This window comes from Trichomycterus rosablanca, chromosome 24 (assembly GCF_030014385.1).
Source record: "Trichomycterus rosablanca isolate fTriRos1 chromosome 24, fTriRos1.hap1, whole genome shotgun sequence".
Lineage (NCBI taxonomy): Eukaryota > Metazoa > Chordata > Actinopteri > Siluriformes > Trichomycteridae > Trichomycterus > Trichomycterus rosablanca.
The window spans coordinates 13,948,560-14,020,648 of NC_086011.1; the positions used below are offsets into that span (position 1 = coordinate 13,948,560).

The 72,089-nt window shown below is 41.0% G+C and overlaps 1 protein-coding gene across 1 annotated transcript; it reads right to left on the reverse strand.

The window, feature by feature from the left end:
- Positions 1–5,622: 5,622 nt before the first annotated feature.
- Positions 5,623–39,657, reverse strand: wnt7aa (wingless-type MMTV integration site family, member 7Aa). Its single transcript, XM_062987192.1, has 4 exons — positions 39,587–39,657; positions 31,791–32,017; positions 17,323–17,594; positions 5,623–6,487 (listed from the first exon to the last, which is right to left on the reverse strand). Exons 1-4 carry the CDS (start codon positions 39,655–39,657, stop codon positions 6,008–6,010), a joined length of 1,050 nt encoding a protein of 349 aa, XP_062843262.1. The 3' UTR covers positions 5,623–6,007.
- Between the last annotated feature and the right edge of the window lie 32,432 nt (positions 39,658–72,089).

Here is a 72,089-nt window from a genome sequence, read left to right on the forward strand (position 1 = left end):
GCTCCCCAGTGCCAGCAACACTCATGCAGCCCAAGACCATGATGCTACCACCACCATGCTTGACTGTAGGCAAGATACAGTTGTCTTGGTACTTCTCACCAGGGCGCCGCCACACATGCTGGACACCATCTGAGCCAAACAAGTTTATCTTGGTCTCGTCAGACCACAGGGCATTCCAGTAATCCATGTTCTTGGACTGCTTGTCTTCAGCAATCTGTTTGCGGGCTTTCTTGTGCGTCAGCTTCCTTCTGGGATGACGACCATGCAGACCGAGTTAATGCAGTGTGCGGCGTATGGTCTGAGCACTGACAGGCTGACCTCCCACGTCTTCAACCTCTGCAGCAATGCTGGCAGCACTCATGTGTCTATTTTTTAAAGCCAACCTCTGGATATGACGCCGAACACGTGGACTCAACTTCTTTGGTCGACCCTGGCGAAGCCTGTTCCGAGTGGAACCTGTCCTGGAAAACCGCTGTATGACCTTGGCCACCATGCTGTAGCTCAGTTTCAGGGTGTTAGCAATCTTCTTATAGCCCAGGCCATCTTTGTGGAGAGCAACAATTCTATTTCTCACATCCTCAGAGAGTTCTTTGCCATGAGGTGCCATGTTGAATATACAGTGGCCAGTATGAGAGAATTGTACCCAAAACAGCAAATTTAACAGCCCTGCTCCCCATTTACACCTGGGACCTTGACACATGACACCAGGGAGGGACAACGACACATTTGGGCACAATTTGGACATGTTCACTGTGGGGTGTACTCACTTATGTTGCCAGCTATTTAGACATTAATGGCTGTGTGTTGAGTTATTTTCAGAAGACAGTAAATCTACACTGCTATACAAGCTGTACACTGACTACTCTAAGTTATATCCAAGTTTCATGTCTATAGTGTTGTCCCATTAAAAGATATAATGAAATATTTGCAGAAATGTGAGGGGTGTACTCACTTTTGTGATACACTGTATATATATATATATATATATATATATATATATATATATATATATATATATATATATATATACAGTGGTACCTCTAGATACGAGTTTAATTCGTTCCAGAGCCGAGCTCGTAAGTAGAGCAGCTCGTATCTCGAACAAATTTTCCCCATTTAAAATAAAGGAAATAGAATTAATCCGTTCCAGCCCTCTGACAAGTCCCCAAAATATCGTAAATTATGAAAAAATACACGTTTTTAATTAAGAAAAACACATGTATAAACATATAAAACATAACAAAAGAAATAAATAAAAGAAAAATGTATAAAAACCAGTAAGAAAAATTTATAAAATGCGTAATAATCAGTATTATTATAAAAAGCACGCCTTGCTCATGCTTTTCTATTATCTCTTGCTTTAACTCAATCGACATCATCCTCTTCTTCTTCTCGCCATTGTCACTTGCACTTACTTTCTTGGGACCCATGAGAAGAACGGGATGAGGGGATGCTAGAGGATTGTGGGACCGAGGATTGTGGGAGCGAGTACTGTACTAGTAGTAGTAGTAGTTGGGAAATTCCTTTGAAACGGCTCCCTTGCGCCGACGCGCAAACTAGCGGTAGCGTCCCCGAAGCTCCAGCCCGGCTCGTATCTTGGATCTGGGCTCGTATCTAGAGCACAAATTTTGTCCGAGCCTCGGCTCGGATCTCGAAAAGCTCGTATGTGGAGCAGCTCGTATCTAGAGGTACCACTGTATATATCTATATATATATACGGTATATATATACAGTATATTGAATTGATGAGGGTTTTCACTCAATTTCAAAAATCTGTGAATAGTATTTTTCATGTATTTAATTAAAAACAACACAAAGAAAATGCATTTAATATTTTACCTAATCAACTTTATTAATTTTTGTGCCTGCAAGGCCCTCCAAAAAAGCCAGGACAGGGGAACATTAAGACCAAAACTCTGTGAAATGTTCACAAAGTTAGTTGTTGCAATCTGTGTGGTCAAACAGTGCAACACTTTAAGAATGCTTTTAAGAATTTGTACCATCTACTACAGTCCTTAACATTATTAAAAGATTTAGAAAATTAGTAGAAACCTCTTGCCTAAAAAGCAAAGCCAAAAACAAAATATTGGATACCACAATCCCTCAGACGGCACAGCATTTCAAACTGACATGCTTTTGTGATGAATATAAACACACAGACTCGAAAATACTTTGAAAAACTCTTGTCAGTAAACAAGGCAGCTCAAGGCAGAAGCTACTGTATATGTCAAAATCTTCTGAAAATACCGCCAGCTTTTCTGAGCTTAAGCTGATCTTGGATAGAATGATAAAAAATTGAATCATGTTCTATGGACAGATGGGACTTATTTTGTTCTTTGTTCAACCTTTGGTGGCCAGTCTTGTGCATGGAGAGTCATGCGCTGGTCTCCTCCACTCCACTCCTATACAGGCGCCTCAAGCTATTAACCAGGGTCCTTACACAATGTTGAAGACTCCACCCCATTTTTAGTCTGGTCTATTCTCCAAGCTAAATAGGAAAAGGTCAATCCTGACTAATACCAACACAAAGTTTAAAAGCCAAACCAGTATCTGTGTGTAAGAACTGCACATTAAAATTCCTTACACATTTCTGCTTTGAATGTATTTGATGTTTTCAAGAAAACACGTACAAGCTCTGCGAACTGCTTAAGTGACTTTTATTAAGACTGTTCAGAACACAATGCACATCTTTGCTAAATCAGTTATGACAGTATAAGCATGAAAAATGACCAGTTTCACAAATTATATTCAAAACACTGTGTGTTATTTCAAATTTAGTCGTTCTTTGGTTAAAACCCTTTTCGTCTTGGTACCATAGTGTTCGTTTTTTAGTTTGTAATTGGACCTGTGTGCAGGACCACTGTCGACAAACTGCTGTTAAATGACTACAGTAAAATAAAAAGAAAAACCTGCATATGATCGTTATTCCATTTAACATTGTGACAGTGATCGTGGTACCATTGTATTGCAATGTTGTGCTGAGGTTAAAAATGAAAAACAGGGTGGGTTTGGAAAAATAAATAATACACTTACATCGATCAGCCATAACATTAAAACCACCTCCTTGTTTCTACACACACTGTCCATGTTATCAGCTCCACTTACCATATAGAAGCACTTTATAGTTCTACAATTACTGACTGTAGTCCATCTGTTTCTCTGCATGCTTTGTTAGCCCCCTTTCTTGCTGTTGACCCCCACAGGACCACTACAGAGCAGGTATTAGATAGGTGGTGGATCATTCTCAGCACTGCAGTGACACTGACATGGTGGTGGTGTGTTAGTGCGTGTTGTGCTGGTATGAGTGGATCAGACACAGCAATGTCACTACTGTACTGAGAACAGTCCACCAACCAAAAATATCCAGACAACAGCGTCCCGTGGGCAGTGTCCTGTGACCACTGACGAAGGTCTACAAGATGACAGTGAGTGGACACGGTATTGAAAAACTCCAGCAGCGCTGCTGTGTCTGATCCACTCATACCAGCACAACACACGCTAACACACCACCACCATGTCAGTGTCACTGCAGTGCTGAGAATCATCCACCACCTAAATAATACCTGCACTGTAGGGGTCCTGTGGGACAGCATGAAAGGGGGCTGATAACATGGACATTAAGTGTAGAAACAAGGAGTTGGTTTTATTGTTATGGTTAAAAGTACTATAGGTGCTATACAGATACAGAGTTGGTTATTTTACCAGACATCTAGCAGCATAAAGTAAACTGTGTAGTAAAAAGAGTAATACAAGTATCTAGAGCTTAGTATTTTGTATCAGTAGCAGGTAGAGGCATCTCCTGTATGCAGGCTAACCAGTTTCAAAATGAATTAATAATTACCCTGGTTTCTCTGCCAACTAAGTGGACAAGAGCCAAGGGAAAGCAGCGCGTGAGCTCATGAGAAGGTTATGTGTCGGTTAAGGTTATGGATATGTTCTTCATCAAATGATTTCAAGACAAAACAATTTCTGTGTAGGGTTATACAGTAAAGACTGCTCTCCAGAGGTATCCTATAAAATGCGGGCACTATTGCGGATCATACCGTTTGCATTGTTTCTTTTCTGCAATGGTATCCCAAGTACATAATTCATTTTAGGAGTTAGCCGTCAAGAGAGATGCACATTTCCAGTGTATCATAAACACGAACAAACGAGCTAGTACAGTGAGGCATGGAAGACTGGATTTTGAAGTGCAAGATATAAAGTATATTAAAGATGCAGTATGTTTACACCATTACAATTTAGAAACCTAAGAACTGAAAAGTAACATGTTGTCTTAGGGCAAGAAGGTCCTGGGTTCGATTCCCAGATGGAGCGGTCTGAACATAATGAATATAAAGGTTGTGTGAATATCATTCGTATCATTAATATCATGCTGTGGCATGGTGGTGCATTGAGCAGCTCTGTCACCTCAGAGCAAGAAGGACTTGGGTTCGATTCCCAGGTGAAACGGTCTGGGGTCCTTTCTGTGTGGGTTTCCTCCGGGTGCTCCGGTTTCCTCCCACAGTCCAAAGACGTGCAGTCAGATTAACTGGAGATATGATATGACTGTGTGTGTGTTTATGTGTGATGGACTGGCGATCTGTCCAGGGCGTTTCCTGTCTTTCGCCCAGTGAATTCGGACCCAATGTGACCCTGAATAGGATAAAGCGGTGATAAAACAGACAATAAATAAATGTTGCTACCTTAGTGTTACTTTGAACCCCTAAGTCCAAAGACATGCAGTCAGGTTAACTGGAGGTACTAAACTGCCGTATTGGTGTGTGTGTGTGTATGTGTGTCCCCTGTGATGGACTGGCAACCTGTCTGGGGTGTTTCGTGCCTTTCGCCTAATGAATCTGACCACATCAACCCTTTACAGGATAATGCAGAGGCAAAACCAACAATGAATGAATAAATGAATGAATTAACCTATGAATGAATTTCACTACCTAGCTAGTATCACTTGTGTGTTTGTATCCTCTGAACCGTGCTGTTAAGCCCAAGTAGTAAGTTTGTGATGTCATACGCCGACCAGGCATAACATTATGACCTCTGACAGGTGAAGTGAATAACACTGATTATCTCTTCATCACGGCACCTGTTAGTAGGTGGGATATATTAGGCACCAAGCGACCATTTTATCCTCAAGGTTGATGTGTTAGAAGCAGGAAAAATGGGCGAGCGTTAGGATTTGAGTGAGTTTGACAAGGGCCAAATTGTGATGGCTAGACGACTGGGTCAGAGCATCTCCAAAACTGCAGAACGAAGGCTGGCCCGTGTGGTCCGATCCAACAGACGAGCTACTGTAGCTCAAATTGGTGAAGGTGTCAGAATACACAGTATTAGGAAGGTGGTCATAATGTTATGCCTCATCGATGCAAGTTCATTTCTTTACTGACTTAATAATGCTACCTTTTTAATGCTTAAAAAAACAATGACATACTGCAGCTTTAAGATAAAGTAACAGGTGTACAGCCGTTGCTTACTGTAAAATAGGAGTCAGTACATTTATTGATGTATGAATTCCAGTTAAGTCACTTCTACGACACGAGATGGAAAAATAAACTGAACTACACTTAAACAAAGAAAGAAAATCAGTAGTTTTATTATTAAATAAATTAATATTAGCCTTTTCCTCTAAATATAATGTTAAATACCATCATCGTCATGTCCATACATTGTATCGTTGTATGCTTTCATAATGTCCTCCTTAAAAAAAAATAAAAAATAATGTCTCTTTTATTTTTTCATGACATACTGCCTGTAGAGCCAGACAGCTGAAGTCCTCGCTTACATATTCTCCCACATATTCTGCCAACCTTCCTCCGACGTTTAGAATCCTTGAAGCATCCATAGGTACCAATCACCAAGGTCTCCACCATGCGACAAATCCGGGCGCTTGCTCCGATCAGCCTCCGGGTGCGTAAATCCCAAAGACGTCGCCTTGTGCAAAAGTTTTTCCTAACGGATCCGTATCGACCCTGGCGTTTACACTCGCAGACCCCCTGCTCTGCGTAGAAACGATTCATTTACACGTGTACACCTCTGTCCTCTCGCTGCAAGTGTTGCACTTGACGTAGCAGCACCACAGGAACTTGCAGTTGCACTGCCAGACCCGCGAGTACTGGTGGGTGTTGTAGCCTCTCCCGCAGCACATCAGGTCGCAGCTGTTAGCCTGCAGAGCAGTCTTGTTGCAGGTCCTACCCTGAGTCCCCACGCTGCCCGTCACCGGGTCCGGCTCGCAGTAGTTGGGCGATTTCTCGATGTACACCAAATCGGTGTCCATAGGTTTGCGGTACGAATAGGGCTTTTTGATCTTCAGGAACGTGGGTCGCTTGTTCCGACTGGCCCGGACCGGCTCCACCTGCACCGCTTGGTAGTATTTGTCCTTCAGCATATAGCCGAGCTGGCGGAACTTGGGAAGTGTCGTCCAGCAGGTCTTTGTTGTGCACGAACCAGAGACGCCGTGACACTTGCATTCCAAACGCATGTTCTTTTCAAGGATCTGAAATGAAAAAAAAAAATAGTGTTTTTATTATCCTTAAAGGTATAACAAGGCTCTGATTTTAGTCTATGATAATTTTGACAGTAGGGACTTTGATGATTCATACGCTGATCCGGTTAGTCCAGTGAAGGGCAAACTACGGCCCGCGGGCCACATAGTTAGGCTGTTTGATCCGGCCCGTTGAGCATTTACAAAATTGTCCTTTAGAGTACGGCTTGCAAACTGAATCACTGAGTCAACGAGTCAGAAACGACTCTTTTTAAACGAATTACTCATTGGAATCGAATCAGGGAGCTGTGCTCTTATCTATGGTATCAGTTCATTTGTTAAAGAGATTCAGTCGTGGTCCAGGCCTTGATAAACAGCTGTATAAACCAATCAAAGCTTCCGAATTCAGATTTTTGGGCGGAATTTCAATCTCTCTCTTCATTGGTTATTGTATAAGTGACAGCTTAGTGAAGGATTCGCCAGTTTCAGCTTTTTACCGCGAAAGCCGAGAGAATAAATGACCTCTTTTCATTAGTTAGGTGGCTAAAAACAATTGGGTATGAATTTTATATATTCTGGAAATATTCTAGAAACATACAAGATGGTTGCCAAGAAGAAAAAAAGTGGATTATATCCCTAATGGAACAACACACGGATATAGATCAGGTAAGCAGCGGTTATGATTTTCTGCTGCTGGGTCCCAGTTCTGCCAAAAAGTTTGCCCACCCCTGGGTTAGTCTATCTGGTGACAACTTGAAGCCCGGAGTGATTTAATACAAATACAGTGTATCACAAAGGTGAGTACACCCCTCACATTTCTGCAGATATTTAAGTATATCTTTTCATGGGACAACACTGACAAAATGACACTTTGACACAATGAAAAGTAGTCTGTGTGCAGCTTATATAACAGTGTAAATTTATTCTTCCCTCAAAATAACTCAATATACAGCCATTAATGTCTAAACCACCGGCAACAAAAGTGAGTACACCCCTTAGTGAAAGTTCCTGAAGTGTCAATATTTTGTGTGGCCACCATTATTTCCCAGAACTGCCTTAACTCTCCTGGGCATGGAGTTTACCAGAGCTTCACAGGTTGCCACTGGAATGCTTTTCCACTCCTCCATGACGACATCACGGAGCTGGCGGATATTTGAGACTTTGCGCTCCTCCACCTTCCGCTTGAGGATGCCCCAAAGATGTTCTATTGGGTTTAGGTCTGGAGACATGCTTGGCCAGTCCATCACCTTTAGTGGTCGTCTTAGAGGTGTGTTTGGGGTCATTATCATGCTGGAACACTGCCCTGCGACCCAGTTTCCGGAGGCAGGGGATCATGCTCTGCTTCAGTATTTCACAGTACATATTGGAGTTCATGCGTCCCTCAATGAAATGTAACTCCCCAACACCTGCTGCACTCATGCAGCCCCAGACCATGGCATTCCCACCACCATGCTTGACTGTAGGCATGACACACTTATCTTTGTACTCCTCACCTGATTGCTGCCACACATGCTTGAGACCATCTGAACCAAACAAATTAATCCTGGTCTCATCAGACCATAGGACATGGTTCCAGTAATCCATGTCCTTTGTTGACATGTCTTCAGCAAACTGTTTGCGGGCTTTCTTGTGTAGAGACTTAAGAAGAGGCTTCCTTCTCGGGTGACAGCCATGCAGACCAATTTGATGTAGTGTGTGGCGTATGGTCTGAGCACTGACAGGCTGACCCCCCACCTTTTCAATCTCTGCAGCAATGCTGACAGCACTCCTGCGCCTATCTTTCAAAGACAGCAGTTGGATGTGACGCTGAGCACGTGCACTCAGCTTCTTTGGACGACCAACGCGAGGTCTGTTCTGAGTGGACCCTGCTCTTTTAAAACGCTGGATGATCTTGGCCACTGTGCTGCAGCTCAGTTTCAGGGTGTTGGCAATCTTCTTGTAGCCTTGGCCATCTTCATGTAGCGCAACAATTCGTCTTTTAAGATCCTCAGAGAGTTCTTTGCCATGAGGTGCCATGTTGGAACTTTCAGTGACCAGTATGAGAGAGTGTGAGAGCTGTACTACTAAATTGAACACACCTGCTCCCTATGCACACCTGAGACCTAGTAACACTAACGAGTCACATGACATTTTGGAGGGAAAATGACAAGCAGTGCTCAATTTGGACATTTAGGGGTGTAGTCTCTTAGGGGTGTACTCACTTTTGTTGCCGGTGGTTTAGACATTAATGGCTGTATATTGAGTTATTTTGAGGGAAGAATAAATTTACACTGTTATATAAGCTGCACACAGACTACTTTTCATTGTGTCAAAGTGTCATTTTGTCAGTGTTGTCCCATGAAAAGATATACTTAAATATCTGCAGAAATGTGAGGAGTGTACTCACTTTTGTGATACACTGTATATACATTTTAATATTGAAAAAACACGTACAGGAATACACAGATCAGGCATAACATTATGACCACCTTCCTAATATTGTGTTGGTCCCCCTTTTGCTGCCCAATATGCAACAAACTGTGATGCACTGTGTGTTCTGACGCCTTTCTATCAGAACCAGCATTAACTTCTTCAGCAATCAGTTGGATCAGACCACATGGGCCAGCCTCGTGTGTGTTTTGTGCTGGTATGAGTGGATAAGACACAGCAGCGCTGCTGGAGTTTTTAAATACCGTGTACACTCACTGCCCACTCTATTAGACACTCCTACCTAGTTTGTTCACCTTGTAGATGTAAAGTCGGAGACGATCGCTCATCTATTGCTGCTGTTTCTGCCGAGTTGGTCATCTTCTAGACCTTCATCAGTGGTCACAGGACGCTGCCCACGGGGCGCTGTTGGCTGGATATTTTTGGTTGGTGGACTATTTTTAGTCCAGCAGTGACAGCGCTGCTGTGTCTGATCCACTCATACCAGCACAACACACACTAACACACCACCACCATGTCAGTGTCCGTGCAGTGCTGAGAATGATCCACCACCCAAATAATACCTGCTCTGTAGTGGAGCTGTGGTGGTCCTGACCATTGAAGAACAGCATGAAAGGGGCTAACAGTCAGTAATTGTAGAACTACAAAGTGCTTCTATATGGTTTTAATATTATGGCTGATCAGTGTGTATATGTCAGAACAAAGCTAACAGCAAGAACTTTCCGGAAAAATCCACTGATTACATTAAAATATTGGTTTTAAACTTTTGTCCTTAATCTAGTTTAAAGTTTCTTGGATTTCCTTGTTAAAAAAACATAAAATTTTTAAGAAATGATTGTTTACACATAAATACATTTAATAGAAATAATCTGACAATGCAGAACGGATTAGTGGAATTGCACATTTCTGCTAAGTGGCATTTTTGCCTCCGGTCATGGTTTCCATGCATATTTCTGGAATAGTTAAGCAGGTTGAGACAAAGGTTTTTTAAAACATTCCGATTCAAGAATGCGAGGATTGTTAAACTTGCTTCGCCAGAGCCTGATCCGCCTCGCGCCTGCCCGCCTGCGCAGCGAAGCTGGAAAACAGCCCTCGTGTCGACAGGTTCCCTCCGTCAACTTTTAACAAGCCTTTTCATTTGTGTACAAAACATCAGACACAAATCGTTTCGGCGGGTTAAGTACGAGACGTGGTGCGCAGAAATCTCTCGCTTGTATAAGCAGTAGGGTGGAATCAGGGGTGGGTATGATATAAACATTGGCTGAACGATGATCGCCAAGCTCCACAACAGTCTTCCTGTGTGTAGTGTACACAGATAAAGCTCGGGAGTCGAGTTTCAGGTCTCCTGTAATGTCTATGTTGCTAGTTTGATACCAGCAGGTGAGTCTGACAGGGCAGGATGAGGAGCAAATAATGTACAGTATGGTACGACTTTTTTACCTTACTAGCATATTATTATGGTATCACGTTTAAATTTAATAATCTTCACCATCTAAGAGGGATGGGTGTTTTTGAAACGGCGCCATCTAAACGTTACTCTCATATTTTGAGGGATTTGGATATCGGTCTAATTGCTTTGCAGGAATGAGAGAAGTATTTTTATTTTGGTCCAAAATTCCCAAAATAAAAAACACAGGCACAATGTGTGTAAGTATATAAACCTCTCTGGTTACCCTAGGCCACATGTGTCTCAAATCCGGCCCGCCTGCGAGAGCTTAAAAGACGTTTGATTGTCTTAAAATACATAAACTGCATCTCCCACAATGCATGCCGATTCTGTGACCCGCAAAGTGACCGCATCCCGCCACTACAAGGCAGTGTTTCCACATCAGGGTTTAACTGAGGTGGTTTTCCAACAAGTGATGTTGAGAAATATTTACAAACAATCCCAAAATGTACAAGAACAAGTTTGTGCTTCGAGAAGAGAAACCAGTACGTGTCTTGTGTTATGAGGCCATGTCTGTGGTAAAGGAGTACAATATAAATGTAGATATACGTTATAAATATACAGTATAAATTTGCCATTTTGATAAAAGCGTCTGCTAAATGCTGAAATGCAGTTCTCTATACAGTGTTTATACTGTAAAGCGGATTGTTGTGGAGCTAATATTTGTGTGTCTACTATTCAAAAAGGAAAGAAAAGAAGTTGGGAGATGAATACACACCACACACTGTGTAGCACAGATTTCTTTCTAACAGAGGCAAAACTAGAATTCAAGTCATTTATTTTTATACTACTACTACTATTACTACTACTAATAATAATAATCATAAAAACAATAATAGGGCGGCACAGTGGCTCGGTGGGTAGCACTGTCGCCTGGGTTCGATCCCCAGGCGGAGCGGTCCGGGTCCTTTCTGTACTGAGTTTGCATGTTCTCCCTGTGTCTGCGTGGGTTTCCTTCCGGAGCTCTGGTTTCCTCCCACAGTCCAAAAACATGCAGTCAGGTTAATTGGAGACACTGAATTGCTCTATAAGTGAATGGGTGTGTGTGTGTGTGTGTGTGTCTGCCCTGAGATGGACTGGCGCCCCGTCCAGGGTGTTACTGTGTGCCTTGCACCCATTGAAAAGCTGGGATAGGCTCCAGAACCCCCCGAGCGACCCTAACTGGATAAGCGGTTAAGAAAGAGAGTGAGTGAGTGAATAACCATAATAATAAAATAAAAACATTATTATTAATATTATTTTATTAGTATTTTCTTGCTTGTTTACATTTTAACAATAATAATATCAATAGTAATTATAATAACAGTAATTTTTAATAAATATAAATTATTGTTATATTATTGTATTGTTATATAGTAAACAATAATAATTATTATTGTTATTTGTTTATTATTAGTAGTATAATTGTTATTGTTATAATAGTAATAATAATAATTATTATTAATATTTTATTGGTATTTTTTGCTTGTTTACATTTTAACAATAATACTATTAATAGTAATTATTAATAAATATATATTAGTGTTATTTTATTATATTGTTATATAATAAACAATATTATTATTATTATTATTGTTATTATTATTTATTTATTTATTATTACTATTAGTATTATTGTTAAATAGTAATAATAATAATAGATATTATTGCTGTTCTTTATTTTCTTCCTATTATTATTAAAAATATTGTTGTATATTGTATTCATCTACAATAACCCTAAATAAGGTATAAAAAAATATATATATTTTGCAGCAGAAAGCTTTCTTCATTATTCTAAGCAGCACAGAGTCATTTAGCTCTGGAATCTGTTAATGATTGGCATCAGTGAATAGCCTGTTCACAGCAGTGTAGTCTTTGGTGTGGTTGGCAAATGTGTACTCTCCCTGTTTCAGAATGCAGTGATGTCGTATCCCGCCTCTGTGAGAGACACCTCACCGAGTGCCTCAACTATTATTCCATCCTTACTGTCTTTTTGCCTCTCAGACTTTGTGGAGTCTGCATGGCAATTGTCTGCTCTGTGGATGCATAAAGGGCTTAGTGTGGTCATGATGCTGATTCCTTACAAACAAAGCATTCGAAACGTAATGAAATCAAACCTGTGTCTTTTTTATAGAGGCGCATTGGGTTACTGAAAGCCCTTTTCTAGGATTATAATAAAAATTGCGATGTGGAAATGCATGTGACCCGGTAACAAGAGCAGTAAATAGCGGTATAATATTTTGTATGTTTATCCTCATACACATGTGATCTATTGGCCAAAAACTGGTATAGTGGATGCCGCACACCAACATAGGTCTTGAGAATCTGTGTTCGATCCTAATCTCTGGGTACTAAGATTTGTAAGCTGGTTTGCATGTTCTCTCCACGACTGTGTGGGGTTCTTAATAATAATATTTAGTAATGCATAAGCTAAAACGGGCACTGTCAATTGCCTTTAGATGAGTAAGTAGGTTAAGTATATATGCATATATACAGTGTATCACAAAAGTGAGTACACCCCTCACATTTCTGCAAATATTTTATTATATCTTTTCATGGGACAACACTATAGAAATAAAACTTGGATATAACTTAGAGTAGTCAGTGTACAACTTGTATAGCAGTGTAGATTTACTGTCTTCTGAAAATAACTCAACACACAGCCATTAATGTCTAAATAGCTGGCAACATAAGTGAGTACACCCCACAGTGAACATGTCCAAATTGTGCCCAAAGTGTCAATATTTTGTGTGACCACCATTATTATCCAGCACTGCCTTAACCCTCCTGGGCATGGAATTCACCAGAGCTGCACAGGTTGCTACTGGAATCCTCTTCCACTCCTCCATGATGACATCACGGAGCTGGTGGATGTTAGACACCTTGACTCCTCCACCTTCCACTTGAGGATGCGCCACAGGTGCTCAATTGGGTTTAGTCCATCACCTTTACCTTCAGCTTCCTCAGCAAGGCAGTTGTCATCTTGGAGGTTGTGTTTGGGGTCGTTATCCTGTTGGAAAACTGCCATGAGGCCCAGTTTTCGAAGGGAGGGGATCATGCTCTGTTTCAGAATGTCACAGTACATGTTGGAATTCATGTTTCCCTCAATGAACTGCAGCTCCCCAGTGCCAGCAACACTCATGCAGCCCAAGACCATGATGCTACCACCACCATGCTTGACTGTAGGCAAGATACAGTTGTCTTGGTACTTCTCACCAGGGCGCCGCCACACATGCTGGACACCATCTGAGCCAAACAAGTTTATCTTGGTCTCGTCAGACCACAGGGCATTCCAGTAATCCATGTTCTTGGACTGCTTGTCTTCAGCAAACTGTTTGCTGGCTTTCTTGTGCGTCAGCTTCCTTCTGGGATGACGACCATGCAGACCGAGTTGATGCAGTGTGCGGCGTATGGTCTGAGCACTGACAGGCTGACCTCCCACGTCTTCAACCTCTGCAGCAATGCTGGCAGCACTCATGTGTCTATTTTTTAAAGCCAACCTCTGGATATGACGCCGAACACGTGGACTCAACTTCTTTGGTCGACCCTGGCGAAGCCTGTTCCGAGTGGAACCTGTCCTGGAAAACCGCTGTATGACCTTGGCCACCATGCTGTAGCTCAGTTTCAGGGTGTTAGCAATCTTCTTATAGCCCAGGCCATCTTTGTGGAGAGCACCAATTCTATTTCTCACATCCTCAGAGAGTTCTTTGCCATGAGGTGCCATGTTGAATATCCAGTGGCCAGTATGAGAGAATTGTACCCAAAACACCAAATTTAACAGCCCTGCTCCCCATTTACACCTGGGACCTTGACACATGACACCAGGGAGGGACAACGACACATTTGGGCACAATTTGGACATGTTGACTGTGGGGTGTACTCACTTATGTTGCCAGCTATTTAGACATTAATGGCTGTGTGTTGAGTTATTTTCAGAAGACAGTAAATCTACACTGCTATACAAGCTGTACACTGACTACTCTAAGTTATATCCAAGTTTCATGTCTATAGTGTTGTCCCATGAAAAGATATAATGAAATATTTGCAGAAATGTGAGGGGTGTACTCACTTTTGTGATACACTGTATATTAGCATTAAAATAGCATAAAACAAGTAAATACTAGAATAATTATAATAAGTATTATGATAATAATAAATGGAATTCAGTGTTCCCCACTGGTGCTATTGGCTGGTTGAGCCTACATACATATATTTTTTAGGTGGGGGAGTTGGGGTGTCCTGTCTGAGGTGTGGTACTGCATGGCAACCAGTGATTCTGGATAGTGACGTTAAATGAAATGACAAATAATGTAAAAGATACTAATAATAATAATAACAGTAATAATAATTTATATGGCTCTAATAAATGGTCATCATTTTGTGATCAAGTGCAATTAACGGGCAGCACAGTGGCTCGGTGGGTAACACTGTCGCTTTACAGCAAGAAGGTCCTGGGTTAGATGCCCAGGTGGAGCAGTCCCGGGCCTTTCTGTGTGGAATTTGCATGTTCTCCCCGTGTCTGTGTACGCTTCCTCCAGGAGCTCTGGATTCATCCCACAATCCATAGACATGCAGTCAGGTAAATTGGAGATACAAATTTGTCCATGACTGTGTTTGACATTAAAAACTTGAATGATGAATCTTGTGTAATGAGTAACTACCGTTCCTGTCATAAATGTAACCAAAGTGTAAAACATGACGTTAAAATCCTAATAAATAAAAGAATAAATAAGTGGCATTTTACACCCAGAACATTTAAGTATGTCACTATAAGCTATAAACTATATAACTGTAAGATGTAGTCATAGAAGACAGGTTCTATGCTGGAAGGTTATGACCCCAGCTAGCCTGGTATTATTTCATGATCTGTCCAGAGTGCTGAAACTGACTTCAGTCACAAGAATCTGTCCCAAAGTTATGACAAAATGTAAAAACTACAAAGGAACTAAATATTGATGGCCACCCGATCCATTACAATGAATGGGAATCGAACCCATTCACTCCAATTAATGTTAACTCTGGGCACCACCTCTTTCAACCTTTTACTTCTATCAGGAGACTTAAAGCCATGATGGCAACCTCAACCAGCCACAAATATATATGGCCTAAGACTATTATTATAAGTATTATAAGTATTATGGTGTGACAAATCCAACTTTTTGTGTCCAACAATATGTGAGAAGAAGATTTGAAGACAGATAGAAAAATAAGTGCTTGTGGCCTTTGGTCAAGCATGAAGGACGGTCTGTCCTGGTTTGGTTTCTTAACCGCTTATCCAATCAGGGTTGCGGGGCGCTGCTGGAGCCTATCCCTAGCTTTTCAATGCAGGGCAGACACATATACACACATATATACACACACATACACCTATAGGGCAATTCAGTGTCTCCAATTAACCTGATTGCATGTTTTTGAACATGTAAACTCCACACAGAAAGGACCTGGGCTGCCCCACCTGAGGGTCGAACCCAGGACGTTCTTGCTGTGAGCCGACAGTGCTACCCACTGTGCTGCCCCTGCTGAAAATACAGACAGGTTTTAATTCATTCCTTCTTGAAAGCACCTGATTGGGAATGGTTTTATTTTTTAGCATGATGAATTAAAACACGGCTAATGAAGTGAAATTATATTTGAAGAGGAAAAACAGCTACAAGCCTTCACAGAGTCCAGACCTGATTTATTTATTTATTATTATTATTATTATTATTATTATTATTGTATTATTTTATTATTATTACTAATATTGATTTATTATTATTTTATTATTAATATTGATTATTATTGTTATTATTATTATTTATTTTATTATTATTATTATTATTATTATTGTATTATTTTATTATTATTACTAATATTGATTTATTATTATTTTATTATTAATATTGATTATTATTGTTATTATTATTATTTATTTTATTATTATTATTATTATTATTATTATTGTTTATTTTGTTATTATTATTATTATTATTACTATTTGTCACCAGTCTATTTGTTCTGTATTTGCTCTAGAAATCTCTTTATAGATAAATTCCTGCATATCTTCAAATTAGTCTTTGTTAGTGTAGTTTAGGTACGTTTATTTACAAAATTAATTTACATTTTTACTTTATTTGTAAATAAACCTGTTTGTCTTATGTTTGCAATTTTACATGCAAATACCTAGTACATTGGTACCTTGTAACTCAACGTCCCCTAAACTCAAAAGCCTTAAAACCCTCTCATTGAGAAATTTGTACCCTTAAACTCAACATGTTCAGTTTGTTTTTTAAAAACTTATTTATTCAGTTTCAAATTAACAATGAACAGTCGCTTTGTTTAGCGCTCGGCTTGAGCGGTGCGGTAAAACGTCATCAAAGTGTGCATATGAGACGAATCTACATTTGTATTGGAATAACCATCAGATTCACTCTGAAAGCGTCCACTGTATCTGTGTTTAGCTGGATTTTCCTCACTGTTTCATTTTGAAACTGGTGTTACAGCTCGGGGTTCTGAGAAATTGTAAGAATCAGCTTTTTATTTTAGTGTTTTTATATTATATTTGGGGAAAAAATACCTTGAAACTCCACGCCTTTGAAACTCAACGCCACTCCCAGAACCAACTGACCAAACAAGCCTTCTTTTCTAACATCCAGTGAAAATGTTTAGTACAAAAGCCAGTAAATACCTCAGAAAAAGTGCAGGGCAAGAAGCATTAACTGTTTCACTATCTTTTGAAACGGGAGTGAAGGGATTTACTGATTGCTCAGATTGAAATGCATCTGTTCCTCTCTCAACAGAACGTGCTGTTATTTTGTTATAGAGGCCCTTATTGTATATGATCACTATTATTTTGTATCTGCACAGCTGTGCTGGGGGTATCCAAAAAATAAGTAGACACACAAAGATAAGCCTGTTGGACGTTCTATTCCAAAACCATAGGCATTATTATACCATTCACATTTAATGGAATGGACAAGCCAGTATATGGTGTATGTATATAAAACATACATACCTTGCGCCCCACTTCGTTATTATGGAGGTTCATGAGAGTCCTGGCGTTCTGCTTGATCTCCCGCGCGTCCACGAACATCTTCGAGAAGTTGAGGCCGTACTGCATGTCCGCCGAGCAGCCGCCCCACTTCCAGCCCTCCTCCTTGTTGTAGAAGCCCTGCTTCTCCTGGTCGCACCCGCAGCCGCTCAGGGTTCCCTGGGTGCAGGCGGCCGTGATGGCGTGGGCCACCCCGGCCGAGATGATGGCGTAGGTAAAAGCTGCCTCTTTGCTCCCTGCGAGAGAGGAAACATTCACAAATCAGAACCGCTGGCACCGACGTTCGCTGGATCAGGCTGGATAGAGACGGCGTACATGCCAGACATAGCTCATCACTCACCGGGAATACGCTAAAATCGTGCCAAGTGTTGTTCATTTATCATGCGCTCTTTGCCTCTGTTAAATAGGGTGGGATTTTTTTTGGAAAGCGAGCAGGTTTGCTGAAAATAGTCTAATATGGAGATGACACGGGAATCGAGATACCGCAGGCTAACAATCGTATCATAATGAACCGTAGAGATGTAGGGAATGGATGGCTTTATTGGACGTGGTATAATTACCCTCGAGTTGTCACGGGAGAGGAAACATTAAGACGGATAACTTTGTGATTGCGCTCCGATGGCCATTCCGGCGCAGGAAGGAATAGCTTGTCTCTTAGACGAGAACAGCCAATGAGGGTTTGCTTAAGAGACAATAGAGTGGTAGACATTGGGGGCATGCGGTACATTTGGACTCTGTCCCAGCTTCCGTCAGAAAAAGAGATCCACCCAACGGAGGTCCCCCAGGCATGCAGAACCTCCTCTGGCAAGAAGACTCAGATAATTGATTGCCAGTGCTAAGCGGGGCACTTCCAGGTTAAGAGCATTACTCACTAAGGTAGAAACAGAAATGCAACAAAAGCCTTTGAAGAGTAACATTTCAAACCACTGTTTACCGTGTGTTGCGAGGTCCCGTGATTAGTTTTTTGATGACGTTCTAGAAGCTTTTTCTGTTGAACTTTCAGCTGTCTTTCAAAAGACTAATCATAGGGCTAACAAAAAGGCTCGGTTTTGACCTATGAGCAAACCTCTACTCATCAGGATGGATTTCAAAAGTCTTTTTTGGAGCTGTGTTCATCAGAAACACTTAAGTTTAAATAGAGGTGAGTGAAAAGTGTTTAAAAATGGAGAAAATGCAAGATTATAACTGTAATGTGGACATATTTTGCAGGACGTATTCTATATCCTATATACACCGATCAACCATGACATTAAAACCACCTCCTTGTTTCTACACACATTGTCCATTTTATCGGGAATCCATCTGTATCTTTCTCTGCATGCTTTGTTAGCCCCCTTTCATGCTGTTCTTCAATGGTCAGGACCCCCACAGGACCACCACAGAGCAGGTATTATTTGGGTGGTGGATCATTCTCAGCACTACAGTGACACTGACATGGTGGTGGTGTGTTAGTGTGTGTTGCACTGCTACGAGTGGATCAGACACAGCAGCGCTGCTGGAGTTTTTAAACACTTCACTGTCACTGCTGGACTGAGAGTAGTCCACCAACCATATATATCCAGCCAACAGCGCCCCGTGGGCAGCGTCCTGTGACCACCAATGAAGGTCTACAAGATGACCAACTCACACAGCAGCAATAGATGAGCGACCGTCTCTGACTTTACATCTACGAGGTGGACCGATTAAAAACTCCAGCAGCGCTGCTTGTCTGATCCACACCACCACCATGTCAGTGTCACTGCAGTGATGAGAATGATCCACCACCTAAATAATACCTGCTCTGTGGTGGCCCTGTGAGGGTCCTGACCATTAAAGAACAGGGTGAAAGTTGGTTAAAAAAGTATGTAGAGAAACAGATGGACTACAGTCAGTAACTGTATAACTACAAAGTGCTTCTATATGGTAAGTGGAGCTGATAAAATTGACAGTGAGTGTAGAAACAAGGAGGTGGTTTTAATGTTATGGCTGATCAGTGTGTATCCTACGATGGATAAATACGATGGATCGTTTTGGCCATAAGTATGTAGAAACCTGCCCAGGCCATTCCATTTCAAAACCAATATTGAGTCCCCTTCCTACACAGCTAAACTGATAAACTGGCGACCTGTCTATGGTCTTTCTGTGTGCCATGCGCCCCTTGGAGAGCTGGGATAGGCTCCAACACCCCCACGACCCTGATTAGGATAAGCAGCTTAGAAAGTGAGTGAGGAATATAGAAAGTAAAGATCTTTTTTCATTGCTCAGGGGTCCGATTATTCTGCTCCCTAAATTGTCATGAACTGTTGTGCATCACGCTTTAATACAACGGTTAAAGATGGCAGCACCTAATTTAGCGTAGTCAATTTCTCCTCCTCAGTCGAGGTGGGTATGTTGCTGCTCACGCCTCCTCCGACCCGCGTGCAGCCGTTAGCGGAACCCTTTTTCACCTATGCACTCTGCACAGGCTCTCTATCTGCCAATCAGGGTCCTCACACAGCGTTTGAAGACCCCACCCACATAGTCCGGACATCCCGCCCTAGCAGAGACGTGTCTGATGCAGGCACTGCCAGTTATGTCCGTTAGATGGCTCCCAGCCGACCGGTGGCAATGCCGAGTTTCGAACCGAGGTGTTCAGTATCTCGGCGCTGGTGTGCTAGCGCCCCACCTGGGCGCCAATTTATAATAATTTATAATAAGTTTTTCATATAATTGCAGAATAAGCTAGATTCTCTTCTAGATGCCCTGCTATAAGGAAATTACAATAAGCCACTCAGCTTGACATTCTGTTCACCTCTGCCTATCTGTTATTTCCTCATAATAGAACAGTTTGCTGGGTTATTTTTCTGTATACATAATTAGCAATCAAGCTAACATAACTCACCTATGCAGTTGTATTTGTTTTATTCATCTGGTGTTACTATTACTTTGCTGTTTCTGTTTTTCTGTCCAACCCTTCTATCTGTCTAATATTGTAATTTGTACTTAAAAATCTTAATTTTATACCAGGAGTTAAAAGATAACACAAGCTCAACATTTAGCAAAGAGCATGTTTGTTGAAGATGTATCGATCAGCGGAGTTATGCTGCTCTTGGAAATGTATAAATCATCATCTGGATTAATGAATCATCGACTATTGACTCTTCTAGGAATCATTTACACACTTAAAGAAGCTTGGCTAGTTTAACTCATGCACTACTGTACATCTATTATCAAAGCCTAACTAGTAAAGTATACACCGATCAGCCATAACATTCTACACCCACTAGAATTTTATCAGCTCCACTTACCATACAGAAGCACTTTGTTGTTCTACAATTACTGAATGTAGTCCATCTGTTACTCTGCATACTTTGTTAGCCTCCTTTCTTGCTATTGACCCCCACAGAGTAGGGATTATTTGGGTGGAGGGTCATTCTCAGCACTGCAGTGACACTGACATGGTGGTGGTGTGTTAGTGTGTGTTGTGCTGGTATGAGTGGATCAGACACACAAATGCTGATGGAGTTTTCCACCAACCAAAAATATCCAGCCAACAGCGCCCCATGGGCAGCATCCTGTGACCGCTGATGAAGGTCTACAAGATGACCAAGTCAAACAGCAGCAATAGATGAGCGATCGTCTCTGACTTTACATCTACAAAGTGGACCAACTAGGTAGAAGTGTCTAATAGAGTGGACAGTGAGTGGACACGGTATTTAATCCACTCAAAGCAGCACAACACACACTAACACACCACCACCACCATGTCATTATCACCATGTCATTATGAGAATGATCCACCACCTAAATAAATAATGTGGGGGGTCCTGACCATTGAAGAATAGGGTGAAAGCAGGCTAAAAAAGTATGCAGAGAAACAGATGGACTACAGTCAGTAATTGTAGAACTACAAAGTGCTTCTATATGGTAAGCGGAAACAAGGAGGTGGTTTTAATGTTATGAATCAAGTGGTTTAATGCATTTAATTCACCGATCCTTGTATCCTCCAGCTCTAAACGTGTGCAGAACGCTCAAGCTTAAGGCCTGGACACTAACACTAGCACTGGTATGTGTTGACCTGCAGTTGATAAACATCTTGGAGCAGCGCCCAAGCAATTTAAAAAAAAAAAGGGCAGTTTAAAAAAAAAAAAGGCATCAGTTATTTGGAGATTTATATGAGTCGTTTGGGCTAGATGCCAAACAAGAAAAGACGTTCGATGAAAAGGTTAGAACAGACTAAAGGTACTAAAAGCACTCGTACAGGCCAGGCTAGAATCGTCTTATTAAGAATATTACACGGCCTGTGTTTATTTGAGTCCAGATATTCCGAACACAAACAAAACTGATAAGACAGCCGTAAAACATTTGTGTTATGACATGAGTTTCGTTGCATTTCCAGAAGTCTGAATCAGTGGCTTTAAACGATCCTGGGTAAGACGTCGCTTGCCAAAAACTGTAAATGCAAGAGGTTAATTTATAAACCTTACACAATGTACTTGTCTGGACTTGAGACAATGCTGGTGGGGGGAAAACTATTTTTCGAGCATGCCGGAGGGTGCTTGAGTGTGAGAAAGGGGGAGGGTGAGCGTTCCACTTGAAAAACGCAGGATAAAAGAAATATAATTTATGCATTTTACGTATTTTGGCACCGCCGTGTAACTTTCATTCGAATCCATGCATTCATTAACCGAAGCATATAAACGCCAATTATACAGAGATTAAAGTAATGCGGGATCTAGTTTTATCAGAGGAATCTTCCATCTTGATGCCAAGTCCAGAGCATATGGTACCAGGCCCTGAGTATGAGCGAGAATTACTTCACCTCCTTCTGAACTAAAAGGTTTAACATGCTGCCTTTTTTTCTAGAAGCTTGCTAATGTGATTGCGGATGTTTTCTGTTCAATTTGGAGGGGAAAATTGGCCAAAGAAGAACAAATAATGGGCCTAGAATAGAGCCTTGTGGGACACCATAGATTTACAACATTACTGGCCACCTTCCTAATATTGTGTCGGTCCCCCTTTTGCTGTCAAAATAGCCCCGCAACTGTGACGCACTGTGTGTTCTGACACCTGTCAGAACCAGCATTAACTTCGTCAGCAATTTGAGCTACAGTAGCTCGTCTGTTGGATCGGACCACACGTGCCAGCCTTCGCTCCCCACGACGATACTTTTAGCAGAGGAATCTTCCATCTTGATGCCAAGCCCAGAGCGTATGGTACCAGGCCCTGAGTATCAGCGAGAATTATTTCACCTCCTACTGAACTAAGAGGTTCAACTGCTGCTTTTCTATTTCCTACAAGCTTGCTGATGTGATTGCGGATGCATATCTGTTCAATTTGAAAAAAAAATGGCCCAAGGGTTGTAAAGAAATAAAAGAAAAACATATAATGGGCCTAGAATAGAGCCTTGTGGGACACCGTAATGCACACAGCTTTTAAGATTTATAACATTATGACCACCTTCCTAATATTGTGTTGGTGTAGCGTAGGAATCTTCCATCTTGATGCAAAGCCCAGAGCATATGGTACCAGGCCCTGAGTATGAGCGAGAATTACTTTACCTCCTACTGAACTGAGAGGTTCAACTGCTGCTTTTCTGTTTCCTACAAGCTTGCTGATGTGATTGTGGATGCATATCTGTTCAATTTGGGAAAAAAACAGCCCAAGGGTTGTAAAGAAATAAAAGAAAAATAAATAATGGGCCTAGAATAGAGCCTTGTGGGACGCCATTATGCACACAGCTTCATTGCTGCTTTTTTACTGCTGCTTTTCTATTTCCTACAAGCTTGCTGATGTGATTGTGGATGCATATCTGTTCAATTCGGGAAAAAAACAGCCCAAGGGTTGTAAAGAAATAAAAGAAGGACAAATAATGGGCCTAGAATAGAGCCTTGTGGGACACCATAATGCACACAGCTTTTAGGATTTGAAAACCCCATATTTATGCAAATCAACTGTTCAAATAGGGTCTAAACTATTCAATAACTAATCTTTCCTATAGGGGTGACACACAGGAGCAAATGCTGATGGACTGGTGCACAATAACCTCTGAAAAAAATCAAAACAAATGGTGCTCAGATGAAGCAGGTTCTTGCTACCAGAGTCGAATGATACAATCAGCAACCAAAACAAAGCTCCTGTCAGTCGTTAGAATCCATAGCTTAAGGAAAAAAAGGGAAATTCTTGGGCAATGCAGGAGCTTGTAGCAAACCTGTCCTTTTTCCCCCTTTAATTTTCCCTGAACACGCGTCTTTGATGCTGAGGGATAAAATATAGCTTCACCTTCAGCGATGGATACAAGTCTCTACAGATCTTTCGGTCTAAACAGAGCGGTTCCAACGTGCCACAATCTGAGTGATTGCAACGTGAGAGGAAATTATGTTAAATATGATCCCTGGATTTATTTAGGGAAAGGTTGGTGATTCGAGTGTCAGAATTCCTGCGGCCATATTTAACAGGCACTTTGTAGTTCTACAATTACTGACTGTTTCTCTGCATACTTTTTTAGCCCCCACAGGACCACTACAGAGCGGGTATTATTTGGGTGGTGGATCATTCTCAGCACTGCAGTGACACTGACATGGTGGTGGTGTGTTGGTGTGTGTTGTACTGGTATGATTGGATAAGAAACAGCAGTGCTGCTGGAGTTTTTTTTTTTTTTTTTTAATATATATACAGTGTATCACAAAAGTGAGTACACCCCTCACATTTCTGCAGATATTTAAGTATATCTTTTCATGGGACAACACTGACAAAATGACACTTTGACGCAATGAAAAGTAGTCTGTGTGCAGCTTATATAACAGTGTAAATTTATTCTTCCCTCAAAATAACTAAATATACAGCCATTAATGTCTAAACCACCGGCAACAAAAGTGAGTACACCCCTTAGTGAAAGTTCCTGAAGTGTCAATATTTTGTGTGGCCACCATTATTTCCCAGAACTGCCTTAACTCTCCTGGGCATGGAGTTTACCAGAGCTTCACAGGTTGCCACTGGAATGCTTTTCCACTCCTCCATGACGACATCACGGAACTGGCGGATATTCGAGACTTTGCGCTCCTCCACCTTCCACTTGAGGATGCCCCAAAGATGTTCTATTGGGTTTAGGTCTGGAGACATGCTTGGCCAGTCCATCACCTTTACCCTCAGCCTCTTCAATAAAGCAGTGGTCGTCTTAGAGGTGTGTTTGGGGTCATTATCATGCTGGAACACTGCCCTGCGACCCAGTTTCCGGAGGGAGGGGATCATGCTCTGCTTCAGTATTTCACAGTACATATTGGAGTTCATGTGTCCCTCAATGAAATGTAACTCCCCAACACCTGCTGCACTCATGCAGCCCCAGACCATGGCATTCCCACCACCATGTTTGACTGTAGGCATGACACACTTATCTTTGTACTCCTCACCTGATTGCCGCCACACATGCTTGAGACCATCTGAACCAAACAAATTAATCTTGGTCTCATCAGACCATAGGACATGGTTCCAGTAATCCATGTCCTTTGTTGACATGTCTTCAGCAAACTGTTTGCGGGCTTTCTTGTGTAGAGACTTCAGAAGAGGCTTCCTTCTGGGGTGACAGCCATGCAGACCAATTTGATGTAGTGTGCGGCGTATGGTCTGAGCACTGACAGGCTGACCCCCCACCTTTTCAATCTCTGCAGCAATGCTGACAGCACTCCTGCGCCTATCTTTCAAAGACAGCAGTTGGATGTGACGCTGAGCACGTGCACTCAGCTTCTTTGGACGACCAACGCGAGGTCTGTTCTGAGTGGACCCTACTCTTTTAAAACGCTGAATGATCTTGGCCACTGTGCTGCAGCTCAGTTTCAGGGTGTTGGCAATCTTCTTGTAGCCTTGGCCATCTTCATGTAGCGCAACAATTCGTCTTTTAAGATCCTCAGAGAGTTCTTTGCCATGAGGTGCCATGTTGGAACTTTCAGTGACCAGTATGAGAGAGTGTGAGAGCTGTATTACTAAATTGAACACACCTGCTCCCTATGCACACCTGAGACCTAGTAACACTAACAAATCACATGACATTTTGGAGGAAAAATGACAAGCAGTGCTCAATTTGGACATTTAGGGGTGTAGTCTCTTAGGGGTGTACTCACTTTTGTTGCCGGTGGTTTAGACATTAATGGCTGTATATTGAGTTATTTTGAGGGAAGAATAAATTTACACTGTTATATAAGCTGCACACAGACTACTTTTCACTGTGTCAAAGTGTCATTTTGTCAGTGTTGTCCCATGAAAAGATATACTTAAATATCTGCAGAAATGTGAGGGGTGTACTCACTTTTGTGATACACTGTATATATTTTCTTTAGCGCGTCCAATTGCCCCACTGCATCATGCTTCCTCTCCACCAATGCCGATCCCTGCTCTGATTGAGGAGAATGAAGCTCCGACACGTGGGCAGCAGCCGTATGCATCTTATCACCTACACTTTGACGAGTGCAGTGCAGCTCAGCGTTGTGTACGGAGGGACACACCCTAAGAGCACTATTTTCTCATCTCTGTGCAGGCGCCATCAATCAGCCAGATGAGGTCGTAATTGCACCAGTCATGAGAGAGAGACCCTATTCGGCTTAGTCCCGCCCATATGAACAACAGGCCAATCGCTGTTCATGTGGCCGCTCAGCCTCAGCCGGCAAGGCAGAGCTGAGATTTGATACGATGTATTCGACATCCCGGCTCTGGTTCCAGCGTGTGTTTTTACCGCTGTGCCACCTGAGCGGCCGCGCTGCTGGCTTTTTCAAACACCTCACTGTCACTGCTGGACTGAGAATAGTCCACCAACCAAAAAAATCCAGCCAACAGCGCCCCATGGGCAGCGTCCGGTGACCACTGATGAAGGTCTAGAAGATGACCAATTCAAACGGCAGCAATAGATGAGCGATCGTCTCTGACTTTACATCTACAAGGTGGACCAACTAGGTAGGAGTGTCGAATAGAGTGGAAAGTGAGTGGACACGGTGTTTAAAAACTCCAGCAGCGCTGCTGTGTCCGATTCGCTCATACCAGCACAGCACACACTAACACACCACCACCATGTCAGTGTCACTGCAGTGCAGAGAATGATCCACCACCTAAATAATACCTGCTCTGTGGCGGTCATGTGGGGGTCCTGACCATTGAAGAACAGGGTGAAAGCATGCTAAAAAAGCATGTAGAGCAACAGATGGACTACAGTCAGTAATTGTAGAACTACAAAGTGCTAAAATGGACAGTGGGTGTAGAAACAAGGAGGTGGTTTTAATGTTATGGCTGATCAATGTATAGTTGTTTTGTTTATCCGCTGTGATATACAGTATTACCACGTTTCCTTTAAATGCTGTACATTAACGTCCCTTCATTCGCACCCTGTAACTTATACCCGTGGAAAAGTGAAAAGCCTGACTGCCAAATCATTCAAATCTACAGATAAGCCAAGACAGCTAGAAAAGGCTTCTTTTGAAAAGCGGGGTCATTAGTGGGGCCATAAATTCAGCCACGTTGATACTTGCTCAGTGAATCCAGAGGAAGCATGTTTGACATGACATTACAGTACGGCGGCGAAAACTGAATGCTGGGGGCAAACTAGTGTCTATGAATCCGTTAACAACCTCATTTCATTTGCACACGCCCGCTACGCCATTTAACTAGAGCCACCTGATTTGAAATAGCACTTTATTAAATACTGTTTCATTAGGATTATTAAACCACCTCCTTGTTTTTACACTCACTGTCCATTTTATCAGCTCCACTTACCATATAGAAGCACTTTGTAGTTCTACAATTACTGACTGTTGCCCATCTGTTTCTCTGCATACTTTTTTAGTTTGCTTTCACCCTGTTCTTCAATGGTCAGGACCCCCACAGGACCACTACAGAGCAGGTATTATTTAGGTGGTGGATCATTCTCAGCACGGCAGTGACACTGTGGTGTGTTAGTGTGTGTTGTGCTGGTATGAGTGGATCAGACACAGCAATGCTGATGGAGTTTTTAAACACCTCACTGTCACTGCTGGACTTAGAATAGTCCACCAACCAAAAATTTTCAGCCAACAGCGCCCCATGGGCAGCGTCCTGTGACCACTGATGAAGGTCTAGAAGATAACCAAGTCAAACAGCAGCAATAGATGAGCGATCGTCTCTGACTTTACATCTACAAGGTGGACCAACTAGGTAGGAGTGTCGAATAGAGTGGACAGTGAGTGGACACAGTATTTAAAAACTCCAGCAGTGCTGCTGTGTCTGATCCAAATACCGTGTCCACTCACTGGCCACTCTATTAGACACTCCTACCTAGTTGGTCCACCTTGTAGATGTAAAGTCAGAGACGATCGCTCATCTATTGCTGCTGTTTGAGTTGGTCATTTTGTAGACCTTCATCAGTGGTCACAGGACGCTGCCCACGGGGAGCTGTTGGCTGTAAATTTTTGGTTGGTGGAAAACTCCATCAGCATTGCTGTGTCTGATCCACTTATACCAGCACAACACACACTAACACACCACCACCATGTCAGTGTCACTGCAGTGCTGAGAATGGTCCACCACCTAAATAATACCTACTCTGTAGTTGTCCTGTGGGGGTCCTGACCATTGAGGAACAGCATGAAAGGGGGCTAACAAAGCATGCAGAGAAACAGATGGACTACAGTCAGTAAAACGGACAGTGAGTGTAGAAACAAGGAGGTGGTTTTAATGTTATGGCTGATTGGTGCATATGATTCACATCAAAATATGATGATGTCATTTTATTTATTTATCTTTAATAGCCACTTCATCTTGAACTCGGTCACAGTGTGTCTAGAACCAACCTGCAAACATAGTGAAGGTGGGAATACTGCCTGGACAGGTTATTCATACTTCCATCCACTCACTTAATAACTTAGACCTTATATCAAAACAGTACTTGCAGTAGTCAATTGAACAACTGGGTTGTTTTAAGAAATGCATAGGAAGTGGAGCACTGGGATGAGCTGGTTACCCTTTTAAGTAACCCGGGGGTTAATCGTTTTACCCAGGGCTAGTTGGTGTTGGGTGACTTTTTCCCTTGAAATGATCATTTAAGAACTGTTATTTGTATTTACTTGGACTGTCTTTGTCCTATCGGGCAGCACAGAAGTACAGTGGGTAACGCTGTCGCCTCACAGCAAGAAGGGTCCTGGGTTCAATTTTTTGGCCGGGTGGCCAGGGTCCTTCCTGTGTCCCCGCGTGTCCGTGTGGGTTTCCTCCGGGTGCTCTGGTTTCCTCCCACAAGTCACAAAACATGCAGTCAGGCCAAGTGGAGCTACAAAAGAATTGCCCTAGGTGTGAGTGTGTGTGTGAATTGACTGGTGACCTGTCCGGAGTATGTCCCTCCTTTACCCTGTAAATCACACCCACTGTGACCCAGACTAGGATAAACTTGTGGTAAAGCAGACAGTAAATGAATGTATGAATAAATGAATGTCTTTGCCATATATTTCATTTTGTATTTACATTAGTACCACCACATTAGTGCTCCCACATCAGTACTTTACTGTGTGCATATTTTATACATGTGGTATCACTGGGTAGGCAGAAAACACAGGACGCAAGTGTGAAACATCAGCAATCTGTTTCTAAATGCAAATCTAAGTTTTATAGGGTATGTTGAAATTTAGGCAGATCAAAATCACTGCACTGGTCAAAACGGCGAGCAGAAAAGAAGGACCATAGGATCCAAAATAAATGCACAGAGTAATGGTAACAATTGGCCCAGGACAAATTACCAACAAATATAACTGAATCAGGTGGAATCAATAGGGAATATAGCCATCAAGTAAACACGGGCGAGGTACTCTGAAAGAGGAGACTGGGGAGGACTGTACACTGTGTTGTTTGGTTTGTTATTGCTTATTGTTTACTGTTAAACTGTTGTTTCTGCTACTTTCAGGTCATCCTGCATTTATTTTTTTAGCTTCTCACATACCTTTCTTATTCTTGGTCTAACAAAATGTTGTGAGTCCAGTGATGACATGTAGTACTGTTAACCTTTTACTGTCAAAACAACTGCACTAACTGGAATGTTTAATGTGTTTGCAGTGACGCCGGCATTTTTGTGTGAAACCTTCTCATCAGAGGCAAACCAGGTAAAATTTTACAATTGCATATTAATTTCTACATCACCACCAGCATGTCAGTGTCACTGCAGTGCTGAAAATGATCCACCACCTAAATAATACCTACTCTGTAGTGGTCCTGTGTGGGTTCTGACCATTGAAGAACAGGGTGAAAGCAGGTTAAAAAAAGTATGTAGAGAAATAGATGGACTACAGTCAGTAATTGTAAAACTGCAAAGTGCTTCTTTATGGTAAGTGGAGCTGATGAAATGGACAGTGAGTGTAGAAACAAGGAGGTGGTTTTAATGTTATGGTTGATCGTTGTGTATACATATGTGTGTGTGTGTGTGTTTTTATTGTTGGTATTGTGCAGCGTAAAGGAGATCCAGTGTGATCTTGTATTGCTTTTTATTTTTTTGCATCCAGCTTAGGTTGGTTAGGTTTGTCAGTTCATATAAACACAGGCTGTTAAAAAGGTTTAAAATGCTAAAACTTATGTGTATGCTATATATACAGTGGCACAATCGTACATACAAACCCCAGGAAGGGGTTTCTAGGAGTTTGGGTAGCTTAGCGGTTTAATACTGTCTAGTCTCAGACATAGCAGACACAACTGGCCATGTGTGTACATGGGAAGTCGGACGGGGGTTTCTTCATCTCCATCACTGGCTGAGGCCTCTGGCTGAGCAGTGGAGAGACTCACACGGAGATTAGCTTGACCTTCCGTATGTGACACAGCTCTGAGTGACCCCTCAATGCTGGATGGTGAATATGTGGTTTAGTGGCAGAGAATTGCGATTTGCATGGGGAATTGGAAACATGGGCTAGATTGGGAGTAAAAGACCTGCTATTATTATCAATCACTTTTAATATTTTTGCTGACCATATTGACTGGATTTTGTAAATGTAAACCAACTTGAAATTTGATCCTTGTAACAGACTCAAAAATTGTTGGGACAGGCAAAATAATGAAAAGTTTGAATCCTTTCACAATGAGCATGTACATTTGAAACCAGTAAGGGAATCATGATTGGGTATAAAGGGAGGGCTGTGCCAAAAAAAGGATGGGTCACGGTGTATCACTGTGTGCCAACGTTATGATCTAATCAATCAGTTCAAAAAGAATAGTTCTTAATTCAGTTGTGATTATTTAAGCTTTATTACCATTTACTGCACATAATATTGTGAAAAGATTCAGGAAACCTGAAGAAATCCCAGTCCGTGCAGGGTAAGGTAGGCAACCAACGTTGAATGATGTGTGTGACGTTCGAGCCCTTAGGTGGCATTGCATGAGAAACCGTGTTGCTATTGAGGTAAATAAAGCGCAAGCCGTAGCCTAGTGGTTAAGATACTGGACTAGTAACCAGAAGGTCGCTGGTTCAAGCCCCACCACTGCCAGGTTGCTGCTGTTGGGCCCTTAAGCAAGGCCCTTAACCCTCAATTGCTCAGACTGTATACTGTAACTGTAATGTAAGTCGCTTTGGATAAAGGCGTCTGCTAAATGCCGAAAATGTAAATGTTAAATGTAAATAAAGCTATCTGGGCTCTAAAGTACTTCAGAAAACAGTTGTCACTGCTTTTATGGGAAACAATGGAAATCAGAAATCATTGGAATGATCAATTATCACCTTTAAGTATTTTTTTTGCTAATGTGTACAATTATTTTGTATATAAATGAATGATTAACACTTTTCACATTGCTTTTTCTCATAAATGTTATTTATTTTTTGTTCTTTCCTCTGATAGCACTGAGAGTGGTTCAATCTCTTGATTTATCTAGCAGATAAATCTACATCGACATTTATCTTGCAGACACTTGTATCCAAAACTGTTAGGACACAAGCAGTTTGGAATCAAAGGCAGCACTTAAACTGCAGAAAAAAATAATCAGCTACAAATAGCACTGAGCCACTACTGCTTAGATTCAGGGTACTTGGAGGAACATGCCAAACTCCAAACAGTAAAATGTGCCATTAACAATACCTGCTGCACTGTTGTGCTGCATATTTCAATTTAAATACATTATATTAAAAAAAAAATCATTTTAAAACTTGTACATAAGTAAACCTATGAGTCATTTTATTATATTGATTATTTTAAATACATGGTTTGACATGGTTGGTGTGGAGGATCTCCAGTGGCCTGTCCAATTCATACAGCACTGACCCTCACCCCAACATACATATTTGGGATAAATTAAAACATTGATCAGTGCCTGATTTCCCAACTTTTAAGTAATTGGGTACAAATTCCTACAGACACACCCCAAAATCTACCAGAGGTAGACTTTTGGCACATACTTGTGGCCTTGTGCTCTAATATGACCCACAAATAGACCTAGAAATCATCAGACCTGGCCGCTAATACAGCGAGTGAGCAGTAAATAGTTGTGTAACATACCCACTTTCAACTCTTTTCCAAAAACGGTCCTTTCGCCAAGGGCGGAGCAGTTCCAGCGGCCGTGGCGGAACTGGAACTGGCACTCGTTGATGCCCATCTGTGCGCCCTCTCCGATCACGATGATGGCGTCGGGCCTGCTCTGACAGATTGTCCTCTGCCGGGGAGCAAGACCCGGGATTTTGTTACAGATGATGCTCGCTCCTAGGGCCACCACGGACGAGAAGCCCCTGTGGAGGGCAGAAAGCAAGAAATGGGCAAATAAACAAGCATGCACAGAACAAAGGGTGTGGATGTTCATTTTTACTAAAATACCAGGACCTTGCCTCCAGAGTCCATTCAAAAGACCCTGGACAAAAGGCAATATTCACTTATTTTATTACCCAATTAGAGTAGCCAATATACACCCTATGGACAAAAGTATTGGGACACCCCTTCTAATTATTGAGTTCATGTGTTTTAGCTGCAACAGTTGCTAACAGGTGTAATAGATGAATTATACAAAGGAAATTGTATGCTTCCAATATTGCAGCAACAGTTTAGGGAAGTCCCTTTCCTTTGTCCCCCTGTGCACAAAGAAAGTTCTATAAATACTTAAGGAAAAGCTTGGTTTAAAGAAACTGGACCATCAGTTGAACATCAATGCCCAGCCAAACAAATACTCTTTTGACTGAATGGTCAAATGGTCAACATTAAAACCACCTCCATGTTTCTACACTCCACTCCACTTACCATATAGAAGCACTTTGTAGTTCTACAATTACCGACTGTAGTCCATCTGTTTCTCTGCATGCTTTGTTAGCATCCTTTCATGCTGTTCTTTAATGGTCAGGACTCTCCTAGGACCACTACAGAGCAGGTATTATTTAGGTGGTGGATCATTCTTAGCACTGCAGTGACACTGACATGGTGGTGGTGTGTTGGTGTGTTGGTGTGTGTTGTGCTGGTATGAGTGGATCAGACACAGCAGCGCTGATGTTGTTTTAAAGACCTCCAAAGACCAACCAAAAACATCCAGCCAACAGCGCCCCGTGGGCAGCACCATGTGACCACTGATGAAGGTCTAGAAGATGACCAACTCAAACAGCAGCAATAGATGATCGATCGTCTCTGACTTTACGTCTACAAGGTGGACCAACTAGGTAGGAGTGTCTAATAGAGTGGACAGTGAGTGGACATGGTATTTAAAAACTCCAGCAGCATTGCTGTGTCTGATCTACTCATACCAGCACAACACACACTAACACACCACCAATGGTGGTCAGTGTTACTGCAGTGATGAGAATGATCCACCACCCAAATAATACCTGCTCTGTAGTGGTCCTGTGGGGGTCCTGACCATTGAAGAACAGGGTGAAAGCAGGCTAAAAAGCATGTAGAGAAACAGATGGACTACAGTCATTAATTGTACAGTAGAACTACAAAGTGCTTCTATATGGTAAGTGGAGCTGACAAAATGGACAGTGAGTGTAGAAACAAGGAGGTGGTTTTAATGTTATGGCTGATCGGTGTATACTTCAATGTCTTGTACAAAGCCTTCTCAGAAGAGTGGCCTTTGTTATTGCTGAAATGATCACATAAAGACCGCTCTAGTTTAACACTGTTTGATTTTGAAATAGGATGTCCAACAAGCTCATGGTCAGGTGTCCAAATACTTTTGGCCATATAGTGTACATACTGTCAAGTTTTGCTAAAGTCAGGTTTTTTAATATAGTAAACCAGTGTAGAGAGAAAAATATTTACATTTTAGACAATTAGCAGACGCTTCTATTCAAAGCGACTTACAGTACTGTGACAGTACAGTATATTGTCTAAGCAATTGAAGGTTAAGGGACTTGCTCAAGGGCCCAACAGTGGCAACCTGGCAGTGATGGGGCTTGAATCAGCAACCTTTCAATTACTAGTCTGGTACCTTAACCGCTAGGCTACAACTGTCCTCAAAATATATCAGGAGTCAACCTAGGACTTTAAGACCCTGGTGTTGTATGGCAATGAACCAACCTGAGGTGCTACTGTTGTATTTCACCATTTCCAAAAAGGACATGTAATTGAACACTGTGACTTTTTATAAACTACATGGCCAAAAGTATGTGAACGACTGACCATGAGCTTGTTGGACATCCCATTTCAAAAATATGAAGTTGGCCCCTACCTTCCTTCTATCTGGAAGGCTGTTGACAAGAGTGCTCTACATAGGGCTTCCTCCAGTGAGGTTCCTCCACACCAAACTTGTCAAACCCAGTCTATGCGTTTCCTCCCATTTTCTCCCCAGTTTAGCATAGTCAATCTGTCTTCCGCTGCTGCGGGATCCCTAATTGCTCTTGAGGTGGGTATATTGCTGCTCACGCCTCCTCCGACCCGCGCGCACCTCTTAGCGGAACCCTTTTATACCTATGCATTCTGCACAGGCGCCTCTCTATCTGCCAATCAGGGTCCTTACACAACGTCTGAAGACCCCACCCACATAGTCCGGTCATCCTGCCCCAGCAGAGACGTGTCTGCTGCAGGCACTGCCAGTTATGCCCACTAGATGGCGCCCGACCGACCGGTGTCAACACCGAGTTTCGAATCGAGGAGTTCGGAATCTCGGTGCTGGTGTGCTAGCGGTATATTCCGCAGCGCCCAGGACACAGTCATTTCTGACAATTCTGGAAAAATCTACTTTTGCCTTTAATTTATTGTATATAATTACATTTACATTTACATTTTCAGCATTTAGCAGACGCTTTTATCCAAAGTGACTTACACAATGAGCGGAACACGATGAGCAATTGAGGGTTAAGGCCCTTGCTCAGGGACCCAACAGTGGCAACTTGGTGATGGCAACCTTCTGTTTACTAGTCCAGTACCTTAACCACTGAGCTATCACTGATCATTGATTTTAAATGCCTTTTTTTAATGAGTAAGACCGAAACACATTCAGCAATAAGGAGGGATGTCCACATATATTTGGCTATATTATATACAAACCCCATCTCTAGAAGTCACACTTTGTAAAATGCAATAAAGCCTAAAAACTGTAATTTGTTAAATTGCTTAAACTGTTATTTAACTGGTGAATGTACAAAGAAAGCATTTTCAATGTTTTCACTTACAAACAAAATTGTATTTCATAAATATAAAAGACAATAGCATATGATGCCTGCAACACACTTAAAAAGTTGGAACATGGGCAAAAATACTAATATTATACAACTAACACTGTTCTGGAAGGTTCCACAATTCCAGCAGTCCAACTAGTTACAAGTGAGGTTATCAGGATTTATTAAAAAAGATGTGTCGTGGTTCACCAATTAGTGCCAAACTGAATCTTGAGAGATTTGTCAGTCAGTTCAAAGACGTGTTTCTCAGTGTAAGATTGCAAAGAATTTAGGTCTTTTACCATCTACAGTCCAAAATATCATGCACAGATTCAGGGAGTCAGGGGAACCCTCAGTGACTAAAGGACTATAGTCCATAGCTGCTCAATGTGCATGACCATCATGGCCCCAGGCAGTGTTGCTTCCATGATGGACATAACCATCATTGGTTACCAACATAACAAATCATTGCCACTTAACACAGTCTGCCGCTGCATCAAGGACCTGAAACCACAGAATGTAATATATAATCTTGCGCAGAAATGACAACGGGTTCTCTGGGCCCTGAGTCATCTGAGATGGACTGAAAGACAGTGGAAATGTGTTCTGTAGTAGATGTTTCAGTTTGTTTTAAGGGAAAATGGACATCAGATTCTAGGTACCAAAAATGAAAAAGGCCATTCAGACTGTTACTGGCAAAGGGGGGTATCACTGTCCATGACATGTGTGATCTGCATATTTGTGAAGGTACCATTGATGCTAAGGCTTATATTGGTATTTTGGAGAGACATATGCTGCCGTCAAGATGACATCTTTCTCCATAGTTAAGCAGTGCAATGCCAGGCCACATTCTGCATGAGTTACAACATTGTGTGTATGCTTGACTGGCCTGCCTGCAATCCAGATCTGTCTCCTATTGAAAATGTATGCCGCATAAAGAGGCAAATCAGACACTGATGACCACAGGCTGTTGAGTACAGCAAGAATTGGGAAAAAAATCCCACTGCAACAATCAGTATCTTCAATTCCCAAACGATTAAAAAGTATAATTTTAAATATGGTGATGTGACGCAGTGGTAAACATGTCGCTTTCCCAGTTCAAGTGACTCTATGTAACTTATTGTTGAATTTAGGAGGGAATATGTCAAATATAGTGTCCCTATAATGGAGAAATGCTGCAGAGCACAACCATCACTACATTATCGCTTCATTTTGTTTGAGAAGGTTTCAAAATCCCCCAGGTTTATGTTTTGCAGTTTAAGTGTTAATTTAACCTTTTATACTGTCATTAAAATACAAGCCAAATTACTGAAACTGTTCAGGGATTTTCCACCATTGGAGTAACTTTTAAATTCCACCATAAGTTTTGTGTAGAATATGTACATAGAATAAAAAATAAATCATTGTCTATTCAAATGAGCCTAGATTAAAATGCAAATCTGGTTAGCAAACATTAAAACATAAATAAATAAGAGTAAATAATAATGACATATTTATCCAACCTTATATACAGCTGGCTGGTTGTTGTAGGTACTTTGAATTACACTCGAGTGGCAACTTGCAACGGAATTTATCACAGACTGGACTGAACAATGAAGAACTCCAATTATTTTTTTGCTAGTTATAACTTTCAGTTCAATTTCATTTTGTGTTCGTATGATTTGTGTAAATCCTATTTATTTAAAGTATCCTCCAGGCCACCCAAGGAGGATGGAGGTCCCTGCTGAGTCTGGTTCCTCTCAAGGTTTCTTCCTTTGTTGAGTTTTTCCTTGCCACTGTCGCCCTCGGCTTGCTCAATAGGGGTTTTTTGGTCTGTTGGTCCTGGATTCTGTAAAGTTGCTCTATTGTATATTAAGTCTATTGTAAAAAGCGCTATACAGTAGACCCTTGACTTACGAATTTAATTTGTTTCGAAGGGCTGTTCTTTAGTCAAAATGTTCGTTAGTTAAACCTATTTTTCCCTTAATCTTAATGTATAGAATAGACATTACTGTAATAAACAATAATAATAAACAACAATACACAGTAGTACTGTACTGTACATAAAAAACACACATCTCAGTACAGTGCGTGTGCTGTACCATACACCATAATACAATTCCTTCTTTTTTTATAAAATGTATCTACCAGAAACAACAATAACTCTCATATTTCTCTATTATTTCCTTCTTTATTTCAATAGTGTTGTATTTTGTAGGTGTAATTGCACGAAAGAAAGTATACTTTACTCAGCCGACTTCCTTCTTCTCTCTCACTCACTGCCCCCGCAGTCTACACAGTAACAGCTACTGGCAGGAGTAATTATACAACAACAAATGTAATAGATTTGTTCATTTTCTCAACACTACGCTTTCTCTGCACATTTTTTGGGGCCATTTTAATACTGAATTTTAAATAATAATAAAAAAAACACTTTTTGAAAAACAGGAATTATACAGTAATAAGTGATTTCTTTATTTATTCTTTATTTCATTATTTATTTGTCATTTCCCGATTCACTGATATGAGTAAACACTTTAAATACATTAAAAAATTTAATTTAAATTTTTATAAGCTAAAACAATCAGCCCTGGGTGAATAATTTATAATTTCCTATTACTTTATAATTTTCATTTATTACTACAGCATTTAATTTTTACCACTGCTGTTAAATCCTGGTTAGGGTCATAGTGGGTCCTGTTTTCTTAAAATCCCTGGGCGCAATGCAGCAACCCACTCCAGACATAGCCTATTATGTCTGTATTTAGATGCCTGACCGCATAGGATGATAGCACTGCTAGGGATTCGAACTCTGAATCCCAGTGGTAGTGGGTCAGTGTTATTTATTGCTGTGCCACTCAGGCACCCAAATATTACTGTTACGCTGCTCTAAATCTTGGGTTTTTTCCATTTTAATGAGAAAATCACTGTGTCCTATACATGAAAAGCACAAAGTTCACTAGATGAATTATTACACACAAAATAAATATAAGCAAACCATTACGAATTCCTAATATAATTAATAATTACATAATATTTATATGGATTAAAAGTAATTACTATTTTAGCAGTGTTTATTGCATGAAAATTAGATTTGACATGGCACTCTTTCAGCTTTGGCACTGGCACACGCCACACAGAACATCCAATAAATAATGAATCTTATAATGAATCTCAGAGGTTCTAGAGGTTTAACACATCCTCCTCTGGAAACATCAAAAAACAGTAGAGCCACTTAATACCACTTAAAATAAGAGTGTTATGGTGGCACAGCAGATAGTATAGGTGTAGCGGAACACCAAGGTCTTGAAGACCTGGATTCAAACCTTCTAGTCATTCTAATCATGCTAGTTATTGTTTGGAAGAATGTTCTCCACATGTCCACATGAATTTCCGCCCATCGTTGGCTGCTCTTAATCGTTCTTAGATGTGTGTAAGTAGAAGGGCGAGTAAGTGATGCCCTGAACTGGCTTGGCATCTTGCCCAGGGGTGCGCCCAGTCTTTCTGGGTGACATCGGACCCACCGCAAACCTGATCAGAAGACAGCTGATGTTGAAGTTAGACTAATAAATAATACGTGTTTTTTTTCAAGTGGAAAGCTATCCACCTGTTGTCAGTTTTTCAAATGACAGATCCTTGATGTGTTTTGTAATTGGTGAAATAGTCTTCGGAGGAAGATTTAATAGTACAGTACGGGTGCAGCAGAACACCAAGGTCTTGAAGACCTGGGTTCAAACCTTCTAGTCATTCTAATCATTCTAGATCAGTTTGGAAGAATGTTCTCCACGTGTCCAGGTGAATTCCACCCATCTCCTAAAAACATGCAGAAGGTCGATTGACTGCTCTTAATCATTCTTAGATGTTTGAAAGTAAAAAGGCGAGTAAGTGATGCCCTGAATTGGCTTGGCATCTTGCCCAGGGGTGCGCCCAGTCTTTCTGGGTGGCATCGGACACACCGCAAACCTGATCAGAAGACAGCTGATGTTGAAGTTAGATGAATAAATGATATGTGTTTTTTTTTAAGTGTAAATCTATCCACCTTGATGTGTTTTGTAATTGGTGAAATAGTCTTCGGAGGAAGATTTAATAGTACAGTACGGGTGCAGCGGAACACCGAGGTCTTGAAGACCTGGGTTCAAACCTTCTAGTCATTCTAATCATTCTAGATCAGTTTGGAAGAATGTTCTCCACGTGTCCAGGTGAATTCCACCCATCTCCCAAAAACATGCAGAAGGTCGATTGACTGCTCTCCAAGTAAAAGGGCGAGTAAGTGATGCCCTGAACTGGCTTGGCATCTTGCCCAGGTGTGCGCCCAGTCTTTCTGGGTGGCATCGGACCCACCGCAAACCTGATCAGAAGACAGCTGATGTTGAAGTTAGACTAATAAATGATACATATGTAATCTAGTCACCTATCCTATATGTTTTTTTTTTTTTTTTTTTTTTTTAAATTGGTAGATAGTGTTCAGAGGGGGACTTAAAATAGAAGTAATAGAACTTTTTTATTATGTAGTTTCATTTGTGGCTGAAAAACATGTAACTGTATATAGAAAAATGGTACTAGATAGATGGATGGATGGATGGATGAATGGATGATTAGATAGATAGATAGATAGATAGATAGATAGATAGATAGATAGATAGATAGATAGATAGATAGATAGATAGATAGATAGATAGACACCCAAATAGAACTTTATTGGTGGAAAAACCAGGTAAACAAAAAGCTGTTAAAACTTACCCAATTTTCAGATAAATAATCCCCAAACAGAGGAAAATGTGAAATATCCAACGTCGTGTTTTCCTGCTCATGATTCTTAGTTTTATTCGTAGTAAATAAGTGAATCCCTGTATTTTGACTCACTGATTCAGCTGTGATGCGGCGCTCCGGCGCACCTGAGCACAGATCCGTTTGCGCTCCTCCGGCTGCTGCTGCATTGGCCAAAACGCACTTTTAACTTTAAAAAGAACCCAAAATCTCTCTTAGTAGTCCAGTTTCCCCAAAGCTCCTGGGTTCCTTTATAATAGCAGAACTTTGTCTAGGTGCAGCTCATCATTCTGTCCGCATTTATCCGTACGTTCCAGTGCGCGGTCCCACACACGAGTCAGTTCCAGTGCGCAAATAGAATGTGGTGAGTGGTACTGAGTTTGCTTCCGCCTACCAGCTCTTACCTGCCGCTATTATTAGCCCGAACTCGAACGTAGCTCTCATTTAAAGCCGGAAATATGAGAATAGGTTGAAGCTTTCTGTTTCCAACCTGTCCTGTCAGTCTATAGTCTGCTGGAGGTTAATCCTCATGCGATAGCTCGGCTTCTATAACAGAGCTTTTTATCTCTTTTGGCTGCACCCGTTTGCTCCTCCCATGAGAGGTTTTGATTCTCCTCTCGCCCCCCCCCCTTCCCCCCCCCAGCTCATCTCAAAAAACACTAGCACCATAATTCAGATTTATTTGCACTGTGCAGACCACATCAGAGGAACCACGTGACCCTAAAACATACACATATATACAGTGATTAAGTAATGTACATGTGAGAATTATTGCAGCACACTTGAACTTTCCATTAAGCATTAAGTTTTGGTTGTAAGCATATATGTATATATGTGTGTGTGTATATATATATATATATATATATATATATATATATATATATATTTGCTCACAAATGTTGACAATATATATATATATATATATATACATACAACATACACACATATATACAGTGATTAAGTAATGTACATGTGAGAATTATTGCAGCACACTTGAACTTTCCATTAAGCATTAAGTTTTGTTTGTAAGCATATATGTATATGTGTGTGTATATATATACGGTATATATATATAATAGAGCTCACAAATGTTTAAAAGCATTAAAAATAAATGAAATAAAATAAATAACTTATTTATTTTAGAAACCAAAAAACAATTTTACAACAAATCATTTAATAAATGTGTTCATATATAAATAAATGAGTGCCTGAATGAGCCTTTAAGTCAGTAAATTAATAAAGAAATAGAACTATCATGGCGTTTTGGTTGCTTTAGCTAATAAGTTCAATATGAAGCTGGCTAACAGTAGCTTTGTATGTGGGGACTAGCACAAAAGCTGGTTAATGCTTGATTCCAGTTGGTTTAGCCAAAAGATAAATAAATAAGTCAATTAATTAAATAAATAAATGTTAAAAACCATAAACATTTTTAGTTAGCAAATTGTAAACAAGACAGCTACTAACTAGCTGTAGCCCAGCGAACATGCCCTTGCAGTGATCAATATTAATATAAATATTTTTATTTGAATATAATTTTTTGAATATAATGAATTAAAAGTAAAAACTAAATAAAATAAAGAAATGATTTATGTTAGAAACCAGAAACAATTTTTACAACGAATCCCTCTATCAATTTATAAATGTATTAATAAATAAATGAGAGACTGAATCAGCCTTCAAGTTAGTAAACTATCAAAAAACTATTTGGGATTACTGGTAGGTTCAATATTAAGCTAGCTAACAGTAGCTATGTATGTGGGGACTATCACAAAAGCTATTTAATGTTCGGTTCCAGTTAGTTTAGCTAGAAATAATTATAAATAAATAAATAGATAAATAAATAAATAAACAAATAAATAAATAACTTTTTACAACAAATCCCTCTATCAATAAATAAATGTATTAATAAACAAATGTATTAATGAATGAATGAACCTTCAAGTCAGTAAACTATTACATGATTAAAGATATAGAACTATCAGAGCTAATAATAATATTAAGCTTGCAGTAGCTATGTAGCTATGTAGTAGCTAGCTAGTTAATGTTTGATTCCAGTTAGTTTAGCTAGAAGGAATTAAAAATAAATAAAGAACATTTTTACAACAAATTCCTGTTAATAAATAAATGTATAAATAAATAAATGAGCCTTTAAGTTAGTAAACTAATAAAGAAATAGAACTATTATGGCTTACTGGTTGGTTTAGCTGATAAGTTCAATATTACGCTAGCTAACAGTAGCTATGTATGTGGGAACTAGCACAAAAGCTACTTAATGTTTGATTCCAGTTAGTTTAGCTAAAAGGTATTAAAAATAAATACTAAATAAATAAAGAACTGATTTATGTTAGAAACTAGAAACACTTGTACATCAAATCCCTCTATCAATGTATACATGTATTAATAAATAAATGAGCCTTTAAGCCAGTAAATTAATAAAGAAATAGAACTATCATGACGTTTTGGTTGCTTTAGCTAATAAGTTCAATGTTAAGCTAGCTAACAGTAGGTATGTATGTGGGGACTAGCACAAAAGCTACTTAATGTTTGATTCCAGTTAGTTTAGCTAAAAGGTATTAAAAATTAATACTAATAAATACTAAATAAATAAAGACCTGATTTAGATGTTAGAAACAATTTTACAACCAATCCCTCTATAAATGTATAAATACATAAATGTGTAAATGAATGATCCTTCATTTATCCTAATATTAATATTAAGCTAGCTAGCAGTAGCTAAGTATGCGGGGACTAGCAAAAAAGCTAATGTTTGATTCCAGTTAGTTTAGCTAGAAGGAATTAAATTAAATACATAAAGAACTGATTCATGTTAAAAACCAAACAAGACAGCTTTTGGCTACAAACTAGCACTAGCCCATCGAACACAACTAGTTGCTAACTGTTTTGCAGTGTTCCAATCTTCTTGTTTAAAAGCATTGGTTCTTGAAACTGGATGTTTGTTTTAAGGTTTAATGACTTTGTTAGCATATGTCAGTCAAGCTAAATCGGAGTGAAAGTACATTTTTACTTTACAAATATACTGTAGTAAGAGTTAACAGTGATAATAATTAAGGCACCATATCTGTAGCATTCAAATTAGCTTTTGTAGCTATCACTATCTCTGGTTAATTAGGACTATTGTGGTTGTCCAATTATAAAACCATGATCCAATCCAGCATGAGGAAAAGTCTTTACTTTAAAGGTTCCCTTGCAGTAGTCATTTTTAAGGGACGTACACGTTATATTTATGAATAAAGTTGAAAGTGTGACATTTCCAGATCGAACCTTTCTACATGCCTTTCAGAGATGTTAGGGAATAGAATAAACAAATTCAGTCATGACTAGAAAATACAAGTTAAGCCTACAGTTAAGGTAGCATTAATTTTTTTAAAGGTGTAATCGTTATACTATTTAATAATTATTAATAAATACTTTTAAAACTAGTCAGATTAGATCATGGTACACGGTACATGCTAGAACACCAGAGCTGGGATCTCGAATACATTGTATTGAGTCTCAGCTCTGCCTGCCGGCTGGGCTGAGCAGCCACATGAACAACGATTGGTCTGTTGTTCATATAGGGGTGGGATATTAAGCCGGACAGGGACTCTCTCATGACTGATGCAACTACGACCTCTGCTGGCTGATTAATGGTGCCTGCACAGGGACGAGGAAAGAGTGCGCCGATCAGCGTGTTTCTCCGTACACAGTGCTGATCCGCATATGCGCTCGTGAAGTATGATGCATACAACTGCTGCCCACGAGTCGGAGGGGGCGTGGGTTAGCTTCGTTCTCCTCGATCAGAGCGGGGATCGGCATTAGTGGAGAGGAACCATGACGCAACTGGGCAATCGGACGCACCGCTTTATCCTGGTCAGGATTGTGGTGGGTCTGTTTCATTAGGCAAAAAGGCAAGAAAAAAAAAAACACCCTGGACAGAACACCACTCCATCACAGGGCCAATTTTAGTAAATCCAGTTGGTCCGACTGCATGTCTTTGGACTTGTAGGAAGAAAACCAGAACCCACGGAGGAAACCCAGACGAAAAAAAAAGCCAACAGTGTAAAATGATTAGAAAAATGAACACATTAACACACATTACATAAATAAATAAGAGAAGGGACATAACAAGTGCAGGTGTTTCCAGACATGATATGCATTTATTCAATGAACATGCAATGAGCATACTCAAGACAGTTGATTTTCATTTCAGATCGTGAAGACAGGTGGAACAGATCTAAGTGGCTGAATGGTTTATTAAAACTACAGACACAAAGCTGCTCAGTTGGCTAGTGTGTTATTATATTAGTGTTCCATTCTCAAAGTGGGCAAATGAATGTCTGTTGCATCATACACCAGGAAAATAGTACAGACATGAATACTTCAAGGATCGCCAAATAAAGGAGGTCCGTTGGCTCTCTTATGCTGTAGGAAGCTTTTTGCTGGCATAGTTTTGTTTCCCATACTTCGTAGGCTTCCATAGATTTTGAACTGGTAGGTGCATTCAAGGTGGTGAGTGACTGTATCTCCTTATTAATAATATATTATTTCATATTATTATATGAAATAATAATATGCAACCTTATTTTCAAGCATTTATTTTTCATTTTAGGTTTAGCACACAAGGCTAACTGAACAATTGGACAATATTGCAGTGTAATAACATTTCATTGTACATTTGATCACAGCAGTTTGTTGTAGAGTTGTATCCTGCAAAGTAAATTGTCATAGTTTATGTATATTAATATAAAAATATATATACAGTGTATCACAAAAGTGAGTACACCCCTCACATTTCTGCAGATATTTAAGTATATCTTTTCATGGGACAACACTGACAAAATGACACTTTGACACAATGAAAAGTAGTCTGTGTGCAGCTTATATAACAGTGTAAATTTATTCTTCCCTCAAAATAACTCATTATACAGCCATTAATGTCTAAACCACCGGCAACAAAAGTGAGTACACCCCTTAGTGAAAGTTCCTGAAGTGTCAATATTTTGTGTGGCCACCATTATTTCCCAGAACTGCCTTAACTCTCCTGGGCATGGAGTTTACCAGAGCTTCACAGGTTGCCACTGGAATGCTTTTCCACTCCTCCATGACGACATCACGGAGCTGGCGGATATTCGAGACTTTGCGCTCCTCCACCTTCCGCTTGAGGATGCCCCAAAGATGTTCTATTGGGTTTAGGTCTGGAGACATGCTTGGCCAGTCCATCACCTTTACCCTCAGCCTCTTCAATAAAGCAGTGGTCGTCTTAGAGGTGTGTTTGGGGTCATTATCATGCTGGAACACTGCCCTGCGGCCCAGTTTCCGGAGGGAGGGGATCATGCTCTGCTTCAGTATTTCACAGTACATATTGGAGTTCATGTGTCCCTCAATGAAATGTAACTCCCCAACACCTGCTGCACTCATGCAGCCCCAGACCATGGCATTCCCACCACCATGCTTGACTGTAGGCATGACACACTTATCTTTGTACTCCTCACCTGATTGCCGCCACTCATGCTTGAGACCATCTGAACCAAACAAATTAATCTTGGTCTCATCAGACCATAAGACATGGTTCCAGTAATCCATGTCCTTTGTTGACATGTCTTCAGCAAACTGTTTGCGGGCTTTCTTGTGTAGAGACTTCAGAAGAGGCTTCCTTCTGGGGTGACAGCCATGCAGACCAATTTGATGTAGTGTGCGGCGTATGGTCTGAGCACTGACAGGCTGACCCCCCACCTTTTCAATCTCTGCAGCAATGCTGACAGCACTCCTGCGCCTATCTTTCAAAGACAGCAGTTGGATGTGACGCTGAGCACGTGCACTTAGCTTCTTTGGACGACCAACGCGAGGTCTGTTCTGAGTGGACCCTGCTCTTTTAAAACGCTGGATGATCTTGGCCACTGTGCTGCAGCTCAGTTTCAGGGTGTTGGCAGTCTTCTTGTAGCCTTGGCCATCTTCATGTAGCGCAACAATTCGTCTTTTAAGATCCTCAGAGAGTTCTTTGCCATGAGGTGCCATGTTGGAACTTTCAGTGACCAGTATGAGAGAGTGTGAGAGCTGTACTACTAAATTGAACACACCTGCTCCCTATGTACACCTGAGACCTAGTAACACTAACAAATCACATGACATTTTGGAGGGAAAATGACAAGCAGTGCTCAATTTGGACATTTAGGGGTGTAGTCTCTTAGGGGTGTACTCACTTTTGTTGCCGGTGGTTTAGACATTAATGGCTGTATATTGAGTTATTTTGAGGGAAGAATAAATTTACACTGTTATATAAGCTGCACACAGACTACTTTTCATTGTGTCAAAGTGTCATTTTGTCAGTGTTGTCCCATGAAAAGATATACTTAAATATCTGCAGAAATGTGAGGGGTGTACTCACTTTTGTGATACACTGTATATTAAAATGTATTAAAAACTCACCGTCGCCTCACAGCAAGAAGGTCCTGGGTTCGATCCCCAGACGGGGCGGTCCGGGTCCTTTCTGTGCGGATTTGCACGTTCTCCCCGTGTCTGCGTGGGTTTCCTCCGGGAGCTCCGGTTTCCTCCCACAGTCCCAAAACACGCAGTCAGGTTAATTGGAGATACTGAATTGCCCTATAGGTGAATGTGGGTGTGTGTGTGTCTGCCCTGCGATGGACTGGCGCCCCGTCCAGGGTGTTACTGTGTGCCCTGCGCCCATTGAAAAGCTGGGATAGGCTCCAGCATCCCCCTGCGACCCTAAGCGGTTAAGACAGTGAGTGAGTGAGTATATTAAAAACTTGTATAGGTGCTCAGTTGGTGCAGTGGCCTATTGCACTACCCCACCACTAGTGAGACCCAGATTTAAATCTCAGCGGTGCTACTGACCGGCCCGAGGTACATGGCCAAAGCCATGTAATGGATTGGCACTCTGTACAGGGTATTCCTGCACCTAGTGTTCCCCATTGGAGTCAGAACTGCAGCGACCCTGATCAGGATAAACTGGTTAAAGAAAATGAAATTTAGAGAACCTTTTAGTATATGAGAACATAAGCATACTTTAAGAATCAGTCATTAAAGAAGACTAACATTTCTGTACTGGATGTACCATTTCTCCACAAAACCATGTGTTACAACTACTGACTGATGATTTTTTTGAGTAAACCTATTTAAATAACAGATGTATTGTTTGTAAAACATTTCTACACTTCTGGCTCTCTTCTTCCTCCTCAAAACTTCAGTTATTTTATTTATTGTGTATGTACATGCCAGACAATCAATCCTTAAGACAATAAAGGCAGTTCAATAACTGGACAGATGGGTGGCGTACCACAATGCGGATAATATTTTACAGTATTGGCAATGTTACCCTGGACATGCTGTTCGGCCTACAAGCTTGTCAGACAGTATATCAGTGCAGTAATTTAATTAAAAACAACACACACATTTTCAACTAAAGAAAAGTATAACTGGATAGAAATTTTATTCTTCAAAGTTGTGGATTTTTAGACAATGGTACACAATTAAATAGCACCATCTTCTGGTTAAAAGCTGTAATTTCAGGGAGGATTTCAACTCAGCCATAACATTAAAACCACCTCCTTGTTTATACACTCACTGTCCATTTTATCAGCTCCACTTACCATATAGAAGCACTTTGTAGTTCTACACTTACTGACTGTAGATCTGTTTCTCTGCATGCTTTGTTTAGCCCCCTTTTACGTTGTTCTTCAATGGTCAGGACTCTCCCAGGACCACTACTGAGTAGGTATTATTTAGGTGGTGGATCATTCTCAGCACTGCAGTGACACTGACATGGTGGTGATGTGTTAGTGTCCGTTGTGCTGGTGTGAGTGGATCAGACACAGCAATGCTGCTGGAGTTTTTAAACACCTCACTGTCACTGCTGGACTGACAATAATCCACCAACCAAAAATATCCAGTCAACAGCGCCCCGTGGGCAGCGTCCTGTGACCACTGATGAAGGTCTAGAAGATAACCAACTCAAACAGCAGCAATAGATGAGCGATGAGTGATACTAAGGTCTAGTAAAATCTGTTAAGGTCTACTAAGGTCTGCTCAGTTCTATTAAGGTCCAGTAAGGCCTGTTAAGGTCCAGTAAGGCCTGTTAAGGTCCAGTATGGTCTGTTAAGGTCCAGTAAGGCCTGTTATGGTCCAGTAAGGCTTGTTAAAGTCCAGTAAGGCCTGTTAAGTTCCAGTATGGTCTGTTAAGGTCCAGTAAGGCCTGTTAAGGTCCAGTAAGGCCTGTTAACGTCCAGTATGGTCTGTTAAAGTCTACTAAGGTCTGTTAAGTTCCAGTATGGTCTGTTAAGGTCCAGTAAGGCCTGTTAAGGTCCAGTAAGGCCTGTTAACGTCCAGTATGGTCTGTTAAAGTCCAGTAAGGCCTGTTAAGGTCCAGTATGGTCTGTTAAGGTCCAATAAGGCCTGTTAAGGTCCAGTAAGGCCTGTTAAAGTCTACTAAGGTCTGTTAGGGTCCAGTAAAGCCTGTTAAGGTCCAGTAAGGCCTGTTAAGGTCCAGTAAGGCCTGTTAAAGTCTACTAAGGTCTGTTAAGGTCCAGTAAGGCTTGTTAAAGTCCAGTAAGGCCTGTTAACGTCCAGTATGGTCTGTTAAAGTCCAGTAAGGCCTGTTAAGGTCCAGTATGGTCTGTTAAGGTCCAATAAGGCCTGTTAAGGTCCAATAAGGCCTGTTAAGGTCCAGTATGGTCTGTTAAGGTCCAGTAAGGCCTGTTGAGGTCCAGTAAGGTCTGTTAAGGTCCAGTAAGGCCTGTTAAGGTCTACTAAGGTCTGTTAAGGTCCAGTAAGGCATGTTAAGGTCCAGTAAGGCCTGTTGAGGTCCAGTAAGGCCTGTTGAGGTCCAGTAAGGCCTGTTAAAGTCTACTAAGGTCTGTTAAGGTGCAGTATGGCCTGTTAAGGTCCAGTAAGGCCTGTTAAGGTCCAGCAAGGCCTGGTAAAGTCTACTAAGGTCTGTTAAGGTCCAGTAAGGCCTGTTAAGCTCCAGTAAGGCCTGTTAAGGTCCAGTATGGCCTGTTAAGGTCCAGTAAGGCCTGTTAAAGTCTACTAAGGTCTGTTAAGGTCCAGTATGGCCTGTTAAGGTCCAGTAAGGCCTGTTAAGGTCCAGCAAGGCCTGCTAAAGTCTACTAAGGTCTGTTAAGGTCCAGTAAGGCCTGTAAAAGTCTACTAAGGTCTGTTAAGGTCCAGTAAGGCTTGTTAAAGTCCAGTAAGGCCTGTTAACGTCCAGTATGGTCTGTTAAAGTCCAGTAAGGCCTGTTAAGGTCCAGTATGGTCTGTTAAGGTCCAATAAGGCCTGTTAAGGTCCAGTATGGTCTGTTAAGGTCCAGTAAGGCCTGTTGAGGTCCAGTAAGGTCTGTTAAGGTCCAGTAAGGCCTGTTAAGGTCTACTAAGGTCTGTTAAGGTCCAGTAAGGCATGTTAAGGTCCAGTAAGGCCTGTTGAGGTCCAGTAAGGCCTGTTGAGGTCCAGTAAGGCCTGTTAAAGTCTACTAAGGTCTGTTAAGGTGCAGTATGGCCTGTTAAGGTCCAGTAAGGCCTGTTAAGGTCCAGCAAGGCCTGGTAAAGTCTACTAAGGTCTGTTAAGGTCCAGTAAGGCCTGTTAAGCTCCAGTAAGGCCTGTTAAGGTCCAGTATGGCCTGTTAAGGTCCAGTAAGGCCTGTTAAAGTCTACTAAGGTCTGTTAAGGTCCAGTATGGCCTGTTAAGGTCCAGTAAGGCCTGTTAAGGTCCAGCAAGGCCTGCTAAAGTCTACTAAGGTCTGTTAAGGTCCAGTAAGGCTTTCTAAGGTCCAGTAAGGCCTTTTAAGGTCCAGTAAGGCCTGATAAAGTCTACTAAGGTCTGTTAAAGTCCAGTAAGGCCTGTTAAGGTCCAGTAAGGCCTATTAAGGTCCAGTATGGTCTGTTAAGGTCCAGTAAGGCCTGTTATGGTCCAGTACGGTCTGTTAAAGTCTACTAAGGTCTGTTAAGGTCCAGTAGGGCCTGTTAAGGTCCAGTATGGTCTGTTAAGGTCCAATAAGGCCTGTTAAGGTCCAGTATGGTCTGTTAAGGTCCAGTAAGGCCTGTTGTGGTCCAGTACGGTCTGTTAAGGTCCATTAAGGCCTGTTAAGGTCCAGTAAGGCCTGTTAAAGTCTACTAAGGTCTGTTAGGGTCCAGTAAAGCCTGTTAAGGTCCAGTAAGGCCTGTTAAAGTCTACTAAAGTCTGTTAAGGTCCAGTAAGGCCTGTTAAGGTCCAGTAAGGCCTGTTAAAGTCTACTAAGGTCTGTTAAGGTCTGTTAAGGTCCAGTAAGGCATGTTAAGGTCCAGTAAGGCCTTTTGAGGTCCAGCAAGGCCTGTTAAGCTCCAGTAAGGCCAGTTAAAGTCTACTAATGTTTGTTGAGGTCCAGTAAGGCCTGTTGAGGTCCAGTAAGGTCTGTTATGGTCCAGTGAGGCCTGTTAAAGTCTACTAAGGTCTGTTAAGGTCCAGCAAGGCCTTTTAAGGTCCAGTAAGGCCTGTTAAGGTCCAGTATGGTCTGTTAAGGTCCATTAAGGCCTATTAAGGTCCAGTATAGTCTGTTAAGGTCCAGTAAGGCCTGTTAAAGTTTACTAATGTCTGTTGAGGTCCAGTAAGGCCTGTTAAGGTCCAGTAAGGTCTGTTATGGTCCAGTGAGGCCTGTTAAAGTCTACTAAGGTCTGTTAAGGTCCAGCAAGGCCTTTTAAGGTCCAGTAAGGCCTGTTAAGGTCCAGTAAGGCCAGTTAAAGTCTACTAAGGTCTGTTAATGTCCATTAAGGCCTTTTAAGGTCCAGTAAGGCCTGTTAAAGTCCAGTAAGGCCAGTTAAAGTCTATTAAGGTCTGTTAATGTCCATTAAGGCCTGTAAAGGTCCAGTAAGGCCTGTTAAAGTCTACTAAGGTCTGTTAAGGTCCAGTAAGGCCAGTTAAAGTCTACTAAAGTCTGTTAAGGTCCATTAAGGCCTGTTAATGTCAATTAAGGCCTGTTAAGGTCCAGTAAGGCCTGTTAAAGTCCAGTAAGGCCAGTTAAAGTCTATTAAGGTCTGTTAATGTCCATTAAGGCCTGTTAAGGTCCAGTAAGGCCTGTTAAGGTCCAGTAAGGCTTCTTAAGGTCCAGTAAGGCCTGTTAAGGTCCAGTAAGGCCTGTTAAAGTCTACTAAGGTCTGTTAAGGTCCAGTAAGGTCTGTTAAGGTCCAGTAAGGTCTGTTAAATTCCAGTAAGGTCTGTTAAGGTCCAGTTAGGCCTCTTAAAGTCTACTAAGATCTGTTAAGGCCCAGTAAGGCCTGTTAAATTCCAGTAAGGCCTGTTAAGTTCCAGTAAGGCCTGTTTAATTCCAGTAAGGCTTCTTAAGGTCCAATAAGGCCTGTTAAGGTCCAGTAAGGCCTGTTAAAGTCTACTAAGGTCTGTTAAGGTCCAGTAAGGTCTGTTAAGGTCCAGTAAGGTCTGTTAAATTCCAGTAAGGTCTGTTAAGGTCCAGTTAGGCCTCTTAAAGTCTACTAAGATCTGTTAAGGCCCAGTAAGGCCTGTTAAATTCCAGTAAGGCCTGTTAAGTTCCAGTAAGGCCTGTTTAATTCCAGTAAGGCCTGTTAAGGTCCAGTAAGGCCTGTTAAGGTCCAGTAAGGCCTGTTAAAGTCTACTAAGGCCTGTTGAGGTCCAGTAAGGCCTGTTAAGGTCCAGTATGGTCTGTTAAATTCCAGTAAGGTCTGTTAAGGTCCAGTAAGGCCTGTTAAGGTCCAGTAAGGCCTGTTAAGGTCCAGTAAGGCCTGTTAAATTCCAGTAAGGCCTGTTAAATTCCAGTAAGGCCTGTTAAGGTCCAGTAAGGCCTGTTGAGGTCCAGTAATGCCTGTTAAGGTCCAGTAAGGCCTTTTAAGGTCCAGTAAGGTCTGTTAAATTCCAGTAAGGTCTGTTAAGGTCCAGTAAAGTCTGTTAAGGTCCAGTAAGGCCTCTTAAAGTCTACTAAGGTCTGTTAAGGTCCAGTAAGGTCTGTTAAGGTCCAGTAAGGTCTGTTAAGGTCCAGTAAGGTCTGTTAAAATCCAGTAAGGTCTGTTAAGGTCCAGTAAGTCCTGTTAAGGTCCAGTAAGGCCTGTTGAGGTCCAGTATGGTCTGTTAAGGTCCATTAAGGCCTGTTAAGGTCCAGTATAGTTTGTTAAGGTCCATTAAGGCCTGTTAAAGTTTACTCATGTCTGTTGAGGTCCAGTAAGGCCTGTTGAGGTCCAGTAAGGTCTGTTAAGGTCCAGCAAGGCCTGTTAAGGTCCAGTAAGGCCTGTTAAGGTCCAGTAAGGCCAGTAAAAGTCTACTAAGGTCTGTTAATGTCCATTAAGGCCTGTTAAGGTCCAGTAAGGCCTGTTAAAGTCCAGTAAGGCCAGTTAAAGTCTACTAAGGTCTGTTAATGTCCATTAAGGCCTGTAAAGGTCCAGTAAGGCCTGTTAAAGTCTACTAAGGTCTGTTAAGGTCCAGTAAGGCCAGTTAAAGTCTACTAAAGTGTGTTAAGGTCCATTAAGGCCTTTTAATGTCTATTAAGGCCTGTTAAGGTCCAGTAAGGCCTGTTAAAGTCTACTAAAGTTTGTTAAGGTCCAGTAAGGCCTGTTAAAGTGTACTAAAGTCTGTTAAGGTCCATTAAGGCCTTTTAAGGTCCAGTAAGGCCTGTTAAGGTCCAGTAAAGTCTGTAAAGGTCCAGTAAGGCCTGTTAAGGCCCAGTAAGGCCTGTTAAAGTCTACTAAGGTCTGTTAAGGTCCAGTATGGCCAGTTAAAGTCTTCTAAGGTCTTTTAAGGTCCATTAAGGCCTGTTAATGTCCATTAAGGCCTGTTAAGGTCCAGTAAGGTCTGTTAAAGTCTACTAAGGTCTGTTAAGGTCCAGTAAGGTCTGTTAAGGTCCAGTAAGGTCTGTTAAGGTCCAGTAAGGTCTGTTAAGGTCCAGTAAGGCCTCTTAAAGTCTACTAAGGTCTGTTAAGGTCCATTAAGGCCTGTTGAGGTCCAGTAGGGTCTGTTAAGGTTCAGTAAGGCCTGTTAAGGTCCAGTAAGGCCTGTTAAGGTCCAGTAAGGCCTGTTGAGGTCCAGTATGGTCTGTTAAGGTCCATTAAGGCCTTTTAAGGTCAAGTAAGGCCTGTTAAGGTCCAGTAAAGTCTGTAAAGGTCCAGTAAGGCCTGTTAAGGCCCAGTAAGGCCTGTTAAAGTCTACTAAGGTCTGTTAAGGTCCAGTATGGCCAGTTAAAGTCTTCTAAGGTCTTTTAAGGTCCATTAAGGCCTGTTAATGTCCATTAAGGCCTGTTAAGGTCCAGTAAGGCCTGTTAAGGTCCAGTAAGGCCTGTTAAGGTCCAGTAAGGTCTGTTAAAGTCTACTAAGGTCTGATAAGGTCCAGTAAGGTCTGTTAAGGTCTATTAAGGCCTGTTAAGGTCCAGTAAGGCCTGTTAAGGTCCAGTAAGGCCTGTTAAGGTCCAGTAAGGTCTGTTAAAGTCTACTAAAGTTTGTTAAGGTCCAGTAAGGCCTGTTAAAGTCTACTAAAGTCTGTTAAGGTCCAGTAAGGTCTGTTAAGGTCCAGTAAGGTCTGTTAAGGTCCAGTAAGGTCTGTTAAAATCCAGTAAGGTCTGTTAAGGTCCAGTAAGGCCTCTTAAAGTCTACTAAGGTCCATTAAGGCCTGTTGAGGTCCAGTAGGGTCTGTTAAGGTTCAGTAAGGCCTGTTAAGGTCCAGTAAGGCCTGTTAAGGTCCAGTAAGGCCTGTTAAGGTCCAGTAAAGTCTGTAAAGGTCCAGTAAGGCCTGTTAAGGCCCAGTAAGGCCTGTTAAAGTCTACTAAGGTCTGTTAAGGTCCAGTATGGCCAGTTAAAGTCTTCTAAGGTCTTTTAAGGTCCATTAAGGCCTGTTAATGTCCATTAAGGCCTGTTAAGGTCCAGTAAGGCCTGTTAAGGTCCAGTAAGGTCTGTTAAAGTCTACTAAGGTCTGTTAAGGTCCATTAAGGCCTGTTAATGTCTATTAAGGCCTGTTAAGGTCCAGTAAGGCCTGTTAAAGTCTACTAAAGTTTGTTAAGGTCCAGTAAGGCCTGTTAAAGTCTACTAAAGTCTGTTAAGGTCCATTAAGGCCTTTTAAGGTCCAGTAAGGCCTGTTAAGGTCCAGTAAAGTCTGTAAAGGTCCAGTAAGGCCTGTTAAGGCCCAGTAAGGCCTGTTAAAGTCTACTAAGGTCTGTTAAGGTCCAGTATGGCCAGTTAAAGTCTTCTAAGGTCTTTTAAGGTCCATTAAGGCCTGTTAATGTCCATTAAGGCCTGTTAATGTCCATTAAGGCCTGTTAAGGTCCAGTAAGGCATGTTAAGGTCCAGTAAGGTCTGTTAAAGTCTACTAAGGTCTGTTAAGGTCCAGTAAGGTCTGTTAAGGTCCAGTAAGGTCTGTTAAAATCCATTAAGGTCTGTTAAGGTCCAGTAAGGCCTCTTAAAGTCTACTAAGGTCTGTTAAGGTCCATTAAGGCCTGTTGAGGTCCAGTAGGGTCTGTTAAGGTTCAGTAAGGCCTGTTAAGGTCCAGTAAGGCCTGTTAAGGTCCAGTAAGGCCTGTTGAGGTCCAGTATGGTCTGTTAAGGTCCATTAAGGCCTGTTAAGGTCCAGTATAGTTTGTTAAGGTCCTTTAAGGCCTGTTAAAGTTTACTAATGTCTGTTGAGGTCCAGTAAGGCCTGTTGAGCTCCAGTAAGGCCTGTTAAGGTCCAGTATGGTCTGTTAAGGTCTATTAAGGCCTGTTAATGTCCAGCATAGTTTGTTAAGGTCCATTAAGGCCTGTTAAAGTTTACTCATGTCTGTTGAGGTCCAGTAAGGCCTGTTGAGGTCCAGTAAGGTCTGTTAAGGTCCAGTAAGTCCTGTTGAAGTCTACTAAGGTCTGTTAAGGTCCAGCAAGGCCTGTTAAGGTCCAGTAAGGCCTGTTAAGGTCCAGTAAGGCCAGTAAAAGTCTACTAAGGTCTGTTAATGTCCATTAAGGCCTGTTAAGGTCCAGTAAGGCCTGTTAAAGTCCAGTAAGGACAGTTAAAGTCTACTAAGGTCTGTTAATGTCCATTAAGGCCTGTAAAGGTCCAGTAAGGCCTGTTAAAGTCTACTAAGGTCTGTTAAGGTCCAGTAAGGCCAGTTAAAGTCTACTAAAGTGTGTTAAGGTCCATTAAGGCCTGTTAATGTCTATTAAGGCCTGTTAAGGTCCAGTAAGGCCTGTTAAAGTCTACTAAAGTTTGTTAAGGTCCAGTAAGGCCTGTTAAAGTCTACTAAAGTCTGTTAAGGTCCATTAAGGCCTTTTAAGGTCCAGTAAGGCCTGTTAAGGTCCAGTAAAGTCTGTAAAGGTCCAGTAAAGCCTGTTAAGGCCCAGTAAGGCCTGTTAAAGTCTACTAAAGTCTGTTAAGGTCCAGTATGGCCAGTTAAAGTCTTCTAAGGTCTTTTAAGGTCCATTAAGGCCTGTTAATGTCCATTAAGGCCTGTTAAGGTCCAGTAAGGCCTGTTAAGGTCCAGTAAGGTCTGTTAAGGTCCAGTAAGGTCTGTTAAAATCCAGTAAGGTCTGTTAAGGTCCAGTAAGGCCTCTTAAAGTCTACTAAGGTCTGTTAAGGTCCATTAAGGCCTGTTGAGGTCCAGTAGGGTCTGTTAAGGTTCAGTAAGGCCTGTTAAGGTCCAGTAAGGCCTGTTAAGGTCCAGTAAGGCCTGTTGAGGTCCAGTATGGTCTGTTAAGGTCCATTAAGGCCTTTTAAGGTCAAGTAAGGCCTGTTAAGGTCCAGTAAAGTCTGTAAAGGTCCAGTAAGGCCTGTTAAGGCCCAGTAAGGCCTGTTAAAGTCTACTAAGGTCTGTTAAGGTCCAGTATGGCCAGTTAAAGTCTTCTAAGGTCTTTTAAGGTCCATTAAGGCCTGTTAATGTCCATTAAGGCCTGTTAAGGTCCAGTAAGGCCTGTTAAGGTCCAGTAAGGTCTGTTAAAGTCTACTAAGGTCTGTTAAGGTCCAGTAAGGTCTGTTAAGGTCCAGTAAGGTCTGTTAAAATCCATTAAGGTCTGTTAAGGTCCAGTAAGGCCTCTTAAAGTCTACTAAGGTCTGTTAAGGTCCATTAAGGCCTGTTGAGGTCCAGTAGGGTCTGTTAAGGTTCAGTAAAGGCCTGTTAAGGTCCAGTAAGGCCTGTTGAGGTCCAGTATGGTCTGTTAAGGTCTATTAAGGCCTGTTAAGGTCCAGTATAGTTTGTTAAGGTCCATTAAGGCCTGTTAAAGTTTACTAATGTCTGTTGAGGTCCAGTAAGGCCTGTTGAGCTCCAGTAAGGCCTGTTAAGGTCCAGTATGGTCTGTTAAGGTCTATTAAGGCCTGTTAAGGTCCAGCATAGTTTGTTAAGGTCCATTAAGGCCTGTTAAAGTTTACTCATGTCTGTTGAGGTCCAGTAAGGCCTGTTGAGGTCCAGTAAGGTCTGTTAAGGTCCAGTAAGTCCTGTTGAAGTCTACTAAGGTCTGTTAAGGTCCAGCAAGGCCTGTTAAGGTCCAGTAAGGCCTGTTAAGGTCCAGTAAGGCCAGTAAAAGTCTACTAAGGTCTGTTAATGTCCATTAAGGCCTGTTAAGGTCCAGTAAGGCCTGTTAAAGTCCAGTAAGGCCAGTTAAAGTCTACTAAGGTCTGTTAATGTCCATTAAGGCCTGTAAAGGTCCAGTAAGGCCTGTTAAAGTCTACTAAGGTCTGTTAAGGTCCAGTAAGGCCAGTTAAAGTCTACTAAAGTGTGTTAAGGTCCATTAAGGCCTGTTAATGTCTATTAAGGCCTGTTAAGGTCCAGTAAGGCCTGTTAAAGTCTACTAAAGTTTGTTAAGGTCCAGTAAGGCCTGTTAAAGTCTACTAAAGTCTGTTAAGGTCCATTAAGGCCTTTTAAGGTCCAGTAAGGCCTGTTAAGGTCCAGTAAAGTCTGTAAAGGTCCATTAAAGCCTGTTAAGGCCCAGTAAGGCCTGTTAAAGTCTACTAAAGTCTGTTAAGGTCCAGTATGGCCAGTTAAAGTCTACTAAGGTCTGTTAAGGTCCATTAAGGCCTGTTGAGGTCCAGTAGGGTCTGTTAAGGTTCAGTAAGGCCTGTTAAGGTCCAGTAAGGCCTGTTAAGGTCCAGTAAGGCCTGTTGAGGTCCAGTATGGTCTGTTAAGGTCCATTAAGGCCTTTTAAGGTCAAGTAAGGCCTGTTAAGGTCCAGTAAAGTCTGTAAAGGTCCAGTAAGGCCTGTTAAGGCCCAGTAAGGCCTGTTAAAGTCTACTAAGGTCTGTTAAGGTCCAGTATGGCCAGTTAAAGTCTTCTAAGGTCTTTTAAGGTCCATTAAGGCCTGTTAATGTCCATTAAGGCCTGTTAAGGTCCAGTAAGGCCTGTTAAGGTCCAGTAAGGTCTGTTAAAGTCTACTAAGGTCTGTTAAGGTCCAGTAAGGTCTGTTAAGGTCTATTAAGGCCTGTTAAGGTCCAGTAAGGCCTGTTAAAATCTACTAAAGTTTGTTAAGGTCCAGTAAGGCCTGTTAAAGTCTACTAAAGTCTGTTAAGGTCCAGTAAGGTCTGTTAAGGTCCAGTAAGGTCTGTTAAGGTCCAGTAAGGTCTGTTAAAATCCAGTAAGGTCTGTTAAGGTCCAGTAAGGCCTCTTAAAGTCTACTAAGGTCTGTTAAGGTCCATTAAGGCCTGTTGAGGTCCAGTAGGGTCTGTTAAGGTTCAGTAAGGCCTGTTAAGGTCCAGTAAGGCCTGTTAAGGTCCAGTAAGGCCTGTTGAGGTCCAGTATGGTCTGTTAAGGTCCATTAAGGCCTTTTAAGGTCCAGTAAGGCCTGTTAAGGTCCAGTAAAGTCTGTAAAGGTCCAGTAAGGCCTGTTAAGGCCCAGTAAGGCCTGTTAAAGTCTACTAAGGTCTGTTAAGGTCCAGTATGGCCAGTTAAAGTCTTCTAAGGTCTTTTAAGGTCCATTAAGGCCTGTTAATGTCCATTAAGGCCTGTTAAGGTCCAGTAAGGCCTGTTAAGGTCCAGTAAGGTCTGTTAAAGTCTACTAAGGTCTGTTAAGGTCCATTAAGGCCTGTTAATGTCTATTAAGGCCTGTTAAGGTCCAGTAAGGCCTGTTAAAGTCTACTAAAGTTTGTTAAGGTCCAGTAAGGCCTGTTAAAGTCTACTAAGGTCTGTTAAGGTCCATTAAGGCCTTTTAAGGTCCAGTAAGGCCTGTTAAGGTCCAGTAAAGTCTGTAAAGGTCCAGTAAGGCCTGTTAAGGCCCAGTAAGGCCTGTTAAAGTCTACTAAGGTCTGTTAAGGTCCAGTATGGCCAGTTAAAGTCTTCTAAGGTCTTTTAAGGTCCATTAAGGCCTGTTAATGTCCATTAAGGCCTGTTAATGTCCATTAAGGCTTGTTAAGGTCCAGTAAGGCCTGTTAAGGTCCAGTAAGGTCTGTTAAAGTCTACTAAGGTCTGTTAAGGTCCAGTAAGGTCTGTTAAGGTCCAGTAAGGTCTGTTAAAATCCATTAAGGTCTGTTAAGGTCCAGTAAGGCCTCTTAAAGTCTACTAAGGTCTGTTAAGGTCCATTAAGGCCTGTTGAGGTCCAGTAGGGTCTGTTAAGGTTCAGTAAGGCCTGTTAAGGTCCAGTAAGGCCTGTTAAGGTCCAGTAAGGCCTGTTGAGGTCCAGTATGGTCTGTTAAGGTCCATTAAGGCCTGTTAAGGTCCAGTATAGTTTGTTAAGGTCCATTAAGGCCTGTTAAAGTTTACTAATGTCTGTTGAGGTCCAGTAAGGTCTGTTAAGGTCCAGTAAGGTCTGTTAAAATCCATTAAGGTCTGTTAGGGTCCAGTAAGGCCTCTTAAAGTCTACTAAGGTCTGTTAAGGTCCATTAAGGCCTGTTGAGGTCCAGTAGGGTCTGTTAAGGTTCAGTAAGGCCTGTTAAGGTCCAGTAAGGCCTGTTAAGGTCCAGTAAGGCCTGTTAAGGTCCAGTATGGTCTGTTAAGGTCTATTAAGGCCTGTTAAGGTCCAGCATAGTTTGTTAAGGTCCATTAAGGCCTGTTAAAGTTTACTCATGTCTGTTGAGGTCCAGTAAGGCCTGTTGAGGTCCAGTAAGGTCTGTTAAGGTCCAGTAAGTCCTGTTAAAGTCTACTAAAGTCTGTTAAGGTCCAGCAAGGCCTTTTAAGGTCCAGTAAGGCCTGTTAAGGTCCAGTAAAGTCTGTAAAGGTCCAGTAAAGCCTGTTAAGGCCCAGTAAGGCCTGTTAAAGTCTACTAAAGTCTGTTAAGGTCCAGTATGGCCAGTTAAAGTCTTCTAAGGTCTTTTAAGGTCCATTAAGGCCTGTTAATGTCCATTAAGGCCTGTTAAGGTCCAGTAAGGCCTGTTAAGGTCCAGTAAGGTCTGTTAAAGTCCAGTAAGGTCTGTTAAGGTCCAGTAAGGCCTGTTAAGGTCCAGTAAGGCCTGTTAAAGTTTACTAAGATCTTTTAAGGTCCATTAAGGTCTGTTAAGGTCCAGTAAGGTCTGTTAAAGTCCAGTAAGGTCTGTTAAGGTCCAGTAAGGCCTGTTAAGGTCCAGTAAGGTCTTTTAAAGTCCAGTAAGGTCTTTTAAAGTCTACTAAGATCTTTAAAGGTCCAGTAAGGTCTTTTAAGGTCCAGTAAGGCCTGTTAAGGTCCAGTAAGGCCAGTTAAAGTCTACTAATGTCTGTTGAGGTCCAGTAAGGCCTGTTGAGGTCCAGTAAGGCCTGTTAAGGTCCAGTATGGTCTGTTAAGGTCCAGTAAGGCCTGTTAATGTCCAGTAAGGCCAGTTAAAGTCTACTAATGTCTGTTTAGGTCCAGTAAGGCCTGTTGAGGTCCAGTAAGGCCTGTTAAGGTCCAGTATGGTCTTTTAAGGTCCAGTAAGGCCTGTTACGGTCCAGTAAGGCCTGTTGAGGTCCAGTAAGGCCTGTTGAGGTCTAGTAAGGCCTGTTGAGGTCCAGTAAGGCCTGTTAAGATCCAGTATGGTCTGTTAAGGTCCAGTAAGGCCTGTTAAAGTTTACTAATGTCTGTTGAGGTCCAGTAAGGCCTGTTGAGGTCCAGTAAGGCCTGTTAAGGTCCAGTAAGGCCTGTTAAGGTCCAGTAAGGCCAGTTAAAGTTTACTAAGGTCTGTTAAGGTCCAGCAAGGCCTGTTAAGGTCCAGTAAGGCCTGTTAAAGTCTACTAATGTCTGTTGAGGTCCAGTAAGGCCTGTTGAGGTCCAGTAAGGCCTGTTAAGGTCCAGTATGGTCTGTTAAGGTCCAGTAAGGCCTGTTAAGGTCCAGTAAGGCCAGTTAAAGTCTACTAATGTCTGTTGAGGTCCAGTAAGGCCTGTTGAGGTCCAGTAAGGCCTGTTAAGGTCCAGTATGGTCTGTTAAGGTCCAGTAAGGCCTGTTGAGGTCCAGTAAGGCCTGTTGAGGTCCAGTAAGGCCTGTTGAGGTCCAGGAAGGCCTGTTAAGGTCCAGTATGGTCTGTTAAGGTCTATTATGGCCTGTTAAGGTCCTGTATGGTCTGTTAAGGTCCAGTAAGGCCTGTTAAAGTTTACTAATGTCTGTTGAGGTCCAGTAAGGCCTGTTGAGGTCCAGTAAGGTCTGTTAAGGTCCAGTAAGGCCTGTTAAAGTTTACTAAGGCCTGTAAAGGTCCAGTAAGGCCTGTTAAAGTCTACTAAAGTCTGTTAATGTCCAGTAAGGCCTGTTAAAGTCTACTAAAGTCTGTTAAGGTCCATTAAGGCCTGTTAATGTCCATTAAGGCCTTTTAAGGTCCAGTAAAGTCTGTTAAGGTCCAGTAAGGCCTGTTAAGGTCCAGTAAGGCCTATTAAGGTCCAGTAAGGTCTGTTAAGATCCAGTAAGGCCTGTTAAGGTCCAGTAAGGCCTGTTAAGGTCCATTAAGGTCTGTTAAGGTCTAGTAAGGCCTGTTAAGGTCTAGTAAGGTCTGTTAAGGTCTAGTAAAGTCTGTTAAGGTCTAGTAAAGTCTGTTAAGGTCCAGTAAGGTCTGTTATGTTCTAGTAAGGCCTGTTAAGGTCCAGTAAGGCCTTTAAAGGTCTAGTAAGGTCTGTTAAGGTCCAGTAAAGTTTATTTAGGTCTGTTAAGATCTGCTAAGGTCTGTTAAGATCTGCTAAGGTCTGTTAAGATCTGCTAAGGTCTGTTAAGATCTAGTAAGGTCTGTTAAAGTCTGCTAAGGTCTAGTAAGACCTGTTAAGGTCTAGTAACATCTAGTAAGGTCTGTTAATGTCTGCTAAGGTCTAGTAAGGCCTGTTAAGTTCTAGTTAGGTCAATTAAGGTCTGTTAAGGTCTAGTAAGGCCTGTTAAGGTCTAGTAATTTCTGGTAAGGTCTAGTAAAGCCTGTTAAGGTCTAGTAAGGCCTGTTAAAGTCTGGTAATGTTTAGTAAGGTCCGTTAAGGTCTAGTAAGGCCTGTTAAGGTCCAGTAAGACCTGTTAAGTTCTTTTAAGGTCTAGTAAAGTCTGTTAAGGTCCAGTAAGGTCTGTTAAGGTCCAGTAAGGTCTGTTAAGGTCTAGTAAGGCCTGTTAAGGTCTAGTAAGACCTGTTAAGTTCTAGTAAGACCTGTTAAGTTCTTTTAAGGTCTATTAAAGTCTGTTAAGGTCCAGTAAGGTCTGTTAAGGTCCAGTAAGGTCTGTTAAGGTCCAGTAAGGTCTGTTAAGGTCTAGTAAGGCCTGTTAATGTTTTGTAAGACCTGTTAAGGTCCAGTAAGACCTGTTAAGGTCCAGTAAGGCCTGTTAAAGTCTGTTAAGGTCTATTAAGGTCTGTTAAGGTCTGTTTAAATTTAGTAGGGTCTTTTAAGGTGTATTAGGGTCTGTTAAGGTCTAGTAGGGTCTGTTAAGGTCTATTAAGGTCTTTTAAGCTTTTTTAAGGTCTTTTTGGTTTTGTTGAGGTCTTATAGGGTCTGTTAAGGTCTAATAGGGTTTGTTAAGGTCTAGTAAGGTCTGTTAAGGTCTAGTAAGGTATTGTAAGGTCTAGTAAGGTATTGTAAGGTCTAGTAGGGTATGTTAAGGTCTAGTAAGGTTTAGTAAGGTTTGTTAAGGTCTAGTAAGGTCCAGTAGGGTCATTTAAGGTCTAGTAAGGTCTTTTAAGCTCTTTTAAGGTATATTTGGTTTTGTTGAGGTCTATTAGGGTCGTTTAAGGTCTAACAGGGTTTGTTAAGGTCTAGTAAGGTCTGTTAAGGTCTAGTAAGGTATTGTAAGGTCTAGTAGGGTATGTTAAGTTCTAGTAAGGTTTTGTAGGGTTTACCCATGGTGGTCTTTAGCCCGTGAACGGGCTTTGAATTTTTATGTTTGTGTTTCTCTGTATACTGTCACACCGTCAAAATATCATTGATGGTAAACAAGGAACCTTCTGATAGCTTAAAATCTCTAGTTTTTAGCAACGTAAACATTGAGCTTATTTTGTTTATAAGTTCTTTTAAAAACACAAAAGAATTTTAGGTCTGAAAAATTTCTGCCAGAAATACAGCCTTTATATTTTGTAATATTATACTGCGGTACTTACTTTCATACCGACAACATTTATACCAAACAAGCCAGCACAACTTCACCATCACATTTCTGCTGTTTGTTTTACTTCAAATACATCAGCATCCAAAATATTACAGAAAAGTTTTACATCTGATAAAGCTCTGCCATCAATGCATGGCATGCAATGCATCAAGCACTCGGTAAACAACACCACCGCGACAAATGTATATCAAACAAAAGCATGAGAGCTAAACCAGCACATACCTGGATATTTTATCTTCAAGCTGAGTCCAAATTTATGTTCATTAGTCCTTCCATTCCAGATAAAATCCACTTTTTGTAAATGTTTACAAACACCGGCGGCCATTTTGAATAGTTACAAGCATGTTGTATAAGTTTATAAGTCAATAACACGCGAATATCAGATCGTATCATAATGAGAGAGCGCTCACAGTAATCACAAAACCTTCCTCTAACAGATAGCGTTCCCTGTTTGGCTGTGAGATTGCGCAATACCACTACAGCCAATGTAGAGACAGTATCCATCTCACCACCTAATACTTGTTTTTCATTGGAGAAATGCAAAAATATTAGCATATTTTGCTTTTGATTGGAGGACCAGCTTATATCCCGCCCCACTTTTTGCATTTAGCCTCTCGGATTAGTCTAAACAGCTGTATTTCACCAGCCGTCACCATGGATACACATTACGCACGCTGGAATGTGTGCTTCTGAATCAGTAGAGTGAGTCAAACTTTTCTCTTAGGGCTGATAATACAGTGTGAATCTATTTAAACGACTCAGTTCGTGAAAAGTTCAACCGGCTGCCTGTATTTTGTTACAAATCTAGCGGTTTTTATATGTGTGTGTGCGCTGGGGGAAGGGAGCGCTTACTGGCTCACTGTGAGAGTTCATCACTCCAAAAAACACTCAAATGTTATAAATAATGACTTTATAAAGTATAAATAATGCATTTTACACATTTTATCTGCAGTATAATCTGTTTATTGTCAGTTAGAAAGCTATGGAAAGCTTTGGAGAGCAGTAAAGTGTGATGCCACTCCAGGTGCAATAACTCAAAATCAGAATGAGTTAGAGGTCTAAAATTTGGGCCTGTGACAGAAAACCCCTTTGGCTACAACTCTATATATGTTCTGTAGATGGTCTGCAGACCTGCAGTCCTACTTATACTCACTGAAACTTTGGCTTTAAAAAAAAATGTAAAAAGCGCCTACATTTTGGGGTGTTTTTGTCATCATTTGATCATTGTAACATAACATCATGGCATTTGGCTGTGTTTTTCTGATACTTTAAAGGGTTTTCTATAACACTGAAGTATAATTTTTGTGTTATCTTATAAACTTTCTGAATGAGAAGCCTTAGAAACTAGGTATGTCTTTCAGGCGGAAAATGCAAAAAAATAGGCCGGACTAACAAGGGGTTAAGGTCTAGTAAGGTCTGTTAGGGTCTAGTCAGGTCTAATAGGGTTTGATAAGGTATAGTAGGGTCTAGCAAGTCTGTTAAGGTTTAGGAGGTTCTTTTAAGGTCTGTTAAGGTCTAGTAAGGTTTGTTAAGGTCTTGTATGGTTTTTTAAGGTTTATTAAGGTCTAGTAGGGTCTTTTAATGTTTGTTAAGGTGTAGTAGGGTCTTTTAAGGTCTAGTATGGTTTGTTAAAGTTTATTAAGGTCTAGTAAGGTCTGGTAAGTTTTGTTAAGGTCTAGTAGGGTCTGTTAAGGTCTAGTAGGGTCTGTTAAGGTCTAGTAAGGTCTAGTAGGGTCTTTTAAGGTCTACTAGGGTCTGTAATGTCTTGTAAGGCCTGTTAAAGTCTAGTAAGGCCTGTTAAGGTCTAGTAATGTCTGTTAAGGTCTAGTAAGGTCTGTGTAGGTCTGTTAAGGTCTAGTAGGGTATTTTAAGGTCTAGTAGGGTATGTTAAGATCTAGTTAGGTTTAACAGGGTCTGTTAAGGTATAGTAGGGTCTAGCAAGTCTGTTAAGGTTTAGTAGGGTCTTTTAAGGTCTGATAAGGTCTAGTAGGGTCTGTTAAGGTCTAGTTAGGTCTAGTATGGTCTGTTTAGGTTTACTAAGGTCTTGTAGGGTCTGTTTAGGTTCGTCAAGGTATAGTAGGGTCTGTTAAGGTCTGTTAAGGTCTAGTATTGTTTTTTTAAGGTTTATTAAGGTCTAGTAGGGTCTGTTAAGGTTTGTTAAGGTCTAGTAGGGTCTGTTAATGTTTAGTAGGGTCTTTTAAGGTCTAGTATAGTCTGGTAAGGTTTGTTAAGGTCTAGTAAGGTCTGTTAAGGTTTGTTAAGGTCTAGTAAAGTCTTTTAAGGTCTAGTAGGGTCTGTTAAGGTCTAGTAAGGTCTGTTAAGGTCTAGTATGGTCTGTTAAGGTTTACTAAGGTCTAGTAGGGTCTGGTAAGGTTTGTTTAGGTCTAGTAAAGTCTGTTAAGGTCTAGTAAGGTCTAGTAAGGTCTGTTAAGGTTTAGTAAGGTCTGTTAAGGTCTAAGAGGGTCTTTTAAGGTCTACTAGGGTCTGTTAAAGTCTAGTAAGGTCTAGTAGGGTCTGTTAAGGTCCTGTAGGGTCTGTTAAGGTATAATAGCTGGGCTCTAGACTAACTTTTTGCACTGGTTGCACTGGTGCGCCTAAATTTGTTTCTTAGGTGCACCAGCACAAAAGTTAGGTGCACCCAAATTTTCGACCGCATCGCATTGAACACCACAGTTTTACAGGTTCACTGTTTTTTTTAAATTGCTGTCCATATAGGCAATATTGACTTGTAAATGATTAACTAACAATCTGGTCAACAAGGCCTTGTCTGATGATCTGTTTGCTGCTGCCTGCTGCTAAAAGGCAGCGGGGAGAGGGGAGACTTGAGCAGTGCATTTATTGCAGCATGTATTTTTGTTTTATAGATGCATTGTGCTTTTTCAGCGTTTTAATTCGAAATGTATTAGAACCAGTCACAAATGGACTATTGCCGGCCATGGTCTTCCCACACTCTTTACAGTAAATGCAGTGCATTATATTATCGACTTTACTGTATCTTAGCCAGGGAAACTGGTCAAGCCACTCTCTTCGAAATGTATACACTTTCCCCCTTTTAATTTCAGTGTGCTCTGGCTTGGAGTCAATCATATGTGGCTCATTATCTGATGCCGTCTCCGGACCAGGGCTTGGCATAACCTGGGAGGTTGATGGCTCCGTGTCAGAGCATTGGTTATGATTTTCAGATGGATTAGGCCTTAACTTAACATTCTTAATGAAAAAGTTGTCAATCATTCTTTTCATCTTCTCTCATCTGCGGCAGTGGCGTAACTAGGAGCTTATGGGCCCCAGTGCAAAAAATAGTTTTGGGCCCCCCTCAACAAAATTCATTTATATATATATATATATATATATATATATATATATATATATATATATATATATACACACACATATATATATATACATATATATATACAGTGTATCACAAAAGTGAGTACACCCTTCACATTTCTGCAGATATTTAAGTATATCTTTTCATGGGACAACACTGACAAAATGACACTTTGACACAATGAAAAGTAGTCTTTGTGCAGCTTATATAACAGTGTAAATTTATTCTTCCCTCAAAATAACTCAATATACAGCCATTAATGTCTAAACCACTGGCAACAAAAGTGAGTACACCCCTTAGTGAAAGTTCCTGAAGTGTCAATATTTTGTGTGGCTACCATTATTTCCCAGAACTGCCTTAACTCTTCTGGGCATGGAGTTTACCAGAGCTTCACAGGTTGCCACTGGAATGCTTTTTCACTCCTCCATGACGACATCACGGAGCTGGCGGATATTCGAGACTTTGCGCTCCTCCACCTTCCGCTTGAGGATGCCCCAAAGATGTTCTATTGGGTTTAGGTCTGGAGACATGCTTGGCCAGTCCATCACCTTTACCCTCAGCCTCTTCAATAAAGCAGTGGTCGTCTTAGAGGTGTGTTTGGGGTCATTATCATGCTGGAACACTGCCCTGCGACCCAGTTTCCGGAGGGAGGGGATCATGCTCTGCTTCAGTATTTCACAGTACATATTGGAGTTCATGTGTCCCTCAATGAAATGTAACTCCCCAACACCTGCTGCACTCATGCAGCCCCAGACCATGGCATTCCCACCACCATGCTTGACTGTAGGCATGACACACTTATCTTTGTACTCCTCACCTGATTGCCGCCACACATGCTTGAGACCATCTGAACCAAACAAATTAATCTTGGTCTCATCAGACCATAGGACATGGTTCCAGTAATCCATGTCCTTTGTTGACATGTCTTCAGCAAACTGTTTGCGGGCTTTCTTGTGTAGAGACTTCAGAAGAGGCTTCCTTCTGGGGTGACAGCCATGCAGACCGATTTGATGTAGTGTGCGGCGTATGGTCTGAGCACCGAAAGGCTGACCCCCCACCTTTTCAATCTCTGCAGCAATGCTGACAGCACTCCTGCGCCTAGCTTTCAAAGACAGCAGTTGGATGTGACGCTGAGCACGTGCACTCAGCTTCTTTGGACGACCAACGCAAGGTCTGTTCTGAGTGGAACCTGCTCTTTTAAAACACTGGATGATCTTGGCCACTGTGCTGCAGCTCAGTTTCAGGGTGTTGGCAATCTTCTTGTAGCGTTGGCCATCTTCATGTAGCGCAACAATTCGTCTTTTAAGATCCTCAGAGAGTTCTTTGCCATGAGGTGCCATGTTGGAACTTTCAGTGACCAGTATGAGAGAGTGTGAGAGCTGTACTAGTAAATTGAACACAACTGCTCCCTATGCACACCTGAGACCTAGTAACACTAACAAATCACATGACATTTTGGAGGGAAAATGACAAGCAGTGCTCAATTTGGACATTTAGGGGTGTAGTCTCTTAGGGGTGTACTCACTTTTGTTGCCGGTGGTTTAGACATTAATGGCTGTATATTGAGTTATTTTGAGGGAAGAATAAATTTACACTGTTATATAAGCTGCACACAGACTACTTTTCATTGTGTCAAAGTGTCATTTTGTCAGTGTTGTCCCATGAAAAGATATACTTAAATATCTGCAGAAATGTGAGGGGTGTACTCATTTTTGTGATACACTGTATATATATATAAATATATATATATATATATATATATATATACAGTATATATACATTTAGTAAGGCCTAGTAGGATCTATTAAGGTCTAATAATGTCTTGTAAGGTCTGTTGAGGTCTAGTAGGGTCTGTTACTGTCTGTTTAGGTCTTTTGAGGTCTAGTAGGGTCTAGAAGGGTCTGTTAAGGTCTAGTAGGGTCTTGTAGGGTTTTGTTAAGGTCTAGTAAGATCTAGTAGGGTCTGTTAAGGTCTAGTAGGGTTTGTTAACATCTTTTAAAGTCTAGTAGGTTCTGATATGGTCTAGTAGGGTCTGTTAAGGTCTAGTAGGGTCTGTTAAGGTCTAGTAGGGTCTATTAAGGTCTAGTAGGGTCTATTAAGGTCTTGTAGGGTCTGTCAAGGTCTAGCAGGGTATGTTAAGGTCTAGTAGGGTCTGTTAATTTGAATTATTGTAGATGCAGGTTATATATATTAATTCAAAATTAGGAGCAGACTGCCATCTCTTGGTCTATAGTGCACAGGCCTGTATCCAGTTGTCGAGGACCATTTGAGTTGTGTCCAGTTGTGAAATGAATCCTTTATTGTCTAAACAGCCATCTCAAGTTTGAGTTCTATTTTGGTTTAAGTTTAACATGCTGTCAGAACAGCTCTCACCTGCTGAGACATGGACTCCACAAGACATCTGAAAGACTGCTTTAATGTAATTTGTATCAGGTCCCTTAACTTCTTCACGTTGTTAGGTGGCTTCCGATTGTCTGAACAATGCATACATGCCCATGTTCTAATGATTTTGGAAAAATTGGATTCGTCGGTCCAGTCAAGCTTCTTCCATTCCCCTGATGCTCCTCTTCAAAGCCTGCATAACCATAGTAGGTGCAGACAACAGTGGACAGGAGTTTGCGTGGGCACTCTGATTGCTCTATGACTATATGCAGTCTCATACTTAGATGGGTTTATTTCCATGTGTGTATTAAAATGTCACCTGTATTAAAATGTACTATACATGTAGTATATGCTTTAATCCAAAGGATCAAGATCAGGATCAACCGCAACATCCAGAAACAGCACCAGGGTGAAAACTAAGCTCTTTAAGTCTGCTTCTTAAAATGAGAAAAAAACAAAAAGGGCAAAAAGCGTTCCAAGCGTTCATCTAGATCAGCAAGTAATAACACTTAACGCTGGTCATGTTATCTAAAGATGACCTGAGCAAGAAGAGAGACAATGCTGCAATTGTAGATGAACTTGCTTCAGCAATGAATGCAGAACTGACGTTACTGAGCAGCAGCTTCAACAAGACGATTCACCAGCACATCTGGTAATTAACAGTATTTTATTTTTATTTTAAATGTGTTCTAATGTATATTTAGTGTGAATTTAGGTAATAAGGTTTGTCAATAAGGTTAATGAATTGCTAAAGAAAAATGTAATTTACAATAAAATAATAAATAAAATAATGTTTAACGCATTTATGGCTTAAAATAAATACTAAATAAATAAAGAACTGATTTATATGTCAGAAACCAGAAACACTTTTACAACGAATCCCTTTATCAATTTATAAATGTATTAATAAATAAATAAATGAAAGGTCAATAAACTAATTAATAAATAAAACTATTAGGACTTATTTGTTGCTGTACCTAATAAGTTCAATATTACGCTAGCTAACAGTAGCTAAGTATGTGGGGACTAGCACAAAAGCTAGTTAATGTTTGATTCCAGTCAGTTTAGCTAAAAGGTATTAAAATAAATATTAAAGAACTGATTTATGTTAGAAACCAGAAACACTTTTACAGCAAATGTATCAATGCATAAATGTATTAATAAATAAATTAGGGCCTAAATGAGCCTTCAAGTCATTAAACTAATAAAGAAATAGAACTATCAGGGCTTATTGGTTGGTTTAGCTAATAAGTTCAATATGAAGCTAGCTAACAGTTGCTATGTATGTGAGGACTAGCACAAAAGCTAGTTAATGTTTGATTCCAGTCAGTTTAGCTAAAAGGTATTAAAAATAAATACAAAATAAATAAAGAACTGATTTATGTTAGAAACCAGAAATAATTTTACAACAAATCCCTCTATAAATTTATAAATGTATAAATAAACAAATGAGTGAATGAGCTTTCAAGTCAGTAAACTAATAAAAAAATAGAACTGTCATGGCTTTTTGGTTGCTTTAGCTAATAAGTTCAATATTAAGCTAGCTAACAGTAGCTATATACAGTCATGGCCGAAAGTGTTGGCACCCCTGACATTTTTCCAGAAAAGGAAGTATTTCTCCCAGAAAATTATTGCAATTACACATTTTGTTATACACATGTTTATTTCCTTTGTGTGTATTGGAACAACACAAAAAAGCAGAGAAGAAAAGGCAAATTTGACATAATTTCAACTCCAAAACTCCAAAAATGGGCCGGACAAAATTATTGGCACCCTCAACTTAATATTTGGTTGCACACGCTTTGGAAAAAATAACTGAAATCAATCGCTTCCTATAACCATCAACAAGCTTCTTACACCTCTCAACTGGAATTCTGGACCACTCTTCTTTTGCAAACTGCTCCAGGTCTCTCATATTTGAAGGGTGCCTTCTCCCAACAGCAATTTTAAGATCTCTCCACAGGTGTTCAATGGGATTTAGATCCGGACTCATTGCTGGCCACTTCAGAACTCTCCAGCGCTTTGTTTCCATCCATTTCTGGGTGCTTTTTGAAGTATGTTTGGGGTCATTGTCCTGCTGGAAGACCCATGACCTAGGACGCAAACCCAGCTTTCTGACACTGCGCCCTACATTGCGACCCAAAATCCTTTGGTAATCTTCAGATTTCATGATGCCTTGCACACAGTCAAGGCACCCAGGGCCAGAGGCAGCAAAACAACCCCAAAACATCTTTGAACCTCCACCATATTTGACTGTAGGTACTGTGTTCTTTTCTTTGTAGGCCTCATTCCGTTTTCGGTAAACAGTAGAATGATGTGCTTTACCAAAAAGCTCTATCTTGGTCTCATCTGTCCACAAGACGTTTTCCAAGAAGGATTTTGGCTTACTCACGTACATTTTGGCAAACTGCAGTCTAGCTTTTTTATGTCTCTGTGTCAGCAGTGGGGTCCTCCTGGGTCTCCTGCCATAGCGTTTCATTTCATTCAAATGTCAACGGATAGTTCGCGCTGACACTGATGCACCCTGAGCCTGCAGGACAGCTTGAATTTCTTTGGAACTTGATTGGGGCTGCTTATCCACCATCCGGACTATCCTGCGTTGCAACCTTTCATCAATTTTTCTCTTCCGTCCACGTCCAGGGAGATTAGCTACAGTGCCATGGGTTGTAAACTTCTTGATTATGTTGCGCACCGTGGACAAAGAAACATCAAGATCTCTGGAGATGGACTTGTAACCTTGAGATTGTTGATATTTTTCCACAATTTTGGTTCTCAAGTCCTCAGACAGTTCTCTTCTCCTCTTTCTGTTCTCCATTCTTAGTGTGGCACACACAGACACACAATGCAAAGACTGAGTCAACTTCTCTCCTTTTAATTTGGTTTTAGGTGTGATTTTTATATTGCCCACACCTGTTACTTGCCACAGGTGAGTTTAAACGAGCATCACATGCTTGAAACAAAGTTATTTACCCACAATTTTGAAAGGGTGCCAATAATTTTGTCCGGCCCATTTTTGGAGTTTTGTGTGAAATTATGTCAAATTTGCCTTTTGTTCTCTGCTTTTTTGTGTTGTTCCAATACACACAAAGGAAATAAACATGTGTATAACAAAACATGTGTAATTGCAATAATTTTCTAGGAGGAATACTTCACTTTCTGGAAAAAATTCAGGGGTGCCAACACTTTTGGCCATGACTGTATGTGGGGACTAGCACAAAAGCTACTTAATGTTTGATTCCAGTTAGTTTAGCTAAAAGGAATTACAAATAAATAAATAAAGAACTGGTTATGTTAAAATCCAGACACACTTGTACAACTAATCCTTCTATCAATAAATAAATGAGTAAATAAATCAGCTTTCAAGTCAGTAAACTAATAAAAATATATAATTATTACAGCTTATTGGTTGTTTTAGCTAATAAGTTCAATATTAAGCTAGCTAACAGTAGCTATGTATGTGGGGACTAGCACAAAAGCTAATGTTTGATTCCAGTTAGTTTAGCTACAAGGCATTAAAATAACTAAATAAAGAACTGATTTATGTTAAAAACCATAAACATTTTTAGCTTGCGACTTGTAAACAAGACAGATTTGGCTACGAACTAGCCCAGCAAATACAACTAGCTGCTAATTGCTCCAATCTGCTTGTTTAAAAGCATTGGTTCTTGACAATGGATGTTGGTTTCATGTCTGAATTGCTTTGCTACCATATGTCAGTCACGCTAATTCAGAGTAAAAGTACATTTTTACTTTTACAAATATACTGTAGTAAGAGTTAAAAGTGATAATAATTAAGTCACCTTATCTATTGCATTCAAATTAGCTTATGTAGCTATCACTATCTCAGTAGTCATTTTTAAGGGACATACACGTTTATATTTACAAATAAAGTTAAAAATGTTAAATTTTCAGATCAAACCTTTCTACATGCCTTTCAGAGATGTTAGGGAATAGTGCTAAGCACTTCAGAGTGAATATTATAGCTGTTGTGGACATAAGAAAAGTAGGTAGAGTATTTGTGGATTGTACGAATAAAACAAAAAGCTCGGAAAGCTGAGGTAGCACCAAGCACAAGGTTACAGTGTTGGTACTAAGTAGTTTGGTTTTGTTGGTACCAATTCACAGAATACAAAACTGCACTTAAACAAAAAGGCACAATATTACATGTTCTTCAGCCGAAGCAATAACGTGTACGAGTCTCTTTGTACAATGCCTAAATCAACATAAATGAAGCCAGTTATGCGAGCCATAAAACTTATGTGACACATTATAAAGACAGAAAATAAAAGTAATTTTTTGATGCCTTATCTACCAACCTGGGGAGAATTACTGCAGTGAATCATGACTCAATGTGTCTTGGTGTTGTTCTATAA

What these genes read in the sequence shown, in the direction of transcription:
- wnt7aa (XM_062987192.1), bottom strand. Translation starts at nt 39,657, where the DNA reads ATGAGCAGGAAAACACGACGTTGGATATTTCACATTTTCCTCTGTTTG. An exon ending in ATTATTTATCTGAAAATTGG is followed by an intron (nt 32,018 to 39,586) that starts GTAAGTTTTAAC and finishes TGCCCTCCACAG; the next exon opens with GGGCTTCTCGTCCGTGGTGG. An exon ending in ATAACGAAGTGGGGCGCAAG is followed by an intron (nt 6,488 to 17,322) that starts GTATGTATGTTT and finishes TTTTCATTTCAG; the next exon opens with ATCCTTGAAAAGAACATGCG.